This window comes from Loxodonta africana, chromosome 3 (assembly GCF_030014295.1).
Source record: "Loxodonta africana isolate mLoxAfr1 chromosome 3, mLoxAfr1.hap2, whole genome shotgun sequence".
Lineage (NCBI taxonomy): Eukaryota > Metazoa > Chordata > Mammalia > Proboscidea > Elephantidae > Loxodonta > Loxodonta africana.
The window spans coordinates 3810574-3874291 of NC_087344.1; the positions used below are offsets into that span (position 1 = coordinate 3810574).

Here is a 63718-nt window from a genome sequence, read left to right on the forward strand (position 1 = left end):
CCAGAACAAGCTTCCAGACCACCAAGTGATGTCAGTCCTATTCTGACAGCAACAGCAGACCTAGATGTCATCCCTTGTCCCCTGACTCCAGCTGTGGCCCAGGCTCCAGACAAAGAGCCTGTGGGAAACTCGGATTCTTATCCTGGGCCACCTCCAGAACTCAGCCCTGGTCCACAAGCTGATTGCCATATTAAGCCTGCAGCATTATTGGAGCTTAGTGTACACACAGTTCCTCCTTCTCCAGCTCTGGTCCAGGCCCTGGACGAAGGTCCTGTTGGAAAACCAGATTTTAACCCTGAACCACCTGTAGACGTGGATCCCGGACCACCAGGTGTTGTGGGTCCTACTCCTACATCAGCACTTGGGCCTCGTGTAGCTCCAGGTCCTCTGTGTACAGCTTTGTCCCAGGCACCAGAGAAAGAGCCTAATGGAAAGCTCAACTCTTCTGCTGGGCCACCTCCGGAACTGAATCCCGGACCACCGGTGGATGTCGATTCTATTCCGTCAGAAACAGCACACGTTGATATAGCTCTAGGTCATCCATGTCTAGTTCTAGCTGAGGCTCTTGAGGAAGAGTCTGCTGGAAAGTGGAATCCTTACCCTGGGCCTCCTCCAGAAGCAAATGTAGGACCTCCTGCACATATTGATCCTGCTCTGGCAGCCACACTGGGGCTCGCTGTAGCCCTGGGTCCTCCTTCTCCTGCTCTGGCCCCAGTACCAGAGTCCAAGCAAGTCGCCACACCTACTCTACGACAGCTCCTCAGCCCCAGCCAGGGAGCTTCAGCTTCACAAGGAGATCCTTTCTTACCTTCAGCTGCGTGGGTGTTTGTGTGGTTTTTTTGTTGTATTGTTACAGCTCACATTATACATTATAGTTTTTACTATTTTAACTGGTAGATTTCTCATTATTTTAACTGGTAGATTTCTTATTAAATAAAGTTTTGTTTTTCTAGTTTTGACAGGTGTGATATAGTGGCTTTATGTACCCCACAATCCTATTCAACCAACAGCAGTACCTACTTCAGAGCACTGTCATCACCACAAACAGAAACCCTGGACCTGTTAAGCAGTCCTCCCTGTGCCCTCCCCTGTGCCCATGGCAATCAGCGATTGGCTCTCAGTGCCTATGTATTTCCCTGCCCTGAATTTCTTATCTAAATGGAAACATGACCTTTTGTACCTTGCTTCTTAGCTTCATGTGTTTGAGGTCCACTCCCGTTGTAGCACTTGTCAGTTTCTCATTCTTTCTAAGGCTCAGTGGTATTCCATTGTGTGGATGGACCACACTTTGTTCACCAGTCCTCTGTTGATGGACATATGGATTCGCTCCACTATGGACTGATGGGAGCAGTAGAGCTGCTGTGGGCCTTCGTGGACATGCATTTGTGTGAGTGCCCGTCTACAGCAGAAAACCCTGGGGTGGGAAAAGAGGAGGTGGGAACGGTGAGGACACAGTCCAGTTTTGGGGGGTGAGAGGTGGGAGGGATGAAGAGGCAGACAAGCTGTGGGGACTGAGGAGCTGGAAGAGGCCTGGAGAACTCCCAGATGTGGCTACCAAGGAGTCAGGAGGGGTCCAGGTCAGCACTGGTGTGGTGAGTGAGAAGGTGGGAGGGGTCAGACCCAGTATGGGATGTGAGAGGATCAAGGGGCCAGTAGATCAGCAGCAGGTGTGGTAATGAGGTGGGAGGGGTCAGGAGGTGGTAAAGTAATGGTGGGCAAGGAGGGTGTAGGAGGAGGAGGGATGGCCCACAAAAGGAACAGGTGTGGTAACGACAAGGTGTGAGGGGTCAGTGAGTGCACAGGCCTGTCAATATGGAAGCAGCTGGAGTGTCAGGACTAAGATTGGAAGTGCGTCTGTGAAGTCACAGGTGTAGGGAGTGAGGAGGTGGGAAGGGTGAGTTCAAGTCCAGGTGTGGTTGTTGAGGTGGAAGTGTTCAGGAGGCAGCAAATGTCAGCAGAGGAAGGAGGCAGAAAGTGTCAGTAAAAGTCACAGGTGTGGCCAGGTAGGAAGTGGGAAGGCCCATGAGGCATCCCAGGTGTGGGGAGTGAGGAGGTGTGAGGGCCAGGAGAGAGCACAAGTGTGAGGAAAGAGGAGGTGTGAGGGGCTAGGAGGAAGCACAGGTTTGGGGAGCGGGGAGGTATGAGGGGCCAGGAGGCATCCCAGGTGTGAGACTGAGGAGGTGTGAGGGGTCTGAAGGCAGGCCAGGTGTGAGGACTGAGAAGGTGTGAGGTGCCAGGAGGAAGCACAGGTGTGGGGAATGAGGAGGTGTGAGAGGCCCGGAGATGCCCAGGTGTATGGAGTGAGGAGGTGTGAGGGGCCAGGAGGTAGCCCAGGTGTGGCCAGTGAGGAGGTGGGTAGGACTAGGAGGCAGCCCAGGTATGGAAATAGGGAGACGCCATGACAAACCTCAGGGGTGAGAAATGAGGAGGTGGGAGGCACAGGTGTTAGGCGGACGCACAGTTGTGAAGAGTGAGTTGGAGGAGAAACACACCCAGCTTGGAGTAATAAGGTGGGTGTGTCAGGAGGTGCTCAATCCTGGGAAATTAGGGGTGTGTGTGAGGTAAGTGGGAGAGCCCAGGAGGAGGCTCAGGTGTGTGGAGTGCATAGGAAGGAGGGCTCAAAAGACACAGGTGCAGGGCATAATGAGGTGGGAGGGTGCATGTGTTTCCCCAGGTGAGGGTAATGAGGTAGAGGGAGGGATAAGGAGGAAACCCAGGGTGGGAAATGAGAGGATGGGCAGAAGATTGGGCAGACCTGACAAGGAAACAGGTATGATGACAAGGAGGACTCCCAGGTGTTGGATGAAGGAGATGGTTGGTGTCAGGAGGCAGCCCAGGTACAAGAAGTGAAGAGGCTGGAGGGTGCAGTGGTAGCCCAGGTGTTGGTAATGAAGAGGTTGGAGGGGTCAGGAGGTGGCCAAGGTGTTGGGATTGAGAAGGTGGGAGGCAGAAGGCGATGGCACTTGGGAAGTGAGGTCATGGGAAGGTTTTTCCTGTGTGGGCTAGTGAGATGGTGGGCAGTGTTGGAGAAGGCCTAGAAGTGGGCAATTGTGAGCCTTGAGGGGCCATGGAATGTCCAATGTTAGGAACTGAAGAGAAGGAGGGTCAGGTAAGGAGTTGGGCTGGGTGAGGAGAAGGCACAGTTGTGAAGACTAAGCCTGTGGGCAGGGCCAGAATATCACAAAAGTGTGGGTAATGAGGGGTGGGAGGGCTTAGGAAGCAGCCCATTTTCGGTAAATGAGGATGTGGATGGGTCCAGAAGCCCATGTACATAAAGAGAGAAAGTCTGAAGGGTCAAGATGGTGCTCAAGTAGGGGAACTAAGAATGTGGGAGGGGCAGGTTTCAGCCCAGGTATTGGGAGGACATGAGAGTGGCCTGGAGGATGCCCGGGGCTCAGGAATGAGGAGCTGGGTGAGGTGAGAATGTAGTGGCCAGAAGAGCCAAGGTGTGGGTGAAGAGGAGTGTGGAAGAGTCACGAGGGTCTCCACCTGTGTTAGAGGGAGTAGGTGAGACGGGTCAGGTGAAGGCAGAGCCTCAGTGTGAATGAGGTAAGAGGGCTCAGGAGAAGGCCGAGCTGAGGCCAAGAACACAGATAGGCCCAGGAGGTAGCCCAGGTATGGAGAATGAGAAGGTCCAAGGCATCAGGAGGCAGCCCAGGTGCAGGTACACGGCAGTTTAAATGGTGGAAACAGCCCTTTGTGGGAAGTGAGGAGGGGCACCAGCAGAAGAGCCCCCAGATATGGGTGATTAGAACATTAGAGGGGTTAGGAGCAGAGCTTCTGCCTGGTTTGTTCTGGTTGGAATCCCTGCTGAGAATTTGCATTTCTAACAAGTTCCCAGGTGACCCTAATGCTGCTGGTTAGGGACCAATTCTGAGAAGCACTGGTAGAGCAGTGGGTCTCGAAATTTATTCTGCGTGAGAATCAGCTGGGGGTCTTATTAAACAGTAGATTCTGATTCCGTATATCTGGGGTGGAACTGAAACTTCTCAGCAGGGTTTTAAGAGGAATAAAAGGATCCGAAGACCTGGTCAAGAGTCAGCCTGGCAGGAGATGCTGGGACCCACCAAGCCCAGGGGCGGAGTAACAGTTGGAAGAAGTCAGGAGATGGCCAGGTGTGGAGAGTGAGGAGGTGGGTGGGACCCTTGGTCCCTGCCTTCCACCACTCACCCAGGTGACCCTTGAGGCTAGGGTTCTGCAAGGCCAGGACAGGGTGGAGGAGGTGACCTCAGAGTCTGGAGGTGACAGAGGGCCAGGGGAGGAGTCAGGGGGCCATGGTGGGGGATGAACCCCTGCAGCACTCCCCCAGCCCTGGCCTGAGGTCCTCAGGCCCTGAACATGTGCCCAAGGATAGGGGAGGCCCTGTGTACCCCAATCTGCCTGGCATCCCTGGAGACCACATTTCCCCACTGCCCCTCAGTGGCCGCTGCCCACCACCTGTGCCCTCTTCGAGATGGACTTGGAATGGTCACTAGGCTCACAGGGAGCATCACCGAGGGACCAAGAGGGTGAGCTTTTGTCTGGGCAATGTAGTGAGGTGGTGAGGAGGCTCATGCTAAGACGGGAATCACGTCTCTCTGGAAGGCAAGATTGCCAGGCCTGAGACATCACACTTGTTGGGGCCTGTGGGCCCAGAATTTCAGAACCAGAACATGTCCTGGATCCCTTGGTGGCCCTGGGAGCCAGCCCTGATGTACTCTGGACACTGGGAGAGGGAATGAATCAAGAATGAGTGCAGATTCAGGGCCACCTTCCTCAAGGCCCCTGCGACTGTGTCCTCAGCCCCACAGTGGAGAGACAAACACACACACACACACACACGGCAGGTACACACTCATTTAGGTGCGCGCGCTGCGTGACATAAAGATGAACTACAAATATTATCACCACTTTTGTTTCTCCTTTGTGAGCTCACTACCCCCCCAGCCACTAGCCCAGTCAGGAATGGCCCCAGGGCCCTAGAAGCTGGTCTGTAAACCCTGTCTCAACTTCCTGCACCATTTTCTGGGTTGGGCAGGGTGTGGGGGGAGGGCATCCATATACTACAGAAAAGGAAGACTGAGGTCCAGGAACTGGGCTTCAGAAAGTAGAAAAAAGAGGCAGAGGATGAGCAGGGGTAGGCATCCCAGCCCAGAATTCATCTATAGCAGGCTGTAGGCCTGAGGGGAGAGGAGGGAAATAGGAGCAAGGAATGAGGGCTGGTGGCTACAGGGGACCGACGGCGTGAGGGTCTCCCTGACACAGCACTGGGGGCCCTGTCGTCACTGGTGCACGTTGGGGAGAGTGCCTGGGTTCTAGACAGCCTGTCTGGCTCTCCTATCAGTCCATGTAGATGGCAGGGCGGCAGGTAGGCTGACCCTCTGACAGCTAGGTCTGAGGTCAGGAGCTTTGGAGTCAGCTGCTTTGTGAACAAGAGCTCTGGGATTAATCAGGGCTCCCGCAGAATCGTTCGTTTGGGGAGGTGTCATGTGGAGGGTCCTTGGTGGCCCAGGAACTGGACTGGGGTATCAGGTCTCTGGCTCAGGCCCGCCCTTCTTGGGAACTCATGTGCCCTGTGACTGGGGTCACTGTGGGCACTACTGCCCACCCTTCCTCCCTCCCCATGCAGCCTGGAGAGGGCAGAGCCTGTTTGTGTGTCTATGCAGTCCCCAGGACATTAAGCACAGTGTCAGTGTCAATGAGTGCATGTTGAATGCAATAATAAATTTAGCCTGTAAGCTTATTTTAAACTGATTTTAATTTTAGGATGTATAAGGCTCATAGAAATAATGAGTTCATGCTCAATGTCCCTAGATACATTGGAGTAACATGATAAAACACGTGAAGTCTTTCATGCCAAAACGTGGGCTTGTCTTGTTCAGAGTAGCATTACTCATGACAGCCAAATAGTGGAAACACGCAAACGCTCATCTACTGATGACTGAGGCAGCCCAGTGGGTTTCCCCTTATATATGGCCTTTCTGACCCTGGGTTTGTAATTCTGCCCAGAAAGGATGGGTTGGGCTGAAGCCTACTCTGGGATGAGTGCACTTTACTTACCTTTTTGGATTTGGTCAGTTCAGTAATTGGAAAGGTGGCGAGTAAACCACCCAACATGATGGAGCCACTTGCAGCTCACCGACAAAATTGGGTGACTGACTTTACTGCTCTGAGGGCCATATATTCAAAATGACAGAGATTGCTCGTACCACTGGAGAACCTCACAGAAGTTTAGGAGGGCAGGAGAGAAGTTTAGGACCAAGAAGATCCTGCAGTGCAGCAGTTTGGACTCAGGGTTCCTGCAGCGGGAACTTCCTAAAAGAGGTGTAATAGGAGGCCAAGAGCTCTAACGAGGGGTGGATTATCCTGTAGGCAAGGTAAGCACAATGCTTACCTTGCTTACCAGGTCATCTGTAGTGAACGAGTTCACTTGTGGGATTGTTCATTACAGATTAGTAAGTAAGCAGGAGTAAGCCTGTTCTTAGCTCGTTAGAAGGTCATCTGCTTCTTTCAGGGATTGTATATTTGAAAAGAGGCTTTGTTTCTGTAGGAAGAGGCTGTGGGGTTGAGAGAGAGACAGATGTGAGCCATACCTAGAAGCAGAGTCTTTCGGTAAAAAAAAAAATAATAATAAAATAAATTAACTATAGATGCTATAGATGATCTGGGAAATAAGCTTAAGGTGTGAAAACTTTGTCTAACATACTTTGGACACGTTATTTAGACAGACTAGTCCCTGGAGAAGAACATCATGCTTGATAGAGGGTCAGCAAAAAAGAAGAAAACTCTCAACGAGATGGATTGTCACAGTGGCTGCAACAATGGGCTGAAGCATAACAAGGATTGTGAGGAGACTGTGGACCAAGTAGAGTTCTGTTCTGCTCTATGTGGGTTCTGTATGAGTCGGTCCCACTGGATGGCACTTAACAACACCTCTCTCATTTTACCTGAACAGCCTTGTGAATAAACATGTGGGACTCTCTTTAATTTTACAAGTAGCCCTTTACCAGGTGCTTCTGAAAAACCCTGCACAACAGTCCAGACAACCCCAGTATAGATTTTCATTTCCATTTTGCAGATAAAGAGGCTGAGATGGGGAGCTTCAGTGAGGTGCCAAGGTCAGACAGCTGATGGGTGAGGAGCTGGTTCTGGGACTTGGGCTTGTAGGGCTTGTAGCGCTCGTAGGTAAAACCAGGAGAGTGTTGCTACCAGGCTCATGGGTACGATGAGGTCCCAGGTGACTTTATGCGGTTCTTTTCCTTAAAGCCCATTCTGCTCTCCCATGTGAAATGGGAAAAGCTATTCCAGGTCTTTGTGGGGCCTGGAGAATGAGTGGACCATAGTGTCCACAGTAAGAGGTTTTCAATTGACTGGCTTGGAACCTGGTAATCCAGCCAAGATAGGGGGCCTTGGGTGAGAGGGACAAGACCATTAACACACAGTCTTTCAGGCCCTCTGCAGACTAAGGGGTGCATCTTTTTCTAGTCAGTCCATCCCATCTCCCACTCAGGGAGGTAGATGATAGTTCCCTTGAGCAGGGCAAGGAGAGGCCCTGTGTGGCTCGGGCAGGGAGGGAGGCAAACTTAGGAGAGGAGTTTCCCATGGGCAGGAGGAAGGAAAAGCAGCTGTACCCTGGTTGGAGGTAGATGAGGGGTCTCCACAGTGTGGTCTGTGCCTAGACACCAAGAGAGTCCACTGAGGTGAAGGAAGAAAGTATTACAACATTTGTAAAATGTGTCAATGTGATTCCTCCCTCGATCATATTTGTGATTCCTCCCTCGATCACGTGCCATGTGTGGTGCTACTGAGGAGCCCAGAGGGCAAGGGGGTCCCTCCTCTCAAAAGGGTTAGCAGGGACTCCTCCCCAAGCCTGTGGAGTCCGCCCTGGGCACTGCCTGCTGGGTGGTTCCTGACTCTGCAGACGGACAGATCCCTCTCTCTAGTTCACCTAGAAAGGGTGAAACATTCTTGCAGGAAACCACACAGGGCAGACACTCCAGACCATCCTGGCTCCAGTGAACACAAAGAAAATGGCAGCGCTAGGCTGCTCCTGGTCCTTCTATGGGCTTTTGGCCCACAGGTGACAAAGTAAAAGAGCACACCCCTGAGGAGTCCTGGCTGAAATGTACGAGAAGCCTGCTAAACAGAAGACTTTTGAAATATGGATTTGTATCCACTGTTATTCATCATCCACGTTGTGGCAAGAGTTGTTTTATCTTGGATGTTAGCCAGGGAGACGGAACCATCACCGTTAGTGACCACAACATGTTCACAAATCTGTTTTCAAAGACATGTTTATGTTCACGCTCTCTCTTCATCCAGGATTTAACCGTTTTTCTACACACACACACACACACACACACACGCACGGTTTCAGGACACTAACTAATCACCACTGATGGAGTGGCTCCTTGGGCTGGAGGTATATAAGAAAAAGGATTCCAGGGTGAAGCTGCAGAGCGAACCCCGTACAGGAAATGTATTCACTGCCTTCTTCACAGGCAGGACACTACAAAAGAAGTCTCGGATTCTTGGATGGACCGGCAATCTACCCATTCAAAAAAAGTAGGTGACGTGGTTGGAAGTGACTTGACCTCATCCCATACCCACACAACAGCCCTGCGGCCTGGTTCATGTCACAGAGTCTAAAGCAAGACCCAGAGAAGGGAAGGACATTCCTCAGGACACAGAGAGACCAGCTGTAGGTTAGAGAGGAACCTTTCTCCCATAATCGTGGTCAGGGCGCAGCTGACGCTGCTGGAATGTTTTAGATGGGAGGGTGTCTTGATTTCAGTTTTAAAAGCTGATCCTAGCTACTGTGTGAAGAATGGATTACAGAGGGTTAAAGGTGGAATAGTCCAGAGCCCAGCAATGCAGTCCTATTAGAGAACCAATATGAGGAACAGCCCAGAGACTGCTGTGTTCCTTGGTCCAGGCGGTAGATGGTTACCAGGACGAGTGGAGAGTGGAGATGAAGAGAAAGAATGGGTCTGGACACATCTGAACACAAAGAAAATGGCAGCACTAGGCTGCTCTTGGTCCTTCTGTGGTCTTTCTGCAGAGGCAAATCCAAGATCAGTAGTGCTGTGAGCTTTAGGGATGAGGGAAAATGAGAGAATAAGGATGATGTCACGGTTTGCGTTTGGAAAGTGGACAATGGATAGAATAGCGTGTTCATATGTGTATCTGTGTTTGTGTTTAGTCAGATGAGAAGGAGGAGAGAAGCAGAGAGAATGAGACACAGAGACACAGAGAGAGAGTGAGGCATAGAGATAGAAAGAACACCATGCCTACTGTTTGGACATGTTTGTCTACTGACCAGTAAATGTCAGGGAGCACGTGAGTGCCATTCTGCACCTTGCTGCCTGAGGCCTCAGTCCCTCCATGTGATGGCAAGAAGGGTTGATCTTCAAGTTTCCTGAGTCTCTGCCCCAGATCGCCCTGCCCTGGCACCCAGATCCCTACCTCTATTCAAGTTCAGGTTTATGCATGCGCTGTTTTTTTTTTTTGGTTGGGTCTGCCCCCTGGTGGAACTCTGCAGTAGTGCAGCATGAGAGGGGTAGACCTGCCTCACTGGAGGTGGGGAGGTGGAGTGGAATCCAGGACAACTCCCTGGAGGGGCCGTTGGCCCCCAGCTCGGAGAGCAGGCGAGAGCCTACAGGAGTGGGGGGAGGGCGCCCCACAGGAGCCCAGACCCAGCTCTTGGCCCTGCCCCACCCAGCCTCAGTTTCCTCTTCTGCACATTAGGGTGTTTGGATCGGGTGACCCCCAGTGTTCCAGCAGTGTTCCAAGGCTCAGAGAAGCATCGCTGGCCTTGGTTCTGTGTTGATGACCAGCTGTGCTGAGGTCCTGGGAAAATGCTTTCTCCTTTCTGGAATAGAATATTCCAACAGCAAGAGCATTGGAGTGTGGGGACTGGGAACTTGGGGTCGGGAAGGGCAAGTCAGAGCCGTGGATCATGAGGCCAGGTCCAGGGTCAGGAGCAGTAGGTGGTGGTGTCTGGGGGTCCTCCTGAAGAAGTGAGGCCTTTACCGAGTGTGGGGAGGATGCCTGGTGAGCGACCTGGACACCCAGGGCCTGTGGAGACAAAGAGGGGGCACGGGAGTCTGCTGAGTTCCCCCATACCACCCATGGACCTGCTGGTCCTGATCCTTCAATCTCAGGGCCCAGGAGAGCTACTGATTTGAGGACACCTGAACACAGGTTGGGGATAGGAGGTTTCTTCCCTGGAGCTGCAGTGCTAGCGCTGGCCACCAGTGGGCAGTAGACTCCCCTGTCAGTGGTTGCCCCTGGGCTTTGCTGGAGCAGTTGGACTAGGAGACAGTCACCCCGAGGTCCTTCTGGCTGTCACCCTGTCTGGGAATTGCACCTCCTAATATTACCATCCATGCCCACAATCAGAGCTGGTCAGAGGCAGGAAGTGAATCAGATCCTCTCATTTATTCATTCAGCAGTGGTGCCTCAAGCTCTTGCCCTGGGCCTGGTCTGTGTTAGGTCCTGGGTGGGAGCTGAAAACGATCCATGTGGTCCCTGCCCCAGGATCTCACAGTAGAGGGGAGAGGGACAAGGGCATGAGGACAAATACATGGGAAAGAAAAGAGCATATTCCATAGAGAAAATAAAGCAGGGCGCAGCCAGTGAGAGGGCTGGGACCACTCGGTGTGGGTCCAGCCCTGCACAAGTCGGGGGACAGTGCCCCAGGGAGAAGGCACAGCTGGTGCAGAGACTGGGAGACAGACATGAGTTTGTACAGAGAGGGGATTGGAAAGAGGCCAGTGTGGCTGGAGGGAGCTGGGGAGTAGAAGAGGGACCGCCTAATTGTCCAAAAATGTTTTATTCTGTGCTTGAACCTTTTCTTGAGTTCTTATAATAGCAGTCTCATACAATACTTCTCCTTTCACAATTGACTAATTTCATTCAGCATAATGCCTTCCAGATTCCTCTATGTTATGTTCTTTATCGTTGCTAGTGTTCCATTGTATGAATATACCATAATTTGTTTATCCATTAATCTGTTGATGGGTACCCTGGTTGTTTCTAAGTTTTTGGTATTGTAAACACGCTGCAATGAGCTTGGGTGTGCATATATCTATTTGTGTGAGGGCTCTTATTTCTCTAGGATATATTCTAAGGAGTGGGATTGCTGGATTGCATGGTAGGTCTAACTTTTTAAGGAAGCACCAAATTGATTTCCAAAGTGGTCATACCATTTTACATCCCCACCAGCAGTGTATAAGTGTTCCAGTCTCACCACAATGTCTCCAACATTATTTTGTGTTTTTTGGATTAATACCAGCCTTGTGGGTTTAAGATGGTATGTCATTGTAGTTTTGATTTACATTTCTCTAATGGCTAATGATCGTGTGCATTTCCTCATGTATCTGTCAGCTGCCACAATGTCTTCTTTGGTGAAGTGCCTGTTTATTTCCTTGCCCACTTTTTAATTCGGTTGTCTTTTTGTTGTTGAGGTTTTGGAGTATTTCATAGATTTTAGAGATTAGACACTGATCGGATTTGTGTAGCGAAATTTTTTTTTGCAGTCTGTAGGTTGTCCTTTTACTCTTTTGATGAAGTCTTTGGATGAGCACAGGTGTTTGATTTTTAGGAGCTCCCATTATGTAGTTTCTCTTCTGGTGTTTGTGCATTATTAGTAATGTTTTGTATACTATTTATGCCATGTATTAGGGCTCCTAGCATTGTCCCTATTTTTTCTCCCATGATCTTTATCATTTTAGATTTTATATTTAGGTCTTGGATCCATTTTGAGTTGGCTTTTGTGCATGGTGTGAGGTATGGGTCTTGTTTCATTTTTTTGCAGATGGATATCCAGTTATGCCAGCACCACTTGTTAAAGAGACTGTCTTTTCCCCATTTAATGGACTTTGGGCCTTTGTCAAATATCAACTCTTCGTAGGTGGATGAATTTATGTCTGGATTCTCAATTACGATCCACTGGTCTATGTATCTGTTGTTGTACCAGTACCAGGCTGTTTTGGCTTCTGTGGCATTATAGTAGGTTCTAAAATCAGGTAGTGTGAGGTCGCCCACTTTGTTGTTCGTTTTCAGTAATGCTTTATTTATCCGAGGCCTCTTTCCCTTCCATATGAAGTTGGTGATTTGTTTCTCCATCTCAATTAAAAAATGTCAGAATTTGGATCAGAATTGCATTGTATCTATAGATCGCTTTTGGTAGAACAGACATTCTCACAATGTTGAGTCTTCCTATCCATGAGCAAGGTGTATTTTTCCACTTACATAGGTCTCTTTTGGTTTCTTGCAGTAGCGTTTTGTAGTTTTCTTTGTATAGGTCCTTTACATCTCTGGCTAGATTTATTCCTAAGTATTTTATCTTCTTGGGGGTTATTGTAAATGGTATTGATTTGGTGATTTCTGCTTTGAAGTTCTTCTTTGTTGGTGTAGAGCAAACCAGCTGATTTTTGTATGTTTATTTTGTATCCTGATACTGTGCTGAACTCTTCTATTAGTTTCAGTAGTTTCCTTGCAGATTCTTTAGGGTTTTCTGGGTATAAGATCATATCATCTGCAAATAGAGGTACTTTTACTTCTTCCTTGCCAGTTTGGATGCTCTTTTTCTAGCCTAATTGCTCTGGCTAGGACCTTCAGCACCATGTTGGGTAAGAGTCGTGATAAGGGGCAGCCTTGTCTGGTTCTCGATCTCAAGGGGAATGCTTTCAGACTCTCTCCATTTAGTTTCGTATAAATGCCCTTTATTACGCTAAGGAATTTCCTTTCTATTCCTTTTTGCTGAGAGTTTTTTTTTATCATGTGTGTTGAACTTTGTCAAATGCCTTTTCTGCACCAATTGATAAGATCATGTGGTTCTTGTCTTTGGTTTTATGTGATGGATTACATTGTTTTTCTGATGTTGAACCATCCTTGTATACCTGGTATGAATCCCACTTGGTCATGGTGAATCATTTTTTGGGGGGTATGTTTTTTAATTCCATTGGCTAGAATTTCATTGATATTTTTGCTTCCATGTTCATGAGGGATATTGGCCTGTACTTTTTTGTGGTGTCTTTACCTGATTTTGGTATCAGGGTTATGCTGGCTTCATAAAATGAGTTTGGGAGTATTCCATCCTTTTCTATGCTCTGAAATACCTTTAGTAGTGGTGGTGTTAACTCTTCTCTGAAAGTTTGGTAGAATTCTCCAGTGAAGCCATAAACAAGAATTTAAAAAAAACGGAATATAAGACTGTGACTTTGTATATTTTACCCTGAAATTTGCTTCTTTCCGGCCTCTGTAGAAGTATTCTCTATCTTTCAAGAACTATTAATTTAATGTATATTATCCTGAATGTGGAGCCCCGTTGGCTCAATGGTTAATCATTTGGCTGCTAACCGAAAGGTAGGTGGTTTGAATCCACCCAGAGGCTCCACAGGACAAAGACCTGGTGATCTGGTCCTGTAAAGATTTACAGCCTCGGAAATCCCATGGAGCATTTCTACTGTTACATGAGGTTGCTAAGAGTCAGAATCAACTCTACAGCACACAATGACATCATTTCAGTTTGACGGATCACTTTTATATGGCCTTTCTAGCCATGGTCTTGTAATGCTAGATAGTCGTAACCATTGAGTGGGGCTATGCAAATGAGGTGCTTGTGGCCCACCAAGAGGATTGGATAGCTTGTTAATAATGCCAACAAGTTGCATGGCACCCTTTTGGGGTGGAACCATGCAAATAAGGTGTATGGAACCCTAACGAGGTGATTGGTCAGTTTTGCCATCCCGCTAAGCTTAAAATGAGCCATCTTAGAGGCACACGGGGAAACTCACCAGCAATAAGAAGAGCTAGGAGTGGAGCATGTTTTTCGGATCCAGAATTCCTGTGATAAGAACCTCCTAGACCCAGGAGACAGAGAGAGCTATGATAACAGAGACGGCAAGACAGCAAGCAGCAGCAGTAGAAAAATGGCTGCAGCAGAGACAGCAGAAACAGAAGACTGGCAGGAGATGGCATGCTAGGCTTCCTGGTCCCATGGAGCAAGAGAGCTGAGTTTCTTCTGGCAGGCGGCTTGCTGGTTAAGTGGGGTGCTTCTGGGCACTTGTCAATGGAGCTAGGCTTACTGATCCAGAGTGACAGAGGTGAGCGCCTTTGAGCCAAGGTTTACTGGCAGAGTGGAGTGCCTAAAGAGCTTTCTAACACTTGCCAGAGCAAGGCAGAGGCCAGGGCATCCCAAGAGGCCCGAGGGACTGATGGCCAAGAGCCGAGGGCCAGGGAGAAGCCTGCCTGTGGGCACAGCCATGAAGCTGTCCTAAGGGAGAGTCAAAGAGTCCTTCTGGATTCTGAATTGTAACCTGTTACTTCCCTAATAAACCCCGTAACCGTATCATCTGTGAGCTCTCTGTGGCCATTTCAACAAACTAGCAAACCCAGCAGGAGTGGAGAGTACTGTGGGAGAAACGGATGGTGTCAGAGTTGGTAAAAAGATTGCGGAGAGGAAGTATATCTGACCTCCGCCTCATAGGAATTAGCTTTGGGCTGATGCTGATTTTCTCTCCCCCTCGTGAAGTTAGAGGTCAGGCAATACCACCCTCATCTTTACAAACGTAATTACTGAAAACCCAAGGTCCAATCAACTGAATTCATCTTTTCAAGGTGACAAACCCAGAGAGGGGCAGTGCTGAACTGGAACACAGGTCTGACTGAACATCAGTCTCAAGTTACTTCACCTACTACGTGCCACATCCCCTGCCCCAACCTGTTAATGGAGCTGTTGAGCACCCTCCCCAACACCCCACTGTGCCCCAACCTATGTCTGAGGCATACTTGCTTTTCAGTGTGTTGCAGCACCTCACTGGGGTGGCTTCTGTGTCCTTTGGGTTACTTATTCCTCCCTTCACACCTCCCTGACAGCTGGGAATACAAGATTCATTTCCGTCCTTTCACCTCATAACCAGCATCCTGTAAGCTGAGGCATAATGTGTCTCCAAACAGAATGAAAGCTGGGGTTGGGGGAATAAAATCTCCAGCGATGCCCAAGGAGTTGCCTTTTAAGAGACAGAGTATATCTAGGGGATTCCTCCCAGGCTCAGGGCATCCAAGCAGCTCCCTTGGAGTTCCATACCCCTGCCCAGTAGAAGGTCCTCCGGGAGGAGAGAATCCAGAGGTTGATGTTCACTCAACTCTCCAGGATGGCAGCCATGGGCATTGGGGGTCACCCCCAGGCACTGAAATGTAAAATGTTCGCAATAAGCCATCCATTCTCCTGTGTTAAAATACTGGAATATTAAAATCCTACAGTTTTTGACAAATAGCTGATAGTAATGCTGTGATTTCGAGGAGGGGAGTTTGGGAATTCAGAGAAGGATCTGGGATTTGGCTGACTTACTTCCAGCCCTAGGGAGAGCCTGTGGAAAGAGACAATTAAAAGTTCAATACCATTAGTCAGAACAAGGCCAGGGCCCAATCGTAGAACAGACCATCAATTGATCATGTGAAAGTTTAAGTTGAAGCTGAAGAAAATTAACATAAATTCAAGACAACTAAAATACGACCGTAAGTAAGTCCCAACTAAATTTGGAGACAATCTCAAGAATAGATTTGTCGCATCAAACACTAATAACCGACAACAACCAGATCTGCTGTGAGATGATATCAAGGACATTACACATGAATAAAGCAAAAGGTCATTAAAAAGGCACGAAAGAAAGAAAAAAATGGATGTCAGAGGAGACTCTGAAACTTGCTGTTGAATATAGAGTAGCTAAAGTGAATTAAAAAAAAAAAAGTTTTTTTTTTTTTTTTAAGTGAATGGATTTCAAAAGGCGGCTTGAGGAGACAAAGTATTATAATGAAGTGCGCAAGGACCTGGAGTTAGAAAAGCAAAAGGGAAAGGCACTTTCAGCATTTCTCGAGCTGCAGAACTGAAGGAGGTAGTCAATCCCAAATTGCAATTTTAAAGAATTCTGTGGGAAAAATATTGAACGACACAGGAAGCATCAAAAGAAGATGGAAGGAATACACAGAGTCACTGTACCAAAAAGAACTGGTCGACGTTCAACCATTTCAGGAGGTAGCATATGATCAAGGACCAATTGTACTGAATTAAGAACTCCAAGCTGCCCTGAAGGCATTGGCAAAAAACAAGGCTCCAGGAATTCACAGAATGCCAACTGAAATACTGCATGGTTTAAAATCAGGAAACCTGTGTGTCAGAATTGTATCCTTTCACCATACTTATTCAATCTGCATGCTGAGCAAATAAGGCAAGAACCTGGACTATATGAACAAGAACGGGGCCATTAGGTGGAAGACTCACTAGAAACCTGCGATATGCAGATGACACAACCTTACTTCCTAAAAGCACAGAGGACTTGAAGCACTTACTGATGAAGACTGGAGGCTACAGCCTTCAGTATGGATTACACCTCAAAATAAAGAAAACAAAAATCCTCCCAACTGGACCAATAAGCGGCATCATGATAAACAGAGAAAAGATTGAAGTTGTCAAGGATTTCATTGCACTTGGATCCACACTCAACGTCATGGAAGTGGCAGTCAAGAAATCAAATGATGTATTGTTTGGCAAATCTGCTACAAAAGACATTTCTCAAGTGTTAAAAAATAAATACATCACTTTGAGGACTAAGATGCACCTGACCCAAACCATCGTATTTTCAATTGCCTCATATGCCTGCAAATGCTCGACAATGAAGACCACAGAAGATTTGATGCCTTTGAATTATGATGTTGGCAAAGAATATCGAACATACCAAGGACTGGCAGAAGACTGAACGAATCTGTCTTGGAAGTACAGCCAGAAGGCTCCTTAGAAGCAAGAAAGGTGAGATTTCGTCTCATGTACTTTGGATATGTTATCAGGAGGGATCAGTCGTGGAGAGGACATCAAGCTTGGTAAAGCAGATGGTCATTGAAAAAGAGGAAAACCCTCAAAAGGTGAACTGACACAGTGGCTCAAACATAGCAACAATTTTGAGGATAGCACAGGAATGGGCAGTGTTTCTTTCTGTTGTATATAGAGTCATTATGAGTTGGAACTGACTCAATGGCACCTAACAACAACATACTATACTTCAATGGCCTATTACTAATAAGCTGAATTTTCATACTTCCTTTGTAGCTTTTTTTTTTTTTTTAATGTAGCAGCACTCTCTCATACTCCATAAGTACAGAAGTACTTACCAGTAACTTTTGAAAATGTTCTCATTTCTGCCTTCACATTTAAATCAATTCATGGAGTATTGTACATGGTGTAGATGATGTGATGATTGCGTGGCAGCTTGACTGAACCATGATTCGCAGTGGTTTGGCATTATGTAGTGATGTAATTTGGCAGTTCTGTAATGATGTAGTCATCCTCCATGATGTGATCAGCCAATAAGTTCTAAGAGGAGTTTCCTCAGGGGTGTGGCCTGCATCACACACACACACACATATCCTGGCAAAGCTTGCTCACTTACTCTGGATCCTGCACCCACCTCATCATCATCTAATCTTCAGGTCTTGGTGGCCTACCATATTGATCCAGCAGCCTACTATACTGCCTGCCAATCTTGAGATTCGTTTGGCTCCACAGCCTGTGAGCCAGCAGCCTGCTGTCTTACCTGTGATCATTTGTTCACCAGCCCCTGTGGCTGCATGAGTCAGGAGAAGCCTCCAGCCTAATACCTGACCCACACACTTGGGACTTGAAAGCTTCTACAACTATGTGAGCTAGTTACTTGAGATAAATCTCTTCATACATATATATATGTGTGTGTGGAGGGGGGGCACTTGTTCTTCCATGTAAATTTTAGAAATGGTTTTGGTAAAGCATGAGAGAAACCTGGATTGGGGTTTTAATAAAAGTAAAACTGAAGGAAAAACAAAAAAACAGTTGCCATTGAGCTGATTCAGACTCACAGTGACCCATGTGGTTCAAAGCAGAATTATGCATTCCATAAGCCTTCTTTCTCAGGCACCTCTCAGTAGATTCAAACTGTCAACCTTTCAATTAAAGTAGATTCAAACTGTCAACCTTTCAATTAACTGTTTGAACCAGTTAAGGGCACTACAAAATGCCAGAACTATTTGTTAAAAACTGATATCATAGTAAGACTTAGTTCTCTATTCAAAGAACTTTCTTAGTCTTTGTTTATTTTAGTCTGCTTTGATGCCAGTCATGAAAAATTTGTTTCTTATTCCACTAGGATTTTTCATGTAATTTATTATTCTAATCTTAGGAATTAATTTTATATATTTATTTTCCAACTATTTGTGCTAATTCTTAGAAATGAAAGATACTTTGAAAGGTCTCCCACTGGCCAAATTTGGAAACACTGAAGCATCAAAATCAATAATAAACAGTCATAACCTATTTTAGAAACTAATAGCCAAAAGTCATATAAATAGGGAAGAAAGAGCTCTTCCTAATAGTAGAATGAGAATTAATGAATTAAAAAGTCATGCAATTAGAACATCAATACTTCATACCTGCAATACTAATAAAGAATTCAGTCAGGAATCATTAATGAGTATTAAGTCTCATTTGTTTAGGCACAGGATAGGTCCATAGTTTCAAAGAGGAACGGCAGGGCAATACCCAGTAGATAAAAATGATAAAATGGGGACTACTGGGAATGAAAGTCAGGGAAAGAAAAATATGTGTACTATCACAACCCCTAAAGGAAAATAATGCACAAGAGCTAATTTAATGCCAAGAAAAATTTCCAGAAACATAAAAGGACCTGAATCTACATACTGAAAATACTATTGGGTACTTAAAGGAGCCCTGGTGGTGCAGTGGAAACCCTGGTGGCATGGTGGTTAAGAACTACAGCTGCTAACCAAAAGGCCAACAGTTCAAATTCACCAGGTACTCCACGGAAACCCTATGGGGCAGTTCTACTCTGCCCTATAGGATCACTATGAGTCAGAACTGACTCAAACACAACAGGTTTCAACAGGCGGTGCAATGGTTAGGCTCTTCACTGCTAACCAACAAGTTGGTAGTTCAAAGCCAGCAAGTGGTTCTGTTGGTTCTCCTGGCGATCTGCTCCCCAAAAGATTATAGCTGTGAAAACCCTATGAGGCAGTTCTATGTCACATGGGATCGCTATGAGTCGGAATCAACTCAACATCACCCAATATTGGGTCCAAAACCCAAACGAACCCATCGCCATTGTGTTGACTCCTCACAGACACCCTACAGGACAAAGCAGAACTGCCCCATAGCATTATCCAAGGCAGAAAATCTTTATGCATGCAGGCTGCTTCATCTTTCTCCCGTGACTCTGCTGGTGGGTTTGAGCCACCAACCTTTCAGTTAGCAGGCCACCGCTTAACCACTGCACCACCAGGGCTCTTTTCCACATTGGGTACTTGGGAAAAGTAACCTAGGGTGATCAATTCCGACACATATCCAAGAAAAACCATTAAATTTCTAAGATAAATGTAAAATACTCAAGACTCCCAGTCAAAAAGATCAAATAATTTACAGAACACAAATTAGACTAGCATCAGGCTTTTCAAAACTAACATTAAAAAAAAGACAAGACTGGAATGAATTTAAAAAAAAACAAAAAAACACTTAGTGATGGTAACCATGACCCAAGGACTCTATATCCAGCCAAGCTGTCCTTCAAATATAAAGGGTACAGAAAAAACTTTCAACACAGATGCACATAAGGAATTCTGCACCCATCAATCCTTCTTGGGCCTTAATAGAGGGTGCAGCTCAGCAGACAACTGGGAAAGTTTCAGTAAACAAACGGTGAGCATTTAAATATACAAAAATACACCTAAGACTAAAGCAAAGGTGGGGATGAAGTTAGGAGACTAATGGACAAATGTTACAAATTGTGACAAGGCACAAATATAAAAACGGAGATGGAAAAACTGAATAAGCTCATTGATGTAGAGGCAATAGAAGGCACTCAAGGATACAAAAAACAACCATAAGGCAGTAAAGGGTTAGATAAGAAAACAGGAAACTATGGGCATTAAGGAGCCCTGGTGGTGCAGTGGCTAAGAATTTGGCTGCTAACCAAAAGTTCCACGGTTCGAGTCCACCAGCTGCTCCTTGGAAACCCTATGGGGCAGTTCTACTCTGTCCTATAGGGTCACTATGAGTTGGAATTGACTTGACGGCAACTTTTTTTTTTTGGTATGGGCATTAAAAGTGGTAAAGTACAAAAATTACACATCCATGAGTCCACAATGATATAAAGGACTGAATATGTACATACATAAATACGTGGGAGAAAAGTGACAAATCTACCTTCCAGAATTCCAAATACTTTATGTACTCTGACCTTCAGGATGTGAAACTTAAAGCCTTGCTTGGTAAGTGTGGACTGTACCCATAGTGACTTCCTTTCAAAGAGTACAAAATGGAAAGCAAGGGCTGGAAGAAGGGAGAATGACTTCACAATGGAGAAACTTGATAAGTATTCCTTCATCCAGGTGATCAACTGTGATGTCATATTCATAAGTATCTACCCTTGATACAACAGGCTCAAACTGCAACGATTGTGAGGATGATGCAGAACGGGGGAGTGTTTTGCTCTGCTGTACACAGGGCCTCTATGAGTCAAAACTGACTTGATGGCAGCTAACCACCACCACCCTTTGTGATGAAAATTGCCCTCTACTTCTGTGGTCTTCCTCCCCAGGACTCACTGCCCCAGTCTAATAATGAGTAGCATCACATGAACATTCAACAAAACACCTGACCAGCCCACCTCAAAACTGTCAAGGACATCAAAAACAAGGCAAGTTGGTGAACCAACTGTAGTGTTTTTGTTGTTCTGGGCCATACTCAAAACTGGCACTGGTTTGTGCCACCAATAAATGACTGAGCAGAGCACTCCAATACAGTCCTCCATAATCTAAGGTTCCTATCAAATTGAGACCCCTTTCTTTTGGTTGGCACTACAGGGTGTCACAACTTGTTGCACACATTATAAAAAGGTATCTCATGGTGTTCTCAGACATCTGAACCCCTAGAAACTAAAATGAGTGAATCTTGGTCCATCAACTTTCACAGCATTGATATCCCACCATCGGACAAGTAGGAGTCTGGGTTCTACCTTGCACAAGATCTGGACTGTTGACCTATCCCTAACATAACACAGTAAAAGTTCACTTTGGTGCCTGCCAAGTAAATGGAAATCGATCCTCATTATATCAATTTGGCAAAAAGCATTTGACCAGCAAATGCATTTTCTAAATCAATAGCTGCACCATCAGATACCAGAGGACGCTGGTTTATATGCACCAATAAAAATACCATAGCTGGAACAGGTGATTAACATCGTAACCTAATGAAGAAAAACTTATGTCCAAAAAGAAATCTGCACAATTGTTTACAGCAGTTTTATTCATAGGTGCCAAAACCCGGAGGCAACAAAGATGTACTTCAATACGTTGATGGATGAAAAAAAATATAACCTTTAGTTTTATATATTTCTGCACGTAAACCATGACCAACCCAAACCAAACCCAGTACCGTCGGGTCAATTCCGACTCATAGCGACCCTATAGGACAGAGCAGAACTGCCCCATAGAGTTTCCAAGGAGCGCTTGGCGGATTCGACTCCCGACCCTTTGGTTAGCAGCCGTAGTACTTAACCACTACGCATGCACAAATAAACAGTAATAAAAATTGCAAAACATATCCTTCTATTCCTATAGTATGTTCATTGAGCTTAACATCGGAAAATAAAATGTGACATTAAGTATAACAACATAAATGAGTCAAGATAGTGAATTGCTCTGAGGAGATTTTGAAACAGATATTCGATAAAATTTCCTTGGTTATGTACCTTTGTTGACCAATTACCACCACACGTGCTTTGTAAGAATGAACGTTATGACATAATTTAAAAATGCAAACAACTTGCGCTCACATAGGACAGAAATCACGAGCACATATTAATAAGCTTGGCAGAAACTTTTATGAGAATATTGACTGAGGCCATTGTATCCTCTGTTATCTCAACTTTCCCTCATACTACCAGTGTGAATTTGGAATAATTTCCTCCTGATTGTATAAGCATACCATCTTCCCCACCTTTACAGATAAAATAGGACACCTTCATTAAGAACCTAACCAACGTCACTAACTTGTAGAGATTGCTGACGTATGTTTTGCTGTGTATATTTTCACTCACACACACACAATGTATCCATACAGTAAAATTTGCAATTTTAAGGGTAACTCCATGAGTTTTCATATATGACTATTTATGCCACCACTACCAAGATACAGAACACTCCATCACTCTAAAAGAGTACTGGGGTCCTATCTGTACTCTGTTAATATGAGCTACACAAGTGTGGGCAAGAATGCACTGTGACTAACTTCTTTCCTTTGTATGACACAAGGGATGACTATGGGGCAAGAGAGGCTCACATGAGAAACAGGTCGCCAAAGAACATCAGTATCCACAGTGCTACAAGAACATGACACAGAACAGATGGAGGAAGACTGGATAACGTTTGCTCTTTAATAAAACAAAAAGCAGCTATACTTTTTTCTTATCTAGCTAGCTCTGAAAGTCTAAATGTATGTAAATGATACTTTGAAAAAGGAAAATATCACTTTTGGTCTTTGTGGATCATTAAAACAAGTTTTCACTTTCTCCTCGCTAACATGATTAGCTGCTGTGTCTCTAATGAGTTTTAGCACCACTCAATCATTTCGCTGTCTAGAGAAGAACTTTAGATTTCTAATCAAACAATTATATTCATGGCCTGAAAGTATCTAATCCAGCAGAAAGCCTGGCTCACTTGAACACTCACCCAAACCACCACCAAACAGATGTCCAAATCTAATAAGTCTTTTTATAAACCCATTGACTGAAACATTCCACTGTCCTTTATAACGTGTTTATTCTAATTGCTGTAACTCAATACATCTAGCTATCTTTGGCTACAGGTGTGATCCCGAAGGATTCTGTCTAGAGAACATTGAACAAACCATTATTTTTTTATTATTAACAATGGATAAGAAGTTATTTGAATAACACATATTGTTAGTACATAAAAAAAATAAAGTTTACATAAAAAAGTCTGAATTTATATATGAATACCTGGTAATGTTGACTCAAAATGTACATCATAATTGAAAAAAAATTATACTTAACTTGAAATCCATAACTACCATAAAATCTTTTCATATATCATGTCAGCTTCTGGAAAATTATAAGAATAACATTTGTTAGTATATAGCTGAATTGAAGGAAAAAACAGGGTATTTCTAAGAAATATCTACATGTGGTTGTTTCTGGGGGATAATACATTGTTTTTAATGTCACAGACTCAAACATAATAACTGAACACATATGGATGGATTATATTCAGCTGTATCAGAAAGCTCCCCCTTTCTATATATACATGTTTGCATATGGAAAGACGGACTCAGCACACACTACAAAACCCAGTAGAGAAACAAAATACCATGTGGGTTTTTTAATTTTTTTAAATTATTACACCCACTCCTCACTTACCGACATGGTTAGGTTCCAAAGACCAGGTCATTATCAGAAGCTGGCATTATGTGAAATACTTGGCAGTCATGGGCTGGTTCTTGCTCTGCTTGCCAGAATCCCAAATCCATGCTGCAGGCTGCTGGCCGGGTGTTCTTGGCCACGGCATCCCAGCTCAGGCTCTGCAGTGCACTTGATGCAGGAAGTGGGGCAGTGCAGGCTGGGTGGTACATGGCGGCTTTGGCCAGGGGGTGGCCCCTCAGACATGAGTGCTGCCTGCCATTCAGGCTCCACTCCCAATGCCCGCCAGATGGTGCCTGTGATCGAGGCAAGCACGGGGACGGAGAGTGAGGCACACCAGGAGACAGTGGGAGGGAGGGAGGTGTGAGCCAGGAGAACCTGGAGTGTTGGGTACGAAGCAGGTTCCAGAGATTAAATACCCCAGGGGCGGCACCACTCCTCCTTCTGCGTGCCGTGGACGAGCTGTGCACGGGGAGGTTGTTCAGGCTGGTGGGATCATTGATTATTTACTATTGCTGTAAATGTGGAATGTCAGATAACAAGACAGCTGATGTAAGGATTAGGTACACATCTAACAAAACCCATCTGTATGGTTTATGTTTTTGGCTTCACCATTGTAGCTGTCATGGTGACATCAGGAATGCAGAACTACTAGAAACGTTAAGAGAAGAAGGCGTTCGCTATACAAATTAGACCTTATAGAGACACACTAAGATATACAGGAGAGTCAGAGCAGCAGAAAAGATGAGCAACCATGACAGTCCCAACAGTGGCCTGGAGAACATGTTAATGTTTACAAGGAAATCAAACTGGTTGTCTCATTACAGAAGTGGGCTCCTTGATGCCGAGCTTGTGGAGATGTCTTTGGAAGCCTACGCCTCTGAGAAAAAGGGAAGCATCTATAAAAGCACCTATGCGTATATCTGTCTCCCTGTATTGTGGCTACAAAACTTCAACAATACCCTCCTCACTTCTGTTTTCCAAAACTCATGCAACTGAGCTACTAGTAAGTAGGTTTGAACATGGAACCATACAGGGAAGGGATTCTGGTAAATGTAATTTCCAATATGACCCACACTGAAATAACAATAACAAAGGTTGAAAGTAACAATTCACTCCTTTAGAACAACTTTGCATAATTACTAATTATTACCAAGTACCCACCAGGAAACGAACAAATCTGTCTTGAAGGAAGTACAGCCAGAACGCTTCTCAGAAGCAAGGATGGTGAAACTAGGCCTCACATACTTTGGACGTGTTGTCACAAGGGATGAGTCCCTGGAGAAGGACATCATGCTTGGTCAAGTAGAGGGTCAATGAAAAAGAGGAAGACCCTCAATGAGATGGACTGACACAGAGGCTGCAATAATGGGCTCAAGCATAACAACTGTAAGGATGGTGCAGGACCAGGCAGTATTTCATTCTGTTGTACACAGGGTTGCTACGAGTCAGAACTGACTCGATGGCAACTAACACCACCACCAGTAGCCAGGAAAATGGAACAAGGCCTCTCTGGCAATTAAAATTTTCCCAACAAGGAAGAATGTAAATAATGGGTGACAGATACTACCTATACCACACTAGGCCTATATGCAAATCCCAACAAATAGCAAAGTGTCATTGTACTAATAACTGCTTACCTGCAAAACAACTAAAAAACTTCATCAAAATTAAACCTGATTGTTTATTAAAAATATATTTCAAAATACCTATGCGTCCAGCAAACTTTAAACTTCAAAGATAAACGATTAACAATATTAAGAAAAAACACTGCCTGGGAAACCTGTTGTATTACGGCTAAAAGAGTACCTACAGAACTCTTTCTTACCTTAATGCTTATTTCTTAAAGAACTAAATAAACTTCCAGTAGGTTCACTTTAAGGATGAGGTGCTGATAAAGACAACACCACATCTGTAACTTTTTTAAGATTCTTCTACTGGTGAGAATTTTTAAGAGTGCTATACGTGAATTTTTTTTTTTATACGTTAGTTTTCAGGAGGCATTCCCACATTACGCTGATAGTGTTCCACTCTACTGTGTGTTCTCACATGATATCGTAAGGCTGAGGAAGAAACGAAAGCCTTTCCACACTGCTTACATTCATAGGGTTTCTCTCCAGTGTGAGTTCTCATGTGTTTTGGTAAGGATGAGGGACACTTGAAGGCTTTCCCACATTGTTTACATTCATATGGTTTCTCTCCAGAATGCATTTTCACATGTCGTCGAAGGTATGACAGCTGATTGAAGCCTTTCCCACACTGTTTACATACGTAAGGTTTCTCTCCGGTGTGTGTAGTCATATGGGCCCGTAAAGATATGGACCAATAGAAGGCTTTCCCACATTGCTTACATTCATAGGGTTTCTCACCAGAGTGCATTCTCATATGTGCTCGTAAAGAGATAGACCAATTGAAGGCTTTCCCACACTGCTTACATTCGTAAGGTTTCTTTCCTGTGTGCATTCTCATATGTATCGTTAAAGATGAGGCCCATTTAAGGGTTTTTCCACATTCCTTACATTCATAAAGTTTCTCTCCAGTGTGCATTCTCACATGTCTTCGAAGGTAGAAGAGTTGATTGAAGCCTTTCCCACACTGCCTACATTTATAGAGTTTCTCTTTGCTGTGAGATCTTTCATGCCTTCGAAGGGACTGGAGATAATAGAACGCTTTGCCACATTCCTTGCATTCATAGAATATCTTGCCAGAGTGTTTTGTCATATGCTCTCGTAAAGATATAAGCCAACTGAAGGCTTTCCCACAATCTTTACATTCATAGGGTTTGGCTCCAGAGTGTGTTATCAAATGTCTCCGTAAGGAAAAGTGCCAACGGAATGTTTTCCCACACTGATTGCATTCATAAAGTTCCTCTACAGTGTGCACTCTCATATGTCTTTGTAAGCATATGGGCCAACTGAAAGCCTTTCCACATTGTTTACATTCATAGGATTTCTCTCCACAGTGTGATCTCCTATGTGTACGTAATGATATAGGCCAAGTGAAGGCTTTCCCACATTGCTTACATTTGTAAGATTTTTCTTCAGTGTGTGTTCTCATATGTGTTTGTAAAGATATGGGCCATTTGAAGGCTTTCCCACATTGCTTACATTCATAGGGTTTCTCTCGGCTGTGTGTTCTCATATGTCTTGTTAAAGACGAGGGCCACTTGAAGGCTTTCCCACATTCCTTGCATTCATTGAACTTCTCTTTATTATGAGTCCTTTCATGTCTTTGATAGGAGTCAAAAAAACTGAAGGTATTTCCACACTGTTTACATTCATAAAGTTTCTCTTTACTATGAACCTTTTCATGCCTTCGATAGGATCGGAGATGAATGAAGGTTTTCCAGCATAATTCACAAGCATAAGGTCTTTCTCCACTGTGAATTCTCACATGTCTTCTTAGTTCTGATGGAAAACCAAAGCCCTTCCCACATTCTGGGCACTGATATGGTTTGTGTCCAGTGTGACTTGCGATGTGCCTCTTAAATGAGGAAGGATACATAAAGACTTTTCCACACTCAGTGCATTCAAATGGGTTAATTCTACTAGTTGTTTTCTTGTACAGATTAAGATTTGGAATCTGTCTGAATGTTTCTCCCCACTGATGACCTTCATTACTTTCACAGAGTCTCTCACCCATATAATCTCTGTTAAAACACGGAAAAAAAAAAATTTTTTTAAGCATATTATTAATATTAATGAGTTAATAATATTTGTTAACTATTGGGATTCTATTATAACCCTTTTGTAATAAATATAACCTACTGCCGTCGAGTCGACTCATAGCGACCCTATAGGACAGAGTAGAACTGCCCCATAGAGTTTCCAGGGAGCGCCTGGTGGATTTGAACTGCTGGCCTCTTGGTTAGCAGCTGTAGCACTTAACCACTATGCCACCAGGGTTTCCATAATATAGACCTTCCCAAAATTTCTACTCTGTGTGAACTGTTTGAAAGTGGAATTATAAATGTTTTGAAAGAGGACTAGACCACAGCCATTTTTAAAAGTGTTTCTTATATATATGAAGTTTTTAAAAATCATTGTTTCCAAAAGAATTATGTTTCAAACAATCATGTCTAAGCCACATTTAATGAAAAATTTGCTGTATAAATTTCTTGTGACTAAACAAAGACAGAGCTGGGCATCCCTGGGTTTTGTGCTCATTTGTACTTTTTTTTTTTTTTAATTTCAGGAAATACTAAGATTCTTTCCTGGGATATTGTGTTCTCTTGTGTGTGCTACTCACCTCAGAGGTAACCCCTGGTCTTTAGGTTGATCATCAATGCTAAGGCCTTCTGAAATTTTTCCTAAAATGGAGGACCAAGAATCATTTCTTGTAAATTTTAGTATTTTATCTTCCTTGGATATTTTTTTCTCAGGAGTATCCCGTTGAGAAACTGACTCATTGGCCTTAAATGGAGTCTCATCATCTAAAAGCAAAAAGTAAACAAATCTTACAAGGAAGAAGGCACCTGTTAGCAGAAGAAAAAAAAAAAAAATATGTTGAGGAGTTTAGGTGTTTAAAGACTTCATTAATAGCCGGCACGAGGGGTCAAAATGGAAAGCAACTTCATATCAAAAAAAACCAAACCGGTTGCCATCAAGTTGATTCTGACTCATAGTGACCCTATAGGACAGAGAAGAACTGCCCCATAGAGTTTCCAAGGAGTGCCTGGTGGATTCAAACTGCTGAGTTTTTGGTTGACCGCCACAGATTTAACCACTACACCACCAGGGTTTCCGGCAACTTCAAAGACACAGTAAAATCCTCACAAGGTTTTCAAAATCAAACTTTTCCAGGCCCCAAAATGACCTGTGAAAGCTATATTCACACTGGTGACAGTAAGGGAGACACAAGTGTTTTAACCAACATAAAAAGAAAAACTCAGTTTAATACACAAATTCTCATTCTCCTGGATAAACAATGAGATTCTACCTACATGACGGTGGTAACCAGGCCTGTCTTACTGATGAGTGTAGTCCCCTTTCCACATTCCAAATTTTGCAACAGTCCTGATAAGCAATAAATGCTTGTTCTCTAAGTAATTAAGTGACGAAGTAATGTCACCTTACCTACTGATGCCAAGTTTCTGAAGGTTTCCAGCATCACGTCTCTGTAGAGCTTCCTCTGAACAGGATCCAGCAAAGCCCACTCCTCCAAAGTGAAGTCCACAGCCACATCCTCAAAGACGACTGATTCCTAAAACATATGCCTTATGTATGCAGGAGGCTAGGTGAAGCAGGCAGCACTGGGGCCTGGACTCAATCCATAGAAAACTGAAACAAGATTCTGAGATCTTTTAACAACTACTCTATGTCTCAGTCATCAGATCTCTTACTCTGTTTACACATACTAACTCATAGATTAAATTGCACCACTAACACACGGAACTTGTGTGTACATTTGCACGGTGACCACTAAAGTCTTCTTCCTCTCTAATCAGAAAGCTCTGGGGTAAAATGGAGAAATGAGAGAAATACTTCACAGATGAAACAATTCTTCCCATTTTAAGACCATCAACGCCTTGTGAAGAAACTATTTTACCGGCTTCTCTACTGCTCATATCACGCAGCACTACAGGAGGCACAGGATTAAACCTAAATGAGATTTTAAGAAATAAAAACACTTGGAAGGACTGGCAGTTTTTTCTTCTATTTTCCTCAGCGAATGTGTGAGGCCAAGAGGCCTATGGGAACCCGACTTGCAAGAAGGGTCGGCTGGCCACACTACCTTTAAAAACCAGGCCATTAGAGATAAAGGTCTTGACTTATTGGTGTAATAGTTACCACAAGCTCAGAATCTACCCTTCCTCTTTGTACCACTTCTTGGAAATAGTACATTATCGAAAAGTCAAACTTAGAAAAGAAAAACATTAGAATTTAGAAACCCACACAATTCCCTACACTCCTGAGCCTCATTGCTGCTACCCACCCAATCTTGAGTTCACGTGTGCACAGACACACACTCTCTCTCACACACACTAAGGTTATAAGATGCCTCAGTTCCTTCCGTCAGAGCCATAAAAAAGTGCTGTGACTTTGAGGCAGAGGTTATGAGTCCAATGTTGGCAAGGAGTTAACTGAAGTCCAAAAACACTGAACTATGAATTTGAAAGATTATAACATACATAAAAGGTTAGCAGTGCTTTTCTCTAAAAGAACTTACACCCTGCCTCAATTTCCAGGAAGAAGTGATACCCCAGAGCCACTCTAGAAGCTGCACTCCCAACTTCACTGATTTCCACACTCATTGTTGAGCACACAAGCCTCACAGTCCAACCTCTGAACACAGGAACCATCGTGTGGCATGGTCCCCCTAAATCGCGGTCTCTTAAAAAGAACATCAGCCCGCTTGCATTCATGAGAAGGGAAAAGAGAAAATACTGTCATGTAGAAATTCTGATGCTAGAATATACGTACTCAGAAAAGTAAAAGCAGAAGAGCAATACCCCTATTGCTGGTGCACAGCGAAATGAGCTCCCTAGGTCAGCCATAATTGATGGTAAAGCTATCTTAGACATTCCAGTAAGAAAGTTTCATTATCTAGCACACAGAAAAGAGTTAACATAGACATGGGATTTTGTATGCATATAAAGGCCTGCTGGCAAAGCTGGATCTTGATTATTGTATAGGAACTTGGATTTCAGGATGGTTCCAACCATAATGCATGTTAAGATGGCTCGCTGTGTCTAAACTCTTTATGCACACAGTATGGTTAATGCTGTATCCCTGCTTTCCTAGGAAGAATCTAGAATTTTGGTACATGAGAGGCAGAAGGTGCTTATACAAAAATCTGCGCCTAAGAATCCTGGCTGCGTCTCTAATAAGCTGCCCTCTTGGACATTGCACACTTATTATCAAAAATCACTGCTGGAGGAATAAAGTAAAAACTGGCTGATTCTGCTGTGAAACAACTCTTGAAGACTTCACCTGCTGAACTCCACACTTATATGTGGTTAAAATTACAAATCGAATGATTTATACATATACACACACACACACACACACACACACACACACGTTGCTGGGTACCAACGAGAGACAGTTCCGACTCATAGTGACCCTATGCACAAAGAACAAAACACTGCCTGGTTCTGCGCCATCCTCCAAATAGTTGCTATGCTTAAGCCCATTGCTGCAGCAATTGTGTCAGTCCATGTCGTTGGGGGTCTTCCTCTCTTTCGCTGACCTTCTACTTTACCAAGCATGATGTCCTTCTCTAGGGAACAATCCCTCTTTACATGTCCAAAGTATGTGAGGCGCAGTCTCACCATCCTTGCTTCCGAAGAGCATTCTGGTTGTACTTCGTCCAAGGCAGATTTTTTTGTTCTTTTAGCAATCCATGGTATACTCAGTATTCTTTGCCAACACCACAATTCAAAGACATCTTTTTTGGTCTTCCTTATTCATTGCCCACATTTTCTATGCATGTAAGGTGACTGAAAACACCATGGCTTGGATCAGGTGCACCTTAATCCTCAAGGTGACATTTTTGCTTTTTAACACTTTAAAGAGATCTCTTGCAGCCAATTTGGCCAAGGCAATATGTCTTTTGATCTCTTGACTGCTGCTTCCATGGGTGATGACTGTGGAACCAAGAGAAATGAAATCCTTGACAACCTCAATCTTTTCTCCCTTTATCGTGTTTATTGGTCCAGTTGTGACAATTTGTCTTTTCTTTATATTGAGATACAATCCATACCGAAGGCTGTGGTCTTTGATCTTCATCCGTAAGTGCTTCAAGTCCTCTTCACTTTCAGCAAGCAAGGTTGTGTCATCTACATAACACAGGTTGTCAGTGAGTTTTCCTCCAATCCTGATGCCTGGCTCTTCATATAGTCCAGCTTCTCAGATTATTTGCTCAGCATACAGACTGAATAGGTACGTTGAAAGGATACAACACTGTCACATACCTTTCCTGATTTTAAACCATGCAGTATCCCCTGGTTCTGTTTGAATGACTGCCTCTCGATTCATGTAGATTCCTCATTAGCACAATTAAGTGTTCTAGAATTTCTATTTTTCCCAAAGTTATCCATAATTTGCTATGATTCACACAGTTAAATGTCTTAGCATAGTCAATAAAACACGGGTAAACATCCTTCTGGTATTCTCTGCTTTCAGCCAGGTTCCGTCTGACATCAGCAATGATATCCCTGGTTCCACGTCCTCTTCTAAATCTGGACTGAATTTCTGGCAGTTCCTTGTTGATATACTGCTGCAGCCGCTTTTGAATGATCTTCAGCAAAATTTTGCTTGCATGTGATATTAATGGTATTGGTCAGTAATTTCCACATTTGGTTGGATCACCTTTCTTGGAAACAGGCATAAATACGGATGTCTTCTCGTCACTTGGCCAGGTAGTGGTCTTCCAAATTTCTTGGTATGGCCAAGTGAGCACTTCCAGTACTGCATCCGTTTGCTGAAACATCTCATTTGATATTCTATCAATTCCCGGAGCCTTGTTTCTCGCCAATGCCTTCAGTGCTGCTTGGACTTCTTCCTTCAGTACCATAGGTCCCTGATCATACGTCACCTCCTGAGATGGCTGAACGTCGACCAATTCTTTTTGGTACAGCGACTCTGTGTATTCCTTCCACCTTCTTTTGATGCTTCCTGTGTCATTTAATATTTTCCTTGGACAATCTTTCAGTATTGTAATTCGACGCTTGAATTTTTTCTTCAGTTCAGCTGGAGAAATGCTGAGTGTGTTCTTCCCTTGTGGTTTCCTATCTCCAGGTCTTTGCACATGTCATTATAATAGTTTACTTCGTCTTCTTGAACTGCCCTTTGAAATCTTCTGTTCACCTTTTACTTCATCGTTTCTTCTTTTTGCTTTAGCTGCTTGAGGTTCAAGAGCAAGTTTCAGAGTCTCTTCTGACATCTAGTTAGGCCTATATTTTCTCTCCTGTCTTTTTAATGCTTTCTTTGTGTATGATGTCCTGGATATCATTCCACAACTCGTCTGGTCTTCAGTCATTAGTGTTCAACACATCGAATCTATTCCTGGGATGGTCTCTAAATTCAGGTGGGATATACTCAAGGTCGTACTTTGGCTCTCGTGGATTTGTTCTAATTTTCTTCAGTTTCAACTTGAACTTCCATATGAGTAATTCATGGTCTGATCCGCAGTCAGTCCCTGGCCTTGTTCTGACTGATGATATTGAGCTTTTCCATTGTCTCTTTCCACAGATTTGATTCCTGTGTATTCCATCTGATGAGGTCCATGTGTATACTCACTGTTAATGTCGATGAAAAAAGGTATTTGCAATGAAGAAGTCATTGGTCTTGCAAAATTCAATCATGTGATCACCTGCACTGTTTCTGTCACCAAGACCATATTTTCCAACCACCACTCCTTCTTTGTTTCCAACTTTCCCCTTCCAATCACCAGTAATTATCAGTACATCCTGATTGCGTGTTCGATCAATTTCGGACTGCCAGAAGTTGGTAAAAATCTTCAATTTCTTCATCTTTGGCCTTAGTCGTTGGTGCGTAAATTTGAATAACAGTTGTATTAACTGGTCTTCCTTGCAAGCATATGGATATTACCCTATCACTGACAGTGTTGTACTTTAGGTTAGATGATAAAATGTTCTTTTTGATGATGAAGAGGACACCATTCTGCTTCAATTTGTTCTTCCTGGCACAGTAGACCACATGAATGTCTAAGTCAAGATGGCCAATACCAGTCCATTTCAGTTCACTAAAGAATATTCATCTTTATGTGTTTCATTTCATTTCTGACAACTCCAATTTTCCTAGATTCATGCTCTCTACATTACATATTTCAATTATTAATGGGTGTTTGCAGCTGTTTCTTCTCATTTTAAGTCATGCCACATCAGCACATGAAGGTCGCGAAAGCTTGGCTCCATCCACATCGTTAAGTTTTAATCTATTTTAAGGATGGCAGCTCTTCCCCAGTTGTATTCTGAGTGTCTTCCAATCTGAAGGGCTCATACTCTGGCACTATATCAGGCAATGTTCCACTGCTATTTGCCAGGACTTTACCAGTCAATTTTCTTTAGAAGTAGACTTCCAGGTCCTTCTTCCTAGTCTGTACTAGTCTGGATGAAAGCTGTCCCACATGGGGGACCCTGCTGGTATTTAAAACAGTAGGTACTGCAGCTTCCAGCATTACAACATGCAAGCTACCACAGCATGACACACTGACAGGCAAATTTAGGTATATATATCCCACATTTCTGTCAGTTTGCTATATTGTGGGAGCTTGAGCATTGCTGTGATGCTCTAAGCTATGCCATCAGTATTCAAGTACCAGCAGAGTCACCCATGGCAGAAAGGTTTAAGCTGAGCTTCCAGACTAAGACTAGGAAGAAGGGTCTGGCAGTCTACTTCTGAAAAGAATTAGCAAAGAAAACCTGATGAATAGCAACGGAATACTGTCTGATACAGTGCCGGAATATGGGCACCCCCAGGTTGGAAGGCACTCCAAAGACAAGTGGGTAAGAGCACCCTCCTGAAAGTAGAGTCGACCTTAATGCCATGGATGGGGTCAAGCTTTCAGGACCTTCATTTGCTGATGTGGCACGACTCAAAATGAGAAGAAACAGCTGCAAACATCCACTAATAATCGGAATGTGGAATGTAAGAAGTATCAATCCAGGAAAATTGGAAATAGTCAAAAATGAAATGGAATGTATGAACATTGATATCCTAAACATTAGTGAGCTGAAATAGACTGGTGTTGGCCATTTTGAATCAGACAATCATATATGATCTACTATGCCAGGAATGACAACTCGAAGAGGAATGGCACTGCATTCATCATCAAAAAGAACATTTCAAGATCTATCCTGAAGTACAGTGCTGTCAGGGATAGGATAATATCCATACACCTACAAGAAGACCAGTTAATACAACTATTATTCAAATTTACACATTAACCACTAAGGCCAAAGATGAAGAAATTGAAGATTTTTACCAGCTTCCACAGTCTGAAACTGATCGAACATGCAGTGAGGATGCATTGATAATTACTGGTGATTAGAATGTGAAAGCTGGAAACAAAAATGGTTCAGCAATTGGAAAATATGGCCTTGGTGACAGAAATGATGACAGAGATTGCATGACAGAATTGTGCAAGAAGACCGACTTCTTCATTGCAAATACCTTTTTTCACCAACATAAATGGTGACTATACACATGGACCTCGCCAGATGGAATACATGGAAATCAAATTGACTACATCTGTGAGAAGAAACAATGGAAAAGCTCAATATCATCAGTCAGAACGAGGCCAGGGGCCCACTTCGGATCAGACCATCAACTATTCATATGAAAGTTCACATTGAAATGGAAGAAAAGTAGAACAAGTCTACAAGAGCCAAAGTATGACCTTAAGTATATTCAACCTGAAATTAGAGACCATCTCAAGAACAGATTTGATGTGTTGAACACTAACGACCAAAGGCCAGACGAGTTGTGGAATGACATCAAGAACATCATACATAAAGAAAGCAAGAGATTATTAAAAAGATGGGAAAGAAAAGACCAAAATAGAAGTCAGAAGAGACTCTGAAACTTGCTCTTAAACATCAAGCAGCTAAAGCAAAAGGAAGAAATGACAAAGTAAAAGAACCAAACAGAAGATTTGGAAAGGCAGCTCAATAAGACAAAGTATTATAATGACATGTGCAAAGACCTGGAAATAGAAAACCAAAATGGAAGAGCACACTCGGCATTTCTCAAGCTGAAAGAACTGAGGAAAATATTGAAGCCTTAAGTTGCAACAGTGAAGAATTCTATGGAGAAAATATTAAATGACACAGGAAGCATCAAAAGAAGATGGAAAGAATACACGGAGTCATTATACCAAAAAGAACTGGCTAACGTTCAACCATTTCAAGAGGCAGCATATGATCAGGAACCAATGGTACTGAAGGAAGAAGTTCAAGCTACACAGAAGGCAACGGTGATAACAAGACTCCAGGAGTTGATGTAATATCAATTGAGATGTTTCAACAAATGGATGCAGTGCTAGAAGTACTCACTCATCTATGCCAAGAAATCTGGAAGACAGCTACTTGGCCAACCAACCAGAACAGATCCATATTTAGGCCTATTCCCAAGAAAGGTGATCCAACCAAATATGGAAATTATCAAGCAATACCATTAATATCACATGCAAGTAAAATTTTGCTGAAGATCATTCAAGAGTGGCTGCAGCAGTATATCGATACAGAACTGCCAGAAATTCAGGCGGGATTCAGAAGAGGACGTGGAACCAGGAATATCACTGCTGATGTCAGATGGATCCTGGCTGAAAGCAGAGAATACCAGAAAGATGTTTACCTGTGTTTTACTGACTATGCAAATGCATTCGACCGTGTGGATCATAACAAATTACGGGTAACACTACAAAAAATGGCAATTCCAGAACACTAAATTGTGCTCGTGAGGAATCTGTACATGGATAGAGACAGTTGTTAGGACAGAACAAGGAGATACTTCGTGGTTTAAAGCCTGGAAAGGTGTGTCTCAGGGTTGTATCCTCTCACCATACCTATCCAATCTGTATGCTAAGCAAATAATCTGAGAAGCTGGACTATATGAAGAACAGGGCATCAGGACTGGAGGACTCATTAACAATCTGCATTACACACATGACACAACCTTGGTTGCTGAAAGTGAAGAGGACTTGAAGCACTTACTGATGAAGATCAGAGACCACAGCCTCCAATATAGATTACAACTCAACACAAAGAAAACAAAATCCCTCACAATTGGACCAATAACCAACATCCTGATAAATGGGGAAAAGACTGAAATTGTCAAGGATTTCATTTTACTTGGATCCACAATCAACAGCCATGGAAGCAGCAGTCAAGAAAAGACGCACTGCATTGGGCAAATCTGCTGCAAAGGACTTCTTTGAAGTGTTGAAAAGCAAAGATGTCACGCTGAAGACTAACCTGTGCCTGACCCAAGCCATGGTATTTTCAATCACATCATATGCATACAAAGCTGGACAACGAATAAGGAAGACCAAAGAGGAATTGACGCCTTTGAATTGCAATGTTGGTGAAGAATACTGAACATACCATGGACTGCCAAAGAATGAACAAATCTGTTTTGGAAGAAGTACAACCAGAATGCTCCTTGGAAGCAAGGATAGCGAGATGGGTCTCAGATACTTTGGACATGTAGTCAGGAAGGATCAGTTCCTGGAGAAGAACATTATGCTTGGTAAAATAGAGAGTCAGCAAAAAAGAGGAAGACCCTCAATAAGATGGACACAGTGGCTGCAAGAATGGACTGAGGCATAACAACAACTGTGAGTATGGCACGGGGCTGCACAGTGTTTTCTTCTGTGGTATATATGGTTACTATGAGTTGGAACTGACTGGACAGCACCTAATGACAACATGTATATATAACTGCAGTCATGTTTTTAATACAAAAATGAAATGAAAAACAAAGAAAAAAACAGTGCACTGGTTTTCTATGGATGTTTTTTCACGGGCTGGTTTTGCTGTGTGTTCCTTTGCTGTTAGTGATAACAGTTGTGAGTATGACTACATGCCAAATCCTTTGAGTCCTCCTAGCAAATCATTCCTGCATATGCCATCCAGAGAGGTCCATGTCTGCAATCGCTGTTTATGTTGTTGGAAAAAGGTATTTACAGTGAAGAGTTTGTTGGTCTTCCCAAATTCTATCAGGTGATCTCTGACACCGTTTCTACCACCAAGGCTGCATTTGCCAACTAGAGATCCTTCTGTGTTTCGAACTTCTGCATTCCAATCACCCGGAATTATCAATGCTTCCTGATTGCATGTTTGATCAATTTCAGACTACATAAATTGGTAAAAATCCTCACTTTCTTCATCTTTGTCCTTAGTGGTTGGTGCATAAATTTGATTAATAGTCGCATTAACTGATCTTCCTTGTAGGCATATGGATATTATCCTACCATTTACATTATTCCATTTCAGGGTAGGTCTTGAAATACTCATTTTAACGATAAATGCAAGGCCATTATACTCCTCAAGCTGTCATTCCTGGCATAGTAGATCATACGACTGTCCAATCCAAAATGGCCAATATCAGTCCATTTTAGCTCACTAATGCCTACGATACCAATGTTTATACAATCTATTTCATTTTTGACAATTTCCATTTTCCTAAATTCATACTTTGTACATTCCACATTCTGATTATGAATGGACGTTTGCAACTGTTTCTTCTCATTTTGAGTTGTGCCACGTCTGCCAATGACAGCCCTGAAAGCTTGACTCCATTAATGTCACTAAGGTTGACTCTATTTTGAGGAAGCAGCTCTTTTCCAATCTGAGGGGCTCATCTTCCAGCACTATATCAGACAATGTTCCACTGCTCTTCATAAGGTCTTCACTGGCTAATTTTTTTTTTCAGTAGTAGTAGTCTTCCTTCTTCCTCGTCTCTCTTCATCAGGAAACTCAGCTGAAACCTGTCCATCATGGGTGACTCTGCTGGTATCTGAACACCAGTTGCATAGTTTCAGCATCACAGAAACATGCAAACCCCCACAGCGCGACAAACTGACAGAAAGGTGGGGGAATCACATCGACCACATCTATGGAAAGAGACGATGGAAAAGCTCAATGTCATCAGTCAGAACAAGGACAGGGGCGAACTGCGGAGCTGACCATCAGTTGTTCAAGACGAAGTTGAACAAGTTCAAGATGAAGCTAAAGAAAATTACAGTAAGTGCAGGACAGCCAATTACTGTCTCGAGTACATTCCACCTGAATTGAGAGATCATCTCAAGAATAGATTTGATATATTGAACACTAATGACCGAACATGAGACCAACTATGAAATATCAAGGACATCATACAAGAAGAAAGAAAGAGGTCATTAAAGACAGGAAAGAAAGAAAATACCAAATTGGATGTCAGAAGAGACCCTGAAACTTGCCCTGAACGTCAAGTTGCTAAAGAAAATGGAAGAAATGATAAAGTAAAAGCACTGAACAGAACATTTCGAAGGGCAGCTTCAGAAGACAAAGTATTATAATGACACATGCAAAGACCTGGAGGTAGAAAACTAAAACAAAAGAACACACTCCGCACTTCTTAAGCTGAAAGAACTGAAGAAAAAAATTCAAGCCTCGAGTGGCAATACTGAAGGATTCTATGGGCAAAGTACTGAAGGATGCAGGAAGCATCAAAGAAGACAGAAGGAATACACAGTCGCTGTACCAGAAAGAACGGGTCGACGTTCAACCATTTCAGGAGGTAGCATGTAAGCAGGAACTGATGGTACTGAAGGAAGAGGTCCAAGCTGTACTGAAGACACTGGCGGAAAAACAAGGTTCTGGGAATTAACGGATTACCAACTGAGATGTTTCAACAAACAGATGCAGTGCTGGAAGTGCCAAGAAATTTGGAAGACAGCTACCTGGCCAACCGACTTAAAGAGATTCACATTCACGCCTATTCCCAAGAAAGGTTATCCAAGTGAATGTGGACATTATTGAACAATATCATTAATATCACATGTAAGTAAAACTTTGCTGAAGATTATTCAAAAGCGGTTGCAGTACTACATCAACAGGGAACTGCCAGAAATTCAAGCAGGATTCAGAAGAGGACGTGGAACCAGGGTATCACTGCTGATGCCAGAGGGGGATATCCTGGCTTAAAGCAGAGAATACCAGAAAGATGTTTACCTGTGTTTTATTGGCTATGCTAAAACATTCGACTGTGTGGATCATAACAAATTATGGATGACACTGTGAAGAATGCAAATTCCAGAACATTTTATTATGCTCATGAGGAACCTGTCCATAGATCAAGAGGCAGCATTTCAAACAGAACAAGGGGATACTGCATGGTTTAAAGACAGGAAAGGTGTGTGTCAGGATTGTATCCTTTCACCATACTTATTCAATCTGTATGCTGAGCAAATAATCTGAGAAACTGAACTATATGAAGAACACAGCATCAGGACTGGACAAAGACTCATTAACAACCTGCATTATGCAGATGGCCCAACCATGCTTGCTGAAAGTGAAGAGAACTTGAAGCACTTACTGATGGATTACATCTTAACATAAAACAAAAATCCTCACGACCAGACCAATAAGCAACATCATGATAAATGGAGAAAAGACTGAAGTCATCAAGGATTTCATTTTACTTGGATCCACGATCAACACCCACAAAAGCATTAGTCAAGAAATCAAAAGATGCACTGCACTGGGCAAATCTGTTGCAAAAATCTCTTTGAAGTGTTTAAAAAGCAAAGATGTCACTTTAAAGACTAAGGTGCTCCTGACCCGAGTCATGGTGTTATCAATCACCTCATATGCATACAAAAGCTGGACAATGAACAAGGAAGACAGAAGAATTGACACCTTTGAGTTGTGGTGTTGGTGAAGAATAGTGAATATACCATGGAATATACCAAAGCTATCTTGGAAGAAGTACAGCCAAAATGCTCCTTGGAAGTGAGGATGCAAGGCTTCGTCTCACATACTTTGGACACGTTATCAGGAAGGACGGGTCCCTGGAGAAGGGCATCATGCTATGTAAAGTAGAGGGTCAATGAAAAAGACGAAGACCCTCAATGAGATGGACTGACACAGTGGCTGCAATAATGGGCTCAAGCATAACAACGATCATGAGGACGGCACAGGACTGGGCAGTGTTTGGCTCTGCTGTATATATGGTTGCCGTGAGTTGGAACAGCCTCAACGGCACCTAACAACAGTCAACATTGTATTATAGATCCAATCCAGTGCCACCAGAAAATAAATGTGCAAAAATCATAAGGAAAAAAGACTATCTTTTGATGTGTAGCTGTAATAAGTGTGCATGGAAGACTCCAAGAGAACAAAAAGGTAATCACAAAATAAGATTTTTAACAAGATTCCAGTACAGAAACAATATAAAAATCTCATTACCTTTTTAGACAATAACAAATTTAAGTGCAAAAATTAATTGTAAAAAGCTAATGCATATTGTGGTAAGAAGGAAATTTAATTAGTCTAATAAAGAATACAGTAAAAACCCAAGGAGAAAACTGTAAAACATTATTGAAAAAGACAGGGATTTCTAATTTCTGGTCCAGCTTGTGAAGAGCTTGGATGTCAGCATTCACATGGTCACGAGAGGGAAAAAACTGAAAATCAACACTCTTCTCAGATCCAGCAGAGACCTGAGGTCACAGGGCAAACCAGCTGCCCCAAAACTGAAAAGACAGGCTGATACAGAGAATCACCACTTAGTGGAGGTAGAAACCGTGCAGGTAGGAACACTTAAAGGGTATATGACTAATTCCTGGAAGCAGAGTGGTCTAGCTTAGAGAAAAACACTCCTGGACGACCAGTGGCTTCGTTATCCAGTGCTCTAACACAAGTAACACCTGTAGGCGGCAGTAAAGAGAAGTCACTTTCTCACTGTTCCACTTTTAAGTCTCTTTCCTCCTGAATTTTACTATCAGGAGAAGCCATACCACTCCTAAAGGCCATGCTCAGAAATCTCCTCAGCCAAACATCCAAGTTCATTACTTACAAGCTCTAACTTCTATAAAACATTCAAATAGAATTTAGAAATACTACTTGTCACTATGTAACAGGATCACATTTCCTCCAAGTCCAGTAACATGTTCACTGTTTCCTTGTAGAGCCGCACCAACAGTACATTTAACATCCACGTTTTAGCAACGTTCTGTTTATGATATAAGTCTTCCCCATGGCTCTCAATTCTGAGTCATCCTCAGAATCACCCTTAATGCCCATAATTCTACCAATAACCTCAACAAGACAATCTTAGGCCCTACTATCAAGCTCATCAAAATTCCTCCTGCTTCTACCAATTACCCAATTGCAAAATCACTTCCATATTTCAGGTATTTCATAGAGCCAAGAGCCCACTTCCTGGCCCTACATTCTGTCTTAGTTACCTAGTGCCTGTTTCTATAACACAAATACCAAGAGTGGGTGGCTTCAAAGGACAGAAATTTATTTTGTCACAGATCTGTAGGCTGAAAGTCCAAGCCATGTCATTTCCTTCCTTGTCAGCAGCTCTACACATTCCTTGGCCCCTTGGCCTTCTCTGGCGTGCACACAATTCTCACATGGCAGCTGTCTTCTGGGTATACATGTCTGTGTCTATTCTGGTCTTTTCATGGCACAGAGGTGACAAGTTTTAGTATGCACAGTACATTAGCCTGACCTTAAGTGACTGACTACATTCCCTTAGACTGCATTACTGAAGGTGATTACATTACTGTATGGAAGGTAACCTGCTCTACCCAAGGCCAACTGATTAAATCACATGTAACTATACCACGACAGCAACCAGACTAGTGTTTGGCCAAACATCCGGGAACCTCGGCCTAGCCGAGCTCACACACAAAATTAACTGTGACACCCAGTCTCAGAGGACACCAGACTTTCCTGAGTTTTGTCTCCAAGAGACACACCAGGTTCTTTTTGTAAAGCTTGAAGAAAAAAATAATTCGGACTTCCACAGGGGGAAATGGGAAGAGTAACCATTATAAGACAGTGCTCTGTTCTCCTTAACAATGGCCTCCCCTCAAGGGAAAGTACTTTAGCAGAGCCTAGCTGACCTGCAGGAAGGGACATACCCTGCCTCAGCCCCCCAGCACTCCACAAGTGAAAAGGGATCATCCATCCACAGCCCCCTCCTGGCCTTCTATCTTAGCACAGTTCTACCCTGACACATACGTGGTCCGTGAGTTAGATGCAACTTGACGGCAATCGGTGGCTAATCCTGACTTGCAAGAAATGCTAAAAGAAGTTCTTCACAGAGAAGGAAAGTGATACAGGCCAGGCATTCAGATCTACGTTAGAGAAGGCAAATTCTACCGAGTTTAAGAAAGAATTAACACCAGCTTTTAAACTTTACAATACTACGCCTAAAAACAGAAGTGGAAGGAACGCTTGCAAACTCATTCTGTGGGCAGCCTTATCCAGACACCAAAACCAGACACAGGAAAAACACTACAAACCAATTCTCTCTCAGGAACACAGATACAAAAATCTTTAATACTAGTAAATTGAATCCAAGAATTTAGAAAAAGAATTACATACCATGATTGAAGGGGATGTATCACGGGCATGTAAAGCTGGTTCAACTCTGTAAAACAAGTAACGTCATTTATCACATCAACAGGCTGAAAAAGAAAAATCACATAATCAAATCAACAGACACATAAAACTAACAAAACCCAACATCCGTTGATAAAAAACTCTCAGGAAAAGTGGAATAGAGGAGCCCTTCCTCCAGCTGACACAACCTATAAAAACCTACAGCTAACATCACCTGACAGACCTATAAAAACCTACAGCTAACATCACCTGACAGACCTATAAAAACCTACAGCTAACATCACCTGACACAACCTGTAAAAACCTACAGCTAACATCACCTGACACAACCTGTAAAAACCTACAGCTAACATCACCTGACACAACCTGTAAAAACCTACAGCTAACATCACCTGACACAACCCATAAAAACCTACAGCTAACAGGACACTTATTTGTGAGAAATTTCATGCTCTGCCCCTTAAACAGGCAACAAGACTAGGAAATCCTTTCTAACCACCATAGTACCAGAGGTCCTAACTCAATTGTTGTTGTTGTTGTTAGGTGTCCTCGAGTCCGTTCCGACTCATAGCAACCCTATGCACAGCAGAACGAGACACTGCCCAGTCCTGTGCCATCCTTACAATTGTTGTTATGCTTGAGCTCACTGTTGCAGCCACTGTGTCAATCCACCTCGTTGAGGGTCTTCCTCTTTTCCACTGACCCTGTACTCTGCCAAGCATGACGTCCTTCTCCTGGGACTGATCCCTCCTGACAACATGTCCAAAGTATGTAAGACACAGTCCCGCCATCCTTGCTCCTAAGGAGCATTCTGCTTGTACTTCTTCTAAGACAGATTTGTTCATTCTTTTGCCAGTCCATGGTATATTCAATATTCTTCACCAACAGCACAATTCAAAGGCGTCAATTCTTCTTGGGTCTTCCTTATTCATTGCCCAGCTTTCACATGCATATGATGCGATTGAAAATATCATGGCTTGGGTCACGTACACCTTAGTCTTTAAGGTGACATCTTTGCTCTTCAACAGCAGGTTTACCCAATGCAATGCGTCTTTTGATTTCTTGGCTGCTGCCTCCATGGCTGTTGATTGTGGATCCAAGTAAAATGAAATCCTTGACAACTTCAATCTTTTCTCCGTTCATCATGATGTTGCTCACTGGTCCAGCTGTGAGGATTTTTGTTTTCTTTATTTTGAGGTGCAATCCATACTGAAGGCTGTGGTCTTTGATCTTCATTAGTAAGTGCTTCAAGTCCTCTTCACTTTCAGCAAGCAAGGTTGTGTCATCTGCATAACAAAGGTTGTTAATGAGTCTTCCTCTAATCTGATGCCCCATTCTTCTTCATATAGCCCAGCGTCTCGTATTATTTGCTCAGCATACAGATTGAATAAGTATGGTGAAAGAATACAACCCTGACGCACACCTTTTCTGACTTTAACCAATCAGTATCCCCTTGTTCTGTCCGAACTGCCTCTTGATCTATGTTAAGGTTCCTGAGGAGCACAATTAAGAGTTCTGGAATTCCCATTCTTTGCAATGTTATCCATAATTTGTTATGATCCACACAGTCGAATGCCTTTGCATAGTCAATAAAACACAGGTAATTCAATTAGACAAGAAAAGAAAAGGTATACTGACAGGGAAGGAAGAAATAAAACTGTCTTTGTCTGCAGATGGTACAGCTATCCAAGCAGAAACTCCCCTAAAACAAACCCCCACCCAAAAAATGAAACAAAAGTCCTGGAACCACTAAGTAATTATAGCAACCTTGTAGGATGTCATATACAAAGTCAACTGCTTTCCTCTAAAATAAACCAAAACCAAACCAAACCCATTGTCATCCAGGCAGTTCCGACTCATAGCAGCAACCCTATACTCAAAAAAAAAGTCCAAACTCACTGCCGTCGAGTCGATTCCGACTCATAGCGACCCTACAGGACAGAGTAAAACAGCCCCATAGAGTTTCCAAGGAGCGCCTGGTGGATCTGAACTGTCAACCTCTTGGTTAACAGCTGTAGCACTTAACCACTATGCCACCAAGGTTTCCAGCAACCCTATAAGGGCAGGTAAAACTGCCCCATACGGATTCTAAAGAGCAGCTGGGTGGATTAGAACTGCTGACCTTTTGGTTAGTAGCTGAGCTGTTAACCACTGTGCCGCCAGGGCTCCTCTTCTATACTAGTAATGTGCAATTAGAATCACAAATTAAGAACAAAACACCATTTAGTTTAGCACTAAAATAAAATACGAAAATAAATATATAGCACTGTCATCAAGTCAATTCTGACTCCTAACAACCCTAGAGGACAGAGTAGAACTGCCCCATAGGATTACCAAGGCTGTCATCTTTATGGAAGCAAACTCCCACATCTTTCTTCCGCGGAGAGACTGGTAGCTTCAAACTGTCAACCTTATGGTTAACAGCCAAGTGCTTCAACTACTGTACTACCAAGGCTCCTCAAAATAAAATAAGATACCTAGGTACAAACCTAAAACAAAGTATGAGATCTATACGAGTAAAGTTACAAAGCCTGACGAAACATCTAAATGAATGGAGATATATTCCTTGTTTATGCACAGGAAGATTTAATATTATCTAGATGCCACTCTTCCTGACTTGATCTATGGATTCAACACATTCCTAATCAAAATCCAAGCAATTTATTTTGTGCCTGTTTACAAACTGCATATAAAATTTATAAGAAAAGGGTAAACACCCAGAAGAGCCAGCACTACACTGAAAAGGAACAGAGCTGGAGGCCTGACACCACCACACTTCAAGACTTACTAGGAAACTATAGCGATCAAGAGAGAACGGCACTGGAGAAAGAACAGAGAACTGCATCAGTGGAATAGAACAGAAGGTGGAGAAACAGACCCCAACACAAATACAGTCAATTGATCTTTGATGCGAAAATAAAGGCAATTTAATGAAGAAAGGACAGTCTTTTCAATAAATGGTGCTGGAACAACTGGAGAGGCACATGGGAAAAAGAGGAATCTAGATATAGAGCTTACATCTTTCACAAAAATTAACTCAAAATACATCATAGGATTTAATGTAAGATGCAAACCTATGCAATTTCTAGATGATAACATAGGAAAAAATCTAAGTGACCTTAGGTTTGATGACGACTTCTTAAAAACAACAAAGCCACGATCCATACGGAGTAAACTGGTAAGTTGAATTTCATCAAAATTAAAAACTTCTGCTCTGTGAATAACGCTGTTAAGAAAATGAAAAAGGGGTGGGGGTCTGGGAGCCACGGTTTCAGGGGACATCTATGTCAGTTGGCATAACAAACTTTATCAAGAAAATGTTCTGCATCCCATTTTAGTCAGTGGCATCTGGGGTCTTAAAAGCCAGGAAGCGGCCATCTAAGATGCATCAGTTGGTCCCAACCCACCTGGAGCAAAAGAGAATGAAGAACACCAAAGACACGAGGAAAACATTACCCCAAGAGACAGAAAAGGCCACATAAACCAGAGACTCCAACAGCTTGAGGCCAGAAGAACTAGATGGTGCCCGACTACCACCAATGACCACCCTGACAGGGAACAGAGAGTCCCTGACAGAGCAGGAGAGGTAGGTGCAGAACTCAAATGCTAGTGAACAGATCAGACTGAACGGTCTGACTGAGGCTGGCGGGACCCTGGAAGACATGGTCCCTGGTCTCTCTTAGCCCAGAATTGAAACTATTCCCGAAGCCAACTCTTCAGACAAGGATTATACTGGACTATAAGACATAAAATGATACTGGTGAAGAGAGTGCTTCTTAGCTCAAGTAGACACGAGACTAAACGGGCAGCTCTTGTCTGGAGGCAAGATGAGAAGGCAAAAAGGGACAGCAGCTGGTTGAATGGACATGGAAAATCCAGAGTGGAAAGGAGGAGTGTGCTGTCACATTACAGGGAGAGCAACTAGGGTCACGTAATAATGTGTGTATAAATTTTTGTATGAGAAGCTAACTGGAACTGTAAACTTCCACTTAAAGCACATTAAAAAAAAAAAGAGAGAGAATGAAAAGACAAGCCACAGATTCAAAAAACACATCGTTGATGAAAGACTCCTTTCCAAAATATACAAAGAACTCTCAACACTCAGTGGTATGAAAACTGACAATCACAAAATGAGCAAAAAATTTGGAGACACTTCACCAAAGATTTACAAATATATCAATAAACAGATACATTTTCGGATAGCTAAGAAGGATATGAAAAAACACTCCATATTCTGCATCATCGGAGAAGTGCTAACTGAAACAATGAGATACCAACACACAACTGCTGAAACTGCTGAAACCCCGAAAGCTGACAACACCAAACACTGGCGAGAATGCGGAGCACCAGGAACTCTCAGTCACGCTGCTGGAATGGAAAACGGTACAAGCACTAGGAGGACAGTAGCTGTTTCTCCCAAAGCTACACAAACGCAGGCTTACCATACGAGCCAGCAACTGCGTCCCTACGTATTTACCCGAACGAACTCCAAGAGTAGAGCCACATAAAAACCTGCCAGTAAGTGTTTAGGAGCAGCTTTCTTCATATTTGCCAAAAAACTGGAAGCAATCAAAATGTTCAATAGGGTGCTCGCTTTGACAGCACATATACTACCACTGGAACGATACAAAGAAGATCAGCACGGCCCCTGCACAACGGTGACACACAAACTTGTGAAGTGTTCCATATTTTAAAAAAAGTTCAATAGGTAAATGGATAAACAAACTGCGGTATATCCAGAAAATAAGGTATTATTCAGCGATGAAAAGGAATGCGATAACGAGCTAGCAAAAGACACGCAGCAACCTGAAATGTATACTGCTCAGTGAAGGAAGCCAGTCTGAAAAAACGACATGCTGCGGGGTTCCAACTAGATGACCTTCCAGAAAAGGCAAAACTATAGAGAGACGAGCGACTGCCAGGGGTTCAGAGGGAGATGGAGCACATGGCCGCTGTCGGGCAGGAAAACCGTTACTATGACTGGAATGATGGAAACATGACTTAAGCAATGGTCAAAATTCAAAGGACTGGAAAACACCGAGAGTAAGCCTTAACGTAAACTATGGACTTTAGTTAAAAATAATCTATCCATAATGGTTTGTCAGTTGTAACAAACATACCACAGAAATGGAATACAAGATATGAATAGGAGAAACAGTGTTCAGGGGTGGGGTGGAGATATATGGAAATCCCCCTATACTTTCTGCAGCTGTAGCTCTTAACCACTGCGCCACCACAGCTGCGCCTCGGAATAGCACACCGAAAACCAAACATGCTGCTGCTGAGTCAATTCCGACTCATAGCAACCCTATAGGACAGAGCAGAACCGCCCTATAGGGCTGAATTCTTTATAGAAGCAGAATGCCACATCCTTCTCCCAAGGAGTGGCTAGTGGGCTCGAACTACCAAGCTTTCAGTTAGCAGCTAAGTGCTTAACCACTGTGCCACCAGGACTCCTAGGCATACAGTAGCCTTTTAAATTTCAAAATTTTCAAAGAACACATACACATACAAAAACATTCTCTAAAATGAAAAGTGTACCTGAGAACTGAAATATACCCATCTCATATACGGAGACTTTCTCATTCAAAAGGAACAATACTGTTTAGTTCCAGAATTCCGTCTTACTCACATCTTCTGTCAATCCACTTACGTTTCTCCTAATATATACGTTACACAAGCAATGGGAGGAGATTACTGACCAAGTCCTTAGGGAAACAACTGACATGGTGGCAACACCGAAAAAGGAATCCAAAGAGAAGGAAAGCAAGCATCTGAACCAGCTCACATAAGCAGCCTGCTTAACACAGTTTACCAGGAAAACCCACACTGAGAAGGTTAAACCCATGCCCAGTCCAGCCTCTTACTGCTGAGACACAATCACTAGGTTGGGCCACTCCCTGGCCATGGAGGGAGGGGGACCTGAGCAGTCACAGAATGAAGTCTGGGACCTACCTCCACACCCCTTCTTCCCCCTCCACGGCTTCAATGGTTACACATGAGAGCACGCTCACCCTGCGTCAGCTTAGGATGCTGAAACACAGCTGAAGTCTCAGATTCATAGACCCTTTCTGCAGAGACAGAGCCCAGAGGAGTCCTCCCTCCCTCTGCCCTCACAGGCCTTCTCAACACGTGCAAATGACACTCTCACGGCACCAGCTCTGTGGATGCACGCTTCACGCCTACCATTAGAACAGCCCCAAGACGACGGCAGGGACAGCCTCTGAAAGGGCATCGTCCCTGTCATGTCCACCCAAAAATGTGTGTATCAACCTGGCCGGGCGTGATTTCCAGTACTGTGTGATTGTCCTCCATTTTGTGACTCTAATTTTATGTTAAAGAGGATTAGGGTGGGATCGTAACACCCTTACCTGGGTCACATGTGTGATCTAATGTAAAGGGAGTTTCCCTGGGTGTGGCCTGCACCATCTTTTCTCTCTCAAGATATAAAAGGAAAGGGAAGTAAGCAGAGTCGGGGACCTCATACTACCAAGAAAGCAGCACTGGGAGCAGAAGCAGAGTGCATCCTTTGGACCTGAGCTTCCTGCGCTGAGATGCTCCCAGACCATGGGAAGACTGATGGTCACCAGGACCCTCCTCCAGAGCTGACAGGAAGAGAAAGCCTTCCCTGGAGGCGACGCCCTGAATTCAGACTTCTAGCCTACCGGGCTGTGACAGGATACACTTCCCTTTGTTAAAACCATCCACTTGTAGTATTTCTGTTACAGCAGCATTAGATGACTAAGACAATCCCCAAGGGCATCCGAGGGAGGCTTTCCAAGGCTCTGGAGTTTCAGCACAAAAGACTCCTTCTGAGGTGGGTGTAAGCAGCTAGGACGCCTGCAAGGGACACTGCCACCCAGGAACAACCAACTTCATTCACTTCCCTTCCCTGGTTTGGGACTGGCTTTAGCTTGGAATCACTGCTCTTAGGCAAGTGTCTAGCCAGTCAACGTTATTCAGTCACTATGGACCACCACTGATATTTAAATGAGACAAACACATAGTTTTCTTATGTCTAGAGATGGAAATAAAATTCTAAGGCTTTCCAAAGAAGTTTCCTGAATAAACTGAATGCTTTGAAGGCCAGCGTAGCAGGGGCAGGGGTCTAGGGGCCATGGTTTCAGGGGACATCTAAGTCAATTGGCATAATAAAATCTATTAAGAAAACATTCTGCATCCCACTTTGAAGAGTGGCATCTGGGGTCTTAAACGCTAGCGAGCAGCCATCTAAGATGAATCAATTGGTCTCAACCCACACGGATCAAGGGAGAATGAAGAACACCAAGGACACAAGGTAATTACAAGCCCAAGGGACAGAACGAGCCACATGAAACAGCGACTACATCATCCCGAGACCAGAAGAACTAGATGGTGCCCGGCTACAACCGATGACTGCCCTGACAGGGAGCACAACAGAGAAGCCCTGAGGGAGCAGGAGAGCAGTGGAATGCAGACCTCGAATTCTCATAAGACCAGACTTAATGGTCTGACTGAGACTGGAAGGACCCCAGTGGTCATGGCCCCTAGACCTTCTGTTGGCCCAGGACAGGAACCATTCCTGAAGCCAACTCTTCTGACATGGATTGGACTGGACAATGGGTTGGAGAGGGATGCTGGTGAGGAGAGAGCTTCTTGGATTGGGTGGACACTGGAGACTATGTTGGCATCTCCTGCCTAGAGGGGAGATGAGAGGGTGGAGGGGGTTAGAAGCTGGTGAAATGGACATGAAAAGAGAGAGTGGAGGGAGAAAGCAAGCTATCTCATTAGGGGGAGAGTAACTGGGAGTGTGTAGCAAGGTGTATATGGGTTTTTGTGTGAGAGAACTGACTTGATTTGTAAACTTTCACTTAAAGCACAATAAAAATTATTAAAAAAATAAAATTCTAAGGCTTTCTACAGCTCAATAAGAAAACACACAAGTGTGTTAAGTATTATACTCATGGTAAGAAAGCATCTTGGGATTGGAGGCCAAGATGGCTGACTGGGTAGAAGCTACCTCGGATCCCTCTTGCAACAAAGACTCGGAAAAACAAGTAAATCGATCACATACATGACAATCTATGAACCCTGACCATCAAAGACAGATCTAAAGAGTTGACCTGAGTAACAGAGACTGAAAATGAGCAAGCATGGGGAAGCAACGACTGTTTTCGGAGCCTGGAGCCAGCGTCCCAGTCAGAAAACCTTGGCGCCGGGCTTTGGACTGGGAGCAGGGGAGCTGATCACAGCATCCTGAGACGGCGAGTGACCTCCGGGGAAGCCCAGCCAGTGCATGCAGGCAGCGCAGTGACACAGCTGACAGGAGAAGTCGTCTCCAGGAGGCAGCAACTGGTTTTGGAACCTGGAGTGCGGCATCCCAGCCGGGGAACCTTGGCGCTGGGCTTTGGACTGGGAGCAGAGGAACTGACCACGGCTTCTGATACAGCACAAGCACAGGATGCAGGCCTGACCCTCGGGGGCAATCTCGACACAGCCAACGCACACAGGCTACACACTCCTCAGGAATCTCAGATAAAACAGTCCTCACCAAGAAAGATAAGTAACTTTGTCTATATTCCTGGGTGCTACTCTCTCCTATCTATCTAATCCCTCCCGTCCCCATCCCAGGCGACTTCATTAACATTGGAATTTCCTTAGCCAGAGAGTGAAGTGCCCTGCGGTTCTGTTTTTTTTTTTGGACTTTTCCTAACCCATTCTCCTGGCCTGAGAGAAGCAGCTACAAAAAACCCAGGGACCAAAAATCCTTCCCTGACTTCCCAAAATTGGACTAAAAATACAGAACCAGCTCCAGCCAAGCATTTGAGATCCACAGTCTTGGGCTTTCATCCCTATAGGGAACCAGGTGGCTATTATAATGCAAAGACAATTCTGATAGTGATCTGACTGTAATTGTTTTAGCGGATTACTGGAAAGACAAGTTTCCCAGGTCTGATATCTCTGCATATTCAACAGAGCCCTCACTGACCCACAACAGGGAACTGAGGGCTGAAGCGCCCCCAGACCACCTAGCCTCCTGCCATAGGGGTCTGAGGATGGTGACACCTACCAATCTGTAGAGGTACATGCACTGGGTGCCTAAGGTACAGCTGCAGAGCCCACCCACCAAAGTGCTTTAGAAATAGAGACACACCTACCTCACTGGCACTTGGGGGAAGCCGGTCAACTTCTTGCCCCCCTGGAATGTGACCTCCTGCTGCTACTAGAATCTGGTGCACACAACTATCACCACTACTCCTCTAAGCGAACGGGTGACAGTCTGCCCCACACACTTGGTGACCCAAAATCAGACTCTACTCAAGAATAGTGAATGGACTCCTAGGCTTATATTTCTGGTAACGGCCCAAACCAGCTGGTAAGAGGACATAAGCGATTCAAAGCCTACAACAATCAAGACAACATAATCTAGTAGCCCATCTACGTACACTGAAAGAAAACAAAACAAGACTCAGTGAGCAAATATAAAATAAACCATTACAATATCTTACAGATGACTCGGAGACAATAGTCGATATCAAACCACATAAAGAAGCTGACCATGATTGCTTCTACAACTCTCCAAATTAAAGAATCAAAATCTTTCCGAAATGAAGATACAACCCTGGAATTGCCAAATGCAGAATATAAAAAACTAATTTACAGAATGCTTCAAGACATCAGGGATGACCTCAGAAATGAAATAGGGCAATCTACAGAAAAAACAAAGGAACACACTGATAAAGCAGTTGAAGAAATCAAAAAGATTATTCAAGAACATAGTGGAAAAATTCATAAGCTGCAAGAATCCATAGAGAGGCAGCATTCAGAAATCCAAAAGATTAACAGTAAAATTACAGAATTAGACAACTCAATAGGAAGTCAGAGGAGCAGACTCAAGCAACTGGAATGCAGAGTGGGGGACCTGGAGGATAAGGGAATTGACACAATATGGCTGAAAAAAAAATCAGATAAAAGAATTAAAAAAAAAAAAAATGAAGAAACCCTAAGAATCATGTGGGACTCTATCAAGAAGAATAACTTGCATGTGACTGGAGTTCCAGAAAGGGAGGGATAACAGAAAATACAGAGAGAATAGTTGAAGATCTGTTGGCAGAAAACTCCCCTGACATCATGAAAGACGAAAGAATATCTATCCAAGATGCTCATCGAACCCCATAAAACACTGATCCAAAAAGAAAATCACCAAGACATATTATCATCAAACTTCCGAAAACCAAAGATAAAGAGAAAATTTTGAAAGCAGCCAGGGATAAAAGAAAGGTCTCCTACAAAGAAAAATGAATAAGTTCAGACTACTCTGCAGAAACCATGCAGTCAAGAAAGCAATGGGATGACATATACAGAGCACTGAAGGAGAAAAACTGCCAGCCAAGGATCATATATCGAGCAAAACTCTCTCTCAAATATGAAGGTGAAATTAAAACATTTCCAGATAAACACAAGTTTAGAGAATTTGCAAAAACCAAACCAAAGCTATAAGAAATACTAAAGGAAATTGTTTGGCCAGAAAATCAATCATATCAGATACCAGCACAACACAAGGTCACAGAATAGAACATCCTGATATCAACTCAAATAAGGAAATCACAAAAACAAGATTAATTTTAAAAAGAAAAAATGCTCAAAACAGGGAATCATTGAAGTCATTATGTAAAAGATTGCAATAATCAAAAAGAGGGACTAAATACAGGAGGCATAGAACTGCCATATGGAGAGGAAAACAAGGCGATATAGGACGATACGAGATAGGTTTTTACTTAGAAAATAGGGGCAAATATTAAGGTAACCACAAAGAGGTATAACAATTCCATAACTCAAAATAAAAACCAAGAAAAACGGCTCAGCAAACATAAAGTCAACTGCTATGAAAATGAGGAACACACAATTTACAAAGAAAAACGTCTCAGCACAGAAAAGTAACTGGAAAAATGAAATTGTCAACAACACACACAAAAAGGCATCAAAATCACGGCACTAAACACATACTTATCTATAATTACGCTGAATGTAAATAGACTAAATGCACCAATAAAGAGACAGAGAGTCTCAGACTGGATACAGAAACACTATCCGTCTACACGCTGCCTACAAGAGACACACCTTAGACTCAGAGACACAAACTAAAACTCAAAGGATGGAAAAAAATATATCAAGCAAACAACAAGCAAAAAAGAGGAGTAGCAATATTAATTTCTGACAAAATAGACTTTAAAGTTAAATCTACCACAAAGGATAAAGAAGGACACTATATAATGATTAAAGGGACAACTGACCAGGAAGATATAACCATATTAAATATTTATGCACCCAATGACAGGGCTGCAAGATACATAAAACAAACTTTAACAGAACTGAAAAGTGAGACAGACACCTCCACAATTATAGTAGGAGACTTCAACACACCACTTTCGGAGAAGGACAGGACTTCCAGTAAGAAGCTCAATAGAGACACGGAAGACCTAATTGCTACAATCAACCAACTTGACCTCATAAACTTAAATTGAACACCCCACTCAACAGCGGCAAAGTATACTTTTTTTTTCCAGTGGACATGGAACATTCTCTAGAATAGACCACATATTAGGTCATAAAACAAACCTTTGCAGAATCCAAAACATCGAAATATTACAAAGCATCTTCTCAGACCACAAGGCCATAAAAGTGGAAATCAATAACAGAAAAATCAGGGAAAAGAAATCAAATACTTGGAAACTGAACAATACCCTGCTCAGAAAAGACTGGGTTATAGAAGACATTAAGGAGGGAATAAAGAAATTCATAGAATACAATGAGAATGAAAACACTTCCTATCAAAACCTCTGGGACACAACAAAACCAGTGCTCAGGGGTCAATTTATATTGATAAATGCACACATACATAAAGAAGAGCCAAAATCAGAGAACTGTCCCGACAACTTGAACAAACAGAAAGTGAGCAACAAAAGAATCCATCAGGCACCAGAAGAAAACAAATAATAAAAATTAGAGCTGAACTAAATGAATTAGAGAACAAAAAAACAATTGAAAGAATTAACAAAGCCAAAAGCTGGTTCTTTGAAAAAATTAACAAAATTGATAAACCATTGGCCAGACTGACTAAAGAAATACAGGAAAGGAAACAAATGACCCGAATAAGAAACGAGATGGGCCATATCACAACAGACCCAACTGAAATTAAAAGAATCATATCAGATTATTACGAAAAATTGTACTCTAACAAATTTGCAAACCTAGAAGAAACAGATGAACTCCTAGAAAAACACTACCTACCTAAACTAACACAGTCAGGAGTAGAACAATAGACCCATAACAAAAAAAAGAGATTGAAAAGGTAATTAAAAAACTCCCAACAAAAAAAAAGCCCTGGCCCAGACGGCTTCACTGCAGAGTTCTACCAAACTTTCAGAGAAGAGTTAACACCACTACTACTAAAGGTATTTCAAAGCATAGAAAATGATGGAATACTACCTAACTCATTCTATGAAGCCACCATATCCCTGATACCAAAACCAGGTAAAGACACCACAAAAAAAGAAAATTACAGACCTATATCCCTCATGAACATAGATGTAAAAATCCTCAACAAAATTCTAGCCAACAGAGTTCAACAACATATCAAAAAAATAATTCACCATGACCAAGTGGGATTTATACCAGGTATGCAAGGCTGGTTTAATATTAGAAAAAACATTAATGTAATCCACCATATAAATAAAACAAAAGACAAAAGCCACATGATCTTATCGATTGATGCAGAAAAGGCATTTGACAAAGTCCAACACCCATTTATGATAAAAACTCTCACCAAAATAGGAATTGAAGGAAAATTCCTCAACATAATAAAGGGCTTTTTTATACAAAGCCAACAGCCAACATCACTCTAAATGGAGAGAGCCTGAAAGCATTTCCCTTGAGAACAGGAACCGGACAAGGATGCCCTTTATCATCGCTTTTATTCAACATTGTGCTAGAGGTCCTAGCCAGAGCAATTAGGCTAGACAAAGAAATAAAGGGCATCCGGATCGGCCAGGAAGAAGTAAAATTATCTCTATTTGCAGATGACATGATCTTATACACAGAAAACCCTAAGGAATCCTCCAGAAAAATACTGAAACTAATAGAAGAGTTTGGCAGAGTCTCAGGTTATAAGATAAACATACAAAAATCACTTGGATTCCTCTACATCAACAAAAAGAACATCGAAGAGGAAATCACCAAATCAGTACCATTCACAGTAGCCCCCAAGAAGATAAAATACTTAGGAATAAATCTTACCAAAGATGTAAAAAACCTATACAAAGAAAGCTATAAAGTACTACTGCAAGAAACTAAAAAACACCTACGTAAGTGGAAAAACATACCTTGCTCATGGATAGGAAAACTTAACATAGTAAAAATGTCTATTCTACCAAAAGCCATCTATACATACAATGCACTTCCGATCCAAATTCCAATGACATTTTTTACTGTGATGGAGAAACAAATCACCAACTTCATATGGAAGGGAAAGAAGCCCCAGATAAGTAAAGCATTACTGAAAAAGAAGAAGAAAGTGGGAGGCCTCACTCTACCTGATTTTAGAACATATTATACAGCCCAGCCTGGTACTGGTACAACAACAGGCACATAGACCAATGGAACAGAATTGAGAACCCAGATATAAATCCATCCCCATATGAGCAGCTGATATTTGACAAAGGCCCAGTGTCAGTTAATTGGGGAAAAGATAGTCTTTTTAACAAATGGTGCTGGCATAACTGGATATCCATTTGCAAAAAAATGAAATAGGACCCATACCTCACACCATGCACAAAAACTAACTCCAAGTGGATCAAAGACCTAAACATAAAGACTAAAACGATAAAGATCATGGAACAAAAAATAGGGACAACCCTTGGAGCCCTAATACAAGGCATAAACAGAATACAAAACATTACCAAAAATGACGAACAGAAACCAGATAACTGGGAGCTCCTAAAAATCAAACACCTATGCTCATCTAAAGACTTCACCAAAAGACTAAAAAGACCACCTACAGATTAGGAAAAAATTTTCAGCTATGACATCTCTGACCAGCACCTGATCTCTGAAATCTATATGATTCTGTTAAAACTCAACCACAAAAAGACAAACAACCCAATCAAAAAGTAGGCAAAGGATATGAACATGCACTTCACTAAAGAAGATATTCGGGCAGCTAACAGATACATGAGAAAATGCTCTCGATCATTAGCCATTAGAAAAATGCAAATTAAAACTACGATGAGATTCCATCTCACACCAACAAGGCTGGCATTAATCCAAAAAACACAAAATAATAAATGTTGGAGGGGCTGCGGAGAGACTGGAACTCTTATACACTGCTGGTGGGAATGTAAAATGGTACAACCACTTTGGAAATCTATCTGGTGTTTTCTTAAAAAGTTAGAAATAGAACTACCATACAACCCAGAAATCCCACTCCTCGGAATATACCCTAGAGAAATAAGAGCCTTTACACAAACTGATAATGCACGCCCATGTTTATTGCAGCACTGTTTACAACAGCAAAAAGCTGGAAGCAACCAAGGTGTCCATCAACGGATGAACGGTTAAATAAACTATGGTATATTCACACAATGGAATACTATGCATCGATAAAGAACAGTGACGAATTTGTGAAACATTTCATAACATGGAGGAACCTGGAAGGCATTACGCTGAGTGAAATTAGTCAGATGCAAAAGGATAAATGTTGTATAAGACCACTATTATAAGATCTTGAGAAACAGTATAAACTGAGAAGAACACATACTTTTGTGGTTACGAGGGGGGGAGGGAGGAAGGGTGGGAGAGGGTTATTCACTGATTAGTTAGTAGATAAGAACTACTTTAGGTGAAGGGAAGGACAATACTCAATACAAGGAAGGTCAGCTCAACTGGACTGGACCAAAACCAAAAAAGGTTCCAGGATAAAATGAATGCTTCAAAGGTCAGCAAAGCAAGGGTGGGAGTTTGGGGACTATGGCTTACGGGGACTTCTAAGTCAATTGGCAAAATAATTCTATTATGAAAACATTCTGCATCCCACTTTGAAGAGTGGCGTCTGGGGTCTTAAATGCTAACAAGCAGCCATCTAAGATGCATCAATCGGTCTCGACCCACCTGGATCAAAGGAGAATGAAGAACACCAAGGTCACACGATAACTATGAGCCCAAGAGACAGAAAGGGCCACGTGAACTAGAGACTTACATCATCCTGAGACCAGAAGAACTAGATGGTGCCCGGCCACAACTGATGACTGCCCTGACAGGGAGCACAACAGAGAACCCCTGAGGGAGCACGAGAACAGTGGGATGCGGACCCCAAATTCTCAGAAAAAGACCAGACTTCATGGTCTGACTGAGACTAGAAGAATCCCGGTTGTCATGGTCCCCAAACCTTCTGTTGGCCCAGGACAGGAACCATTCCCGAAGACAACTCATCAGACATGGAAGGGACTGGACAATGGGTTGGATAGAGATGCTGACGAAGAGTGAGCTACTTGTATCAGGTGAACACTTGAGACTGTGCTGGCATCTCCTGTCTGGAGGGGAGATGGGAGGGTAGAGAGGGTTAGAAACTGGCAAAACCGTCACGAAAGGAGAGACTGGAAGGAGGGAGCGGGTTGACTGATTAGGGGAACAGTAATTGGGAATATGGAGTAAGGCGTACATAAACTTATATGTGACAGACTGACTTGACTTGTAAACTTTCACTTAAAACAGAATAAAAATTATTTTGTTTTTTTAAAAAAAGAAAGCATCTTGTAAATCTGGAACCCTAGTACCGTAGCGGTTAAAACTTCTACTAACAGATAGTCCCTGACAGAGCTGAGAAAAATGTAGAACAAAACCCTAACTCACAAAAAAAGACCAGAATAACTGACCTGACAGAGAACGGGGAAACCATGAGAATATGGCCCTGTACACCATTTTAGCTCAGGGATGAAGTCACTCTTGAGGTTCACCCGTCAGCCAAAGATTAGACAGGCCGATAAAACGAGACTAAAGGAACACACCAGCCCAGAGGCAAGGGCTAGAAGGCAGGCGGGGACAGGAATGCTGGTAATAAAAAAAAAAAAATTAATAGGGAAGCCAAATTCGAGAAGAGAGAGTGTTGAGATGTTGTGCGGTTGGCAACCAATGTCAGAAAACAATATATGTACTGTTTAATGAGAAGCTGTAGGTTCTGTAAACCTTCGTGTAAAGTACAAATCAAAAAATCAAAAAAAAAAAAAAAGAGTTCAGCTGCTAACCAAAAGGTCAACAGTTCAAATCCACCAGCTGCTCCTTGGAAACCTTACCCTTACTGGGTAGTTCTACTCTGTCTTAATAAGGTCAGTAGGAGTCCAGTTTGACTCAATGGCAATGGGTTTGTTTTGGTTTTTATCATAGGATTTAGCAATAATCTCCAAAATCCAGATACAGAAGACAGAGCAAAATTATCAACTGTCCGAAATTCTCCACCCTACAGAGGAGAACAGGATGTCTGGGTGGATCTTTGTAAATCAACAATCTATCTACAATCTTCTACCTCGTAGGAAGGTACTGCTCTTTCTGCAATCTTAGGGAAAGAGGATGTTCTATTTTTCTCCGTGACTCTCCTGCCCAGCAGCACCCTCTCAGGGCTAAACCCTGGAATTCCATTTGTTATCACAGAAAGAAAGCAACAGACCTGAGAAGCTTAGTACACATCCTCCTGGGGGAAAAAAAGGTAGGAAGAATTAAAAAAAAAAAAAAAAAAACTTAAGACTGGAAAATCCTAATTTCTTCCCCCTGAAATTCACCCCTTTCTTGTCACTTTAGAAATATTTTATCTTTTGTTTCAAGCTCTAGTAACTGAATGTATTTTACTTTTACTGACAAACTGAAGCTCAAATTACAAACAAGTCTTTTTAGATAACAAACAGGAAGGGGCAGTGCTGAGAACTGGAAGGCAGTGTCTTACTCCAAGTCAGGCCCCAAGTTAGGACATCCTACCACACGCACATCCCCTCTCCAGCCCGCACCTTGAGCTGTTTCTGACCAGACTCCAACCAACACTGGACAGCGCCCCGATCTGTGTCTGAAGTGCACGCTGCTTTTCAGGGGTGGTTTACCCTATCTTTGGGGTTAGTATTTCTTCCATCACTGCTTTGTGAGACCCGGAGGGCAGGGATAATTTTCATATTTTCCCTTAGTTTACAGCATTCTGTCACCTAAAGATTAATGAGTCTCCAAGGGTTGAAAACTGGGGCTGGGGAAGAAAATCTCCACAAAGGCTTTATCAGGAGATCCCCCCGCTCCCCACCTGAGGTAAGGATTCGCTGGAAACTGATAACCCAGGGGCCGATGTTCACTAGATTCTCCAAGAGAAACGGCAGCTGTGAACGTCTGGGGTTATCCCTAGGCACTGAAACGTAAAACGTTCACGTAACAGGAAACAAATCTTTTCATAACAACTATCCCTTAATCCTAGTAAAAATAATGAACAAATAAGTCTTACAGCTTGTTCACAGATAGTTGGTAATTATGCCGTGACCTGGAGGAGAAAGAGAGCTGGCGTTTGAGAAATCCGGGAGGGATCTGGTATTTGCAAATTAATACCAGCCCCAGAGCTCGGAGGACTAAACAGGGCCGTGGATTTAGAAACCTGCTGCCCAGACATCTGGAAGTCTCAGATCCCTTGGGGCATCCACAGCCCATCCTGACCGGCTCACCGCTTTTGGCTCTGTGGAGAAGGGGTCCCGGGAGCACACCCCACTAGCATCCCCTTAACGAGTCGAAGCCTCCGCTCAGTGTGTGCGGGACTCGGGGCTCCGGGCTCCGGGCTCGGTCGTCGGGAGCAGGGACGGACAGGACGCCCGGGTCCCGGCTGCCGGCGCAGTGTGGCGCCCCGTGCGGGAATGCCGAGGGCCCAGCCGCCCGTTCGCGGGCTCGGGGCCGGAGACCGGGGTGTAGGCGGAAGGCCGGGGCCGCACTCATGGCAGGTTCCCAACAAGCCCTTCCCCTCGCCCCGTCTCGGGAGACCCTGCTCCGCGCTCACCATCTCTGGGCTCGTGAAACCCTCCGGGGTCCTCTCCGCGGGAACCGGACACCAGGAACCCAGCGGCGCAAGTCCCAAACGTTCGCGCCGCGACCGCGCAGAACGATGACGTCCGAGCGGGGCTGCGGCGCGCCGGCCCACCCCGGGCCCTGATTGGAGAGTTTGCCAGGCCGCCCGGGCGCTCCTGATTGGACAAAGCGGCTGTGACCCCGTGTCGGTGAGTGACGTGCGGCGTCCGTGGACGCTCCGCTGAGCTGACCCGGCTTCCGCCCCGCCCGGCTGCCCTGACGTCCGCCTCTGACACGCGCGCTCCGCCCGGGACCGACACCGGCGCTTCCTCCCCGGACGCGGGGCTTCGGGTGCGGCAGGGAACCCCAGACTGGGCGTTCAGGAGACCGACCCCGGCCAGAGCAAGTGGGGCGAGCGCGCGGAAGCGTCCCCAGGGTCCGGGGCTCGGGCAGGGCTGCGGGGCCACCCAGGGACCTGCGTCCTGCTGGGAACACACACTCCACAGTGAGGGCACCGCGTGTGATGAAGGGTCTGACTCCAAAATACACTCTCTAATATTTGTAAATAAATATCGAATCCGCAGATGAGGATATACGGAAACTACACAGCAGTAAGATCAACGGACAGACCCAGTGATCAAGCCTTCGCAAACCCACTTTCTGGGAAAACATGCTATCCATAAACTTGTTTAAAATCTACTTTGTATAAAAATTTAATTTCACAAAAGAGTAAATTAGTCTTTGCCTTTGTCTCCTAAGAAGACAATTCTAGACCTTTGGAATTCCCTGAGCAGTTGAGGTGCTTTTATTATTTTAAAAGCTCCAGACTACACCTGAGAAGGTGTGCAAATTAGTAGGGCCCCTACCCTCACTTCCCACCACTTCTTCCATCACTCCCACCCTGCCAGGCCAGAGGCCACCTAGTACCTGATGCCAGGTGATCTGAGAAACGGGTCAGTCAAATCAGTCGTGTCAAATTCAGTGAATGATTTTCTATTTCCTTCTCTTCTTACAAACTTCATTGCTACCAGCCTGCGTTGAGCTTTTTGTATTCTTAGAAACAAAACCTGGCATCCCTGTATACATATACACTAACTGATCGAATAAACCCTATATACTTTCTTTGTGCCTTGATTGTTTTTTTAACATAACCAATGAGGTGCCCCAGAGCTTTCCAGATCCTGACTTTATCTTGACCCTGAAGGGCTCAGACTTCTGGAAATGAGTTTGTAATTCTGTTAACTACTCATATTCTTGCACTTAATAAACACGTCCTGGATATGACGTGGCTTTCGGAAACTGGGCTTGATACTGATTGTGGGAAATTGGAGTAAGAATCCCATTATTCTACAGTAACTGAACGACAGAGCAGGATGACACACACCAATAAGGGATCCAATTCAGCAGCCTCCAAAATGGGGAATCACATGCAAGACAGAGTTCAAGATGTTCCAAGGGATTCATTAAGAAAATACTAAATGTCTATTTATAATAACCTTTTCCCTAACAACAAAGAGAGAACTGCTAGTTGTAAAAGTCTGACATAGATTTATCACTACTGACTGTTATTAGATGCTATCAAAGCGATTTCAACTCACTGTGACACCATATGACAGAACAGAAATACCCCGTTGCGTTTTGCTGCATGCTATGCCACCGGTCGTAGTGGTTAAGGGCAACGGCTGCTAACCAAAGGGTCGACAGTTTGAATCCGCCAGGCGCTCCTTGAAAACTCTATGGGGCAGTTCTACTCTGTCCTGCAGGATCACTCTGAGTCGGAATCGACTCGACAGCAGTGGGTTTTTATGCCACCCATATTCAAATACCAGCAGGGTCAACCATGGTGGACAGGATTCAACTAAGACAGACTAGGAAGAAGGACCTCGTGGTCCACGTTGGAAAAAAAAGAACCAGTGAAAAATTTTATGAATAGCTGTGCAACACTGTGCGATATAATGCTGGAAGATGAACCCCTAAGACTGAAAGGCACTCAAAAAATGACTGGGAAAGAGATGCCTCCTCTAAGTAGAGTCAACCGTAATGATACAGACGCAGTCAAGCTTTCTGGACCTCCATTTCCTGATGTGGCACGATCCAAAATGACGAGAAACAACTGCAAACATCCATTAATCGAAATGAGGAATGTATGAAGTATGAATCTAGGAAAACTGGAAATCATCAAAAAAACAGAACACATAAACATCAATATTCTAGGCATTAGTGAACTGAAACCCCAAAGTGTCTGTCATTTTGTCATACTGTGGGGGCTGGCATACTGCTGTGACGCTGGAAGCTATGACACTGATATTCAGATACCAGCAGGATTGCCTATGGCGGACAGATTTCAGCTGAGCTTCCAGACTAAGAAAGACTAGGAAGAAGGGAATGGTGGTCTACTTCTGAAAAGAATTAGCCTGTGAAAACCTTATAAATAGCGACAGAACATTGTCTGATACAGTGCCAGAAGATGAGCCCCCCAGGTTGGAAGGCACTCAAAAAACAACTGGGGAAGACCTGCCTCCTCAAAGTAGAGTTGACCTTAATAACGTGGATGGAGTCAAGCTTTCGGGACCTACATTTGCTAATGTGGCACGACTCAAAATGAGAAGAAACAGCTGCAAACATCCATTAATAATCAGAACCTGGAATGTATGAAGTATCAATCTAGGAAAATTGGAAATAGTCCAAAAATGAAATGGAATGCATAAACATCGATATCCTAGGCATGAGTGAGCTGAACTGGACTGGTATTGGCCATTTTGAATCACACAATCATATAGTCTACTATGCTGGAAATGACACCTCAAAGAGAAATGGTGTTGTATTCATCATCAAAAGGAATGTTTCAAGATCTACCCTGAAGTACGATGCTGTCAGTGATAGGATAATATCTATATGCCTACAAGGAAGACCAGTTAATACAACTATTATTCAAATTTATGCACCAACCACTAGGGCCAAAGATGAAGAAATATAAGATTTTTATCAGCTACTGCAGTCTGAAATTCATCGAACATGCAACCAAGAGGCACTGATAACTATTGGAGTTTGGAATGCGAAAGTTGGAAACAAAGAAGAAGGATCAGTAGTTGGAAAATATGGCCTCAGTGATAGAAAC

At 43.4% G+C, this 63718-nt stretch overlaps 1 protein-coding gene and 1 non-coding gene across 8 annotated transcripts; one reads left to right on the forward strand and one right to left on the reverse strand.

Annotated features, from left to right (window-relative positions):
• Positions 1-21310: 21310 nt before the first annotated feature.
• LOC100672478 (zinc finger protein 14) lies at positions 21311-60703 on the reverse strand. 7 transcript variants are annotated; one of them, XR_010321162.1, is made up of 7 exons: positions 60593-60697; positions 57779-58112; positions 42529-42574; positions 28535-28661; positions 27708-27891; positions 23460-27108; positions 21311-23144 (listed from the first exon to the last, which is right to left on the reverse strand). XR_010321162.1 is itself a non-coding variant. In XM_064280218.1 (6 exons), exons 2-6 carry the CDS (start codon positions 58009-58011, stop codon positions 25446-25448), a joined length of 2253 nt encoding a protein of 750 aa, XP_064136288.1. In that variant the 5' UTR covers positions 58012-58112; positions 60593-60697; the 3' UTR covers positions 21311-25445. The 7 variants fall into 7 exon arrangements, 6 of the variants coding, with proteins under 6 accessions (XP_064136288.1, XP_064136290.1, XP_064136289.1 ...); XM_064280218.1 differs by having other exon boundaries at positions 21311-27108; XM_064280220.1 differs by lacking the exon at positions 57779-58112 and adding an exon at positions 43170-43832 and having other exon boundaries at positions 21311-27108; positions 60593-60682.
• Positions 47133-47239, forward strand: LOC111748541 (U6 spliceosomal RNA). The gene has a single exon (XR_002784229.1). It is a non-coding gene; the product is annotated as a U6 spliceosomal RNA (small nuclear RNA).
• Positions 60704-63718: the final 3015 nt, after the last annotated feature.

Excerpts from the sequence above, each read along its gene's own strand:
- LOC100672478 (XM_064280218.1), bottom strand. The coding sequence starts at position 58,011 with ATGAGTTGTCTTCGGGAATGGTTCCTGTCCTGGGCCAACAGAAGGTTT. Across the intron at positions 27,892-28,534 it reads CAGAAACTTGGCATCAGTAG|ATGATGAGACTCCATTTAAG; the intron begins GTAAGGTGACAT and ends TTTTGCTTTTAG. Across the intron at positions 27,109-27,707 it reads GACCAGGGGTTACCTCTGAG|AGATTATATGGGTGAGAGAC; the intron begins GTGAGTAGCACA and ends GTGTTTTAACAG.